This window comes from Leptidea sinapis, chromosome 46 (genome assembly GCF_905404315.1).
Source record: "Leptidea sinapis chromosome 46, ilLepSina1.1, whole genome shotgun sequence".
NCBI classification, from domain to species: domain Eukaryota; kingdom Metazoa; phylum Arthropoda; class Insecta; order Lepidoptera; family Pieridae; genus Leptidea; species Leptidea sinapis.
The window spans coordinates 111,455-183,543 of NC_066310.1; the positions used below are offsets into that span (position 1 = coordinate 111,455).

At 35.1% G+C, this 72,089-nt stretch overlaps 1 protein-coding gene across 1 annotated transcript; it reads right to left on the reverse strand.

Annotated features, from left to right (window-relative positions):
* Window positions 1-17,754: 17,754 nt before the first annotated feature.
* Window positions 17,755-55,226, reverse strand: LOC126978042 (igLON family member 5-like). Its single transcript, XM_050826768.1, has 8 exons — window positions 55,072-55,226; window positions 37,956-38,103; window positions 36,466-36,827; window positions 36,315-36,392; window positions 36,163-36,246; window positions 35,947-36,081; window positions 35,656-35,869; window positions 17,755-19,394 (listed from the first exon to the last, which is right to left on the reverse strand). Exons 2-8 carry the CDS (start codon window positions 38,026-38,028, stop codon window positions 19,255-19,257), a joined length of 1,086 nt encoding a protein of 361 aa, XP_050682725.1. The 5' UTR covers window positions 38,029-38,103; window positions 55,072-55,226; the 3' UTR covers window positions 17,755-19,254.
* Between the last annotated feature and the right edge of the window lie 16,863 nt (window positions 55,227-72,089).

A 72,089-nucleotide genomic window follows, 5' to 3' on the forward strand; every position in this document is an offset into this window, starting at 1 on the left:
CGGCGGGGAGTAGTAGACGTGGACAGCTTGTACACGAGGCCGGCGTGCCAGACGCGATCGAACGCCTTCTCCATATCGAGGAATACTGCAACAGACTGCTCTCGCTTGTTGTAGGCGGTAGCGAGATGGTGCAGTACCCTCGTCACTTGTAAAGTGGTGGAGTGTTCGGCACGGAAACCGAACTGTTCGTCGCGTGGCTGAAGATGCGGCGTGATGTGCAGCAACAGTAGCTTCTCGAAGACTTTCGAGGTGGTGGATAGAAGAGTGATGGGACGGTAACTCCCAGGCAGCATGATGTTCTTGCCTTGCTTGGGAATCAAGATGACTCGGCCGAGCTTCCACGATGATGGAAAGTGCCCGGTACGGAGGATTCCGTTGAAGAGCCGCGTCAGCGTCGCGATTGCTCGCGGAGGTAGGTGACGCAGGGCTTCGTTGGTGATCCGATCAGGGCCGGGTGCTTAGCGCAGTCTAGTTCGCCGAATCATCCTTTGGACTTGTCCGGGGGAGAACACGACGGGGTCTTCTGTCGGTACTATCGGCGACTCGAAGTAGTTCTTCACATGTCGCTAGATGGTCTCTACGTGCTGCACATCTGCGGTCGGGTTGGGTGTAAACTGCGTCTCCAGGTAGCCCGCAAATATCTCCGCTCGATCCTCAGCTCGGTAACCTGGGGTTCCTTCACTGGCCATGAGGGGTCTAATCGGGGAGGGCTTCCCGGAGAGTTGGCGGCAGAGGCGGTGCATGCCAGACCAGTCGTCACCGGCTCCCTCAATGGCGGAGTGCCAGGATTCGTCTGCAACTGTCTCCAGTGCGTCTGAGATCTTGGCAGCCAGAGCGTTCAGCCGCGTCTTCATGGTCGGGCACCGCAGGTTTTGCCATTGCCTTCGCAGCTTCCTCTTCTCCTCGATCATCGCTTGTATGTAGGCAGGGAGCTGGGGTTGTCTACGAGTAGATGCAGCGTCGAGTCTGGACTCTTGAAGCGCATTGGACGCTGTTGCGCTGAGGTCCGTGGCGAGTCGATCAACGTCTCCAGGGCTCTCTACTCTAAAGGATGGCGAATGTTCGGCCATGTGTTCGGCGAAGATTCGCCAGTCCTGGCGATGCTTCGGAGAAGGCAGCGATGTCGTCATCGGGGTTGTCTTCAGCGTCAAGAGGACTGCTTGGTGGTCGGAGATGAGGTGGTCATCCAGAACGTCTAACGACGGTGCGGCAGCTAGGCCGCACGTGATGGCTATGTCAAGGACGTCTGGCATGTGGGCTGCACAGTACGGGTAGTGCGTCGGGACCTCTGGTCCTAGCACCTGGTAACCGTGGCGATCTGCGTCGTCCAGGAGACGTCTGCCATCTGGGCTCACGATATTGGAGTTACACGCCGTGTGTTTCGCGTTGAAGTCGCCCGCGACATCGTGGGCAGCAGCGAGTCCAACAAGGTGCGGACATCAGCCACTGCGAGTCGGTTCTGCGGCGGAACACACGGGTGGGCTGATGTTCGATGCAGATCTCCACGCCTAGGGCGTACGACGTCTGCAGTTGAGGTACTGGCAGCAGTTGTTGAATGACGTTCCGACGGACCAAGACTGCTAATCCCCTGTAAGCAGTCCAGATCGGCGAGGCGTGGTCCTCCCGGTAGACGTAGTATCCGGAAACCTTCAACTAGTCTATCAGTCTGAGGTGAGTCTAGCTGATCAGGCCGATGTCCACTCGACGCTGAGAAAGCAAAGTCTTGAAGAGACGGGCTTTTTGTGATGAAAGCCCGTCGGCGTTCCAAAACACGATGCGGAGCTCAGCCATAAAAGGTGCAGAGCTCCGTGATGCAACCCAGGATCAGCGGAATAGGGTCACGCTGCTCCTGGCCATCAGCACATGATTCAATGTGCTGATAACTTTGGTGAGTCGCGGGTCCAGCGGCGTCACTCGCTTCGCCTTCGTCCCCCCTGCGGGGGCGGCGACCACGGTGGGCTTGGACGATTTTGTACTGCGCTCGGTAGGCTGCAGTGCGGCGGGCGCAGCAGCGCGTGTCGCAGTAGGTGGTGCGGCAGGTAGGGCGCATTGGCGCGCTTGAGCGCGTTTCCCGCGCTTGCGTCGGCGTTTAACCGGTTGCCGTGGCTGGTTGGCGGCAGCCATGAGCGAGCCGGGCGCGTTGGCCTCTAATGCGTGGGCAGTGGGAGGATACGCGCGCGCTGTTGAGGCGGTGCGTGCGATGGTGCCCGCCCGGCGGTTGCGCGTCTCTTTGCGGAACACCGGGCAGTTTGCGTTGTTCGCCGTGTGCGCGCCACCGCAGTTGGCGCACGTCGGCGGGTCCTTCCTGGGGCGCTGGCACTCTCGTGCAGGATGGTTGTCCCCACACCGCACACAGGCAATGGGCCGGTGGCAGTTGTGCGAGGAGTGCCGAAACTGCTGGCAGCGATGGCACTGCGCTGGTCCCTTTCTGCCGCGCCACGCCTCGATGGTGATCCCGGGCATACAGAGGAGCTCGTGCACCTCATATATACCCGGGATGAGATTTGGCGTACGCTGGAGTTGCACGAACATCAGACATACCGGTCTGCCTGGGCGCGCGGGGATCGTGCGCACGTGCTCCGGGACGTATCCGAGCTCACGCAGCTCCGCGTCCACTTGTGCCGGCTCTGTGTTTGCCGGCAGGCCCCGTATTGCTACCTTAGCGCTCCTCTCCGCGGGGAGCGAGTAGCAGAACCAGGAGATTCCAGCGACACTTTCCAGCTGCGTGAGGTAGCGCTGGATGTGGCGGAACTCCTGGTCCGACTTGGGGATGAAGCGGACGCCTTTGCCAAACGGGCGTCCGCTTCAATTAAATTTATATATTTGCCGTTAATTCCTTGTATTTTTAGTGCAGTCCAGAGAGAGTTGTGTTTTATAGAGTCGAATGCTTAACTGTAATCAACGAATCCTAAATAATTAGGTTGGTTATATTCATTACATTTCTCTACAAGTTGTTTACTTACATGTATATGGTCTATCGTTGAAAATTTGTTTCTAAAACCAGCTTGTTCTCTTGGCTGCGACTCATCTATGTTGTGGTTATTCTATTCAAAATAATTTTAGAAATTTCAGTACGGTATTCAAGTGATTTGACAAATATATTTTGCAGTCTCTCTATTCTATCGATATGAACTTTATAGAATGGATGCCAAACAGTACAAGCAAATTCTAAATTGCTACGTACGTAGCTATGATAAAGCAACTTATAAGTGAAGATATCCTTGAAAAGTTTACTTAAACGTAATATAAAACCTAACTGTTTGAAGGCTTTATTTAACATTTGATCGATGTGAGGGACAAAATTTAACTTAGTATCCATAATAACCCCTAGATCTCTAATTTGATCAACTCTTTCTAATATTTGGTCATATAATTTATAATTGAATTTTATCATATCATTTCTTCGTGTATAACTCATGATATAACATTTATTTGTATTTAAGAAAAGATTATTAGTATTGCAGAATTGCTCAAAATTCGATAGACCAGCTTGAAGAAGTTCGCAATCACAAGTATCCTTGATAATCCTAAAAATCTTTGTATCGTCCGCGTAAAGTAAAATATTCGAATTAGTGGGTATATTGGTTATGTTATTAATGTACAATATAAAAAGTAATGGACCTAAATGAGAACCTTGTGGGACCCCAGAACTTATATTACAGTATTGAGAAGTATATCCCCTTAGAGCAACTGCTTGGCATCGGTTACTAATATATGATTTCAACCACCGGAAAAGGTCGCCATGTATTCCTAGTTGCCACAGCTTCTGTAATAATGTGTTATGAGAAATTTTGTCAAAACACTTGGCGAAATCTGTATAAATAACATCAACTTAACACTTGTCATCCATGGCATTGAGAATATATTCGGTAAACACAAGCAAATTGCTATCTACACATCGTCCTCTAACAAAACCGTGTTGACATGGAGTTATAATAGACTTAAGAGCCGAGTACATTTGTTCGGTAACAATTTTTTCTAGGATTTTTCCAAAAATATTTAGTTTGGAAATCGGGCGATATTTTTCGATATCTTGCGTTATAGACCCCTTTGAAATCGGACTAATAAGTGCCTGTTTCCATAGCTGCGGATAATATCCGTTTGTAATAGATTTTTTATAGAGAAATGTGATTGGGATAGCTAATGAAGTTGAACAGCTTTTTATTACAATGGGGTGAATTCCATCTGGACCAGCACCTTTATTAATATCAACAGATTTTAAATATTTCAGTACTTTATCAACACTAATTTCGATAGAGTTCAAATTAATAACAGCATCATGACAGGGCTCCAGTTGGTCAATGTCAATAGGATCTGAGCTCAATGGTTCAAATACAGATTGAAAATGTTCATTGAATAAATTACAAATATGTTCTCCATCTGTTACAAGAGACCCTTTGTAAGACATTGTTTGTGGCAGTCCACTATTAGATGATATTTACTTAACAAAGGTCCAGAAATATTTAGGATTTGATTTGATTTTGTCTTCAGTGTAATTTATATAGTAAAAATAGCATTGACGTTCCATGCTATGTGCTCTCTTTCTTAATAATTTAAATGTTTGTTCGTCTAGTGGATTATTATATATTTTCCAACGCTTATGATACTTATTTTTCTCATTAAGTAATTTCCTCAGCGGTTTAGTATACCAGATTGGTATAGAATTGGAAGATTTGATGGACCGACGGGGAAAAATATATATATTGAACATACTTGTTAAATAAGTTATGGAAGAAGTCGTAAAATTTAAGCAAACATTCATCTAGAGATAAGTCACCAAAAAATAAATTCCAGTCTATAACTGACAGTTCATTATTCATTCCTGTATAATCTGCAGTGTGGAAATTGTATCTGAGTTGTGTAGCCGCCCTAAGTGAAGATGAAGATATTAAACTTAAATCTATACACAAACATCTGTGGTGACTGTCCTCGGGTGTGAGAGGATGGTTACAGTGAGAGATGAGACAGAGAGTATTTGACATAATTAGATCTAGAATTCTATGATTATCATTGAAATTACCATTGTACTGTTTAAAATTACAGAAATTCAAGAATTCAATCAAAAGTCTAACACAGTAATTAGAACTGGGCGATAAAATCAGATCAGAAATTGACAAGCCTATTGTCCACTCAGCATCTGAGATGTTGAAATCGCCAATTATCAGAAATATATCATTAGGTCTGTCTATCTATGTGGACTTGATATTTCAAAAAAAGACTGTAATCCATTTCTGTGGTTGGCTCCGTGTGGAATATAAACGCAGGCAATGTTTAAGTGAAATGATTTACCTAACGGAATGGAGACCCACACGCAGTCTGCGGCGTCGGGCGGCGGCGAGGGCCAGTCGCGACGAAACGGTCGCCAGCGCTCGCGGACGTCCACCAATACACCGCCGCCGCGCCGCGCACCTCGAGCGGTCTGCGACCGGTCGCCACGGAAAACTATGTATCTATTGTCAATATACTCACGGTCATTAAAATCTGATGTTAACCAAGTTTCCGTTATACAGATAAAATCGTAGTTGCACATCAGCACCTGAGAAAGAAAATCGTGAGATTTTGTGCGGAGACCTCGCACATTTTGATAATATCCGTTCAATAGCTTACTATTCATTTTTATAAATTATACTACATAAAGTCATCCGTAACTGCACAATGTATACTAGATTCCAAACAGACCTGTACGAGAATGTGTTATAATTATGGGGGAACAATGGATTATAGAATAAAATATAATAAATAGAGAAGCCATATTTTGACGACGCATGACACAATAACACGGTGAGATTTACACAGTTTAAAAAAAGTCCCTTCAATTTATATAAATCAGATTGATTAGAGATATGAATCACTCTAGAACTATCACTTTTTCTCATAAATATTTTACAGTCTCTGATCCACAAATAAGAATAATTTAATTCAATCTTCGATTGCCGTGCTTGTTTTAAAAGCTGTTTATTGAGTGGAGTCAAATGGTCTCCGATATAGACGCTGACGGAGGGCCCTGGCAGGCCGATGTCGGATGTGGTGAGTCCTCGGCGGGCTCGCACGGCCGCCAGCAGCGTGTCCTTACCTATACGGCGAGTGTACTTCACCACTATGGCCGGTGAACGGCGATTCTCACTGTTGTTTTTATCACCAGGCGAGCCGTATCGACGCACACGGTGAATAGAATCGATTTCATTCAAATCGAAACTTAACCCCACTTTAACATACATTGAGCGCAATATGTCGATCAAATTTTCTTTATTGGATGCTGGTATTCCAGAGATTTCTAAATTATTCAACCTGCCATATTGATCTCGCATGTTTATTTCATTTTTGAGGAACGTAACGGTTTCGCTGACTGCACTTAAATCCGACTGTAATTTGGTGATTGTAGACATTTTTTGTTCTACAACAATAAGTCTATCCTCAACATCAGAGAAACGGGGCTCCATTTCATTCCATTTTTTATTTAGTTGTTCGATTCCTGAAGACACTTTGAGGATATCATTTTTAATGGAAGCGAATTAATTTTTGAGCATTTTTGAGTTCTTTTATTTCCTGAATCTCTGATCGCAGGCACTTTATTTCTAGCAGCACCTCGTGAATCCCTGGGGTTATTCCAGCCGTTGCAGATGCACGACACAAGGGGCAGCGCCAAGCGGCCTTCTTATCGGCACCCATTTTTCTATAGCTGGTCTCCATAATTCCAGCGCACCCAAAATGCAGATGGCCCTTGCAGAGTCCGCATTCTACAAAATCCGTTACTAGTTCCTTACACTTTATGCAAGACATGTTCGTATGCACACGTGATATGATAAGTATTAAGTAATTAAATATTTTACAACACACCCGCGGAGAAGGATCGCGTAAGTAGGAAGGTAACTGTAAATAAAACGCGAGCGCACTGATCGAGTCGCGAGTGAGTACTGAACTGAACATACACGATTAACGTGCAGAATCACGAAACACAAACACTGATGCTAACTATCACGATCGTAAAACCAGGTAATTAACACTGATAATAACAAGCTACGTTCTACGAAGGAACGTAGTAGGTGCGAGACTCAAAGAGTCCCGAACAATAGCGCGCGATAACAATAACTAGCTCAGGTAACCTGAGCAGGTAATGCGATAACGCAGGTAATAAAATATTCGATAAAGGACAGATAACGCGGCACGTGTGCTCGCGTTGCCTGCCTGGATCGAACTGCTGTGCCGCTGCCCCACACTGCCCGCTGTGCGAGGCAAAACAGAAGCCGGCGGACCACAGAGAGGGAGGCGGAGCAAGTGCCGCTTCCGCCACCGCCAAGTCTGCAAAAAAAAAAAACAAAAAGAAGAAGAAGCCTGCCGAGAAACGCTCAATAGCCCACCCCCGGCCGGCCCGCCTGTCCGCCGCTGACGTGGAACGCGCCGCGAGGGTCGCAGACATGGTCGTCAAATAAGCGATGGCCATCTCTCTCCTGCAGGTGAATCTTAATCACTCGGCCAGGACTCAAGACTTCTTGTACCAGAGCCTGGCCGAGGGGTTGGTCCAGGTGGCGGTGGTGCCCTGTATACCTGTTACCACTACAAATTCGTTGAACCAGACTCCCCTCTCTCGCTATTGAAAGATAACATTTTTGAATGTGATAAAATCTTTAAATTTAATCATGTTTCTGGCTCTGATGTTATACAAGCTTTTAAAAGTATTAAAAATAAGGCGACAAATGATCTTTGGGGCATATTAGTTAAACTTGTCCAGTCTTTGATTGATATTATAGCACCAGATTTAGCTATAATATTTAACAATTGCATAGAAGGTTGTACCAGTGACCCTACTATTTATAGACCAATATCTGTACTACCCACTTTTAGGAAAATCATTAAAAAGTTTATTTTAAAACAATTGCTTCGTCATTTTTTCCATAATAATGTACTGCACTCCAAACAGTTTGGTTTCACCCAGGGTCGTTCAACTACCGATGCTGGTATTGACCTGATCTCCCTTATATTGCAAAGGATAAATATCAAATTGTGTTGTTTGCTGATTATATATCACTCATGTTTAAAATACACAGTTGCATCCCAAATTTTGATGTTGTTAATAATGCTTTAACTAAAGTTGTACATTGGTTTGAAGCTAATAACTTGTTACTTAATGGTAATAAAACGAAATGTATTAAATTTACTTTACCTAATGTTAAGCAAGTGTTAATCGATATACAGCTTAAAAACGAGAAATTAGATATAGTTGATTCCGCTATTTTTCTTGGAATAACGCTAGATGCCAAACTTCAATGGGGCCCTCATATAGAAAATTTAACAAGTAGACTAAGTTCTGCTGCATACGCAGTAAAAAAGATTCGTTCCTTAACAGACATTGAAACTGCAAGATTGGTTTATTTTAGTTACTTTCACAGCATTATGTCATATGGTATATTATTATGGGGAAATGCTGCTGATAAAGATTCTATTTTCGTGCTGCAGAAAAGAGTATGGGACCAAGAGAGTCGCTTAGATCTAAATTTAAAGATTTTAAAATTATGACAGCCTTCTTCAGCATCAATTGCACACCACATAAACTTCATTCATAATATTATTATAGATGAAATATTTCTAGCTTTTTATTTATTGGATGTCTACATCGATCACGTAAAGGCATATATTTTCTCAAAATTTATTTCCTTAGAAAACATTTTGATGTCTAGAGGATACATTTTTCCATATAAACATTCGATTCTTTTCTTGATGTTGGAGAATTCTTTATTTACTTTCTTTACTGGAGACAAAAACATATATAAATGATTAAAAACATTCAAATTACTAACTAAAATAATTACAATTGTTCCCTCGGAACGTCTCACTGAGAACATAGATATTGAAGAAATATTATTGTTTTATAGTAACGCGTTTTGTGCATGAAATTTAATCTGCTCTCCGAAAGTAGATAAAAACCTGTAAATAATATTATGCCTAACGCAGATAAAAAAAATAGCTAAATGCTCATCAGTGATATCTTAAAAGCGATATCTAGCCACCTGTCTCGATTACATGGTTTATGTCATTTTTACGACGAACTCATTTGTCTAGTCGGGAGATACAGCGGTACCCCGCGATTCGCTTTGTATTCAAAGAGCGGAGAAAGTTATCCCAGGTGCGTGTCTCCACCCCCCCACTTACCTCCACCTACCTGATCTCTGAAAATTTCCACGATTTTTGTAATATTTCGGTTTCGGGCGCTATGAAATGGGCGATTTAAATCGCTTCATTTTGAAATTAATTGTTTTCGAATAATAATAGTATATTCAGTGAGATAAAAAAAATTGAGTGACATTGCCACCCGCGATTGTCAATATTCCGCTGATGGGAATGACCTACTTTTCTCCCTAGGTGCGTAGAAGATTTTTTTCCACCTTGATGAAAAGGTCGCTTTTAGTCCCTGGTTCGAGGGACAAAAGTCATCTTGCCGGGATAGAATCGGCCATTTTTGTCCCTCGTACCAGGTACTATAAGCGAGCTTTTCATCAAGGTGGGAAAAAAAATACTTTTGCACCTGTTGCTTGCATATTATTAAAATCTATAATTGTATTTAATATTTTCATTGATTAACATGACAGTATAAAATATATGTTATTGTTATATTTCTCTTACTAGTATCTAATTATTATTATTAAATATTCATGAAATGAGATAACAATTTTAAAGAAGATACACTTTAATTATATAGTCATTTGTAAAACTATATTAATATAATAAAATGCATTTTATTGCGTAAAATCTTTGCCATTAAAAAAACTCAAACGCTTGTTTATGAGCTCTAAAGGGCTGTTAATTTTTTCTCCAAATAATAATACTTTTGTAAGTAAGTAACTCATTACCAATCTACCATCCCACTACAGAACTCTATAAACTATCAAAGGTTCTAACAATGCATACAGTTTTAAAAAAACATAGCTTTACCAGTTACGATCCGGAAAAAAATAAAGCGCAAAGGCGAAAAGATAGAATCTGTGAAAAATTATTGTTTAATACTAGATTGATTTTTCTGTGTTCAAGGTAATACAATAAGCCTAATACAAATACCTTTACAATAAGGTAAACAAAGAGCTGTCAATTTACCACCTCAACAGAACTAAATGCAAGCGTATCTTGACAGAGTGGCTACAGAAATTGGACTATACCTCAACTGAAAACCTTGTACACTAATAGTAACTGAGAGTAGAGTACGCCCACACATACACACACACACACACACACACACACACACACACACACACATTTTATTAATAGTAAATTACAAATTTAAAGTCATCTATTGTTATGATCTATTGTTGCTCTTCTAGCTACTAGTACGGATGTGTACTATTTTAATCATTGTGATCCTTATATCTGGGGGTGAGGTCCTGGTGATCTGTAATACAGGGTCAACCTACTTCAGACACCAGCTCCCCACAAAATACTATCTGTTAAAAAAAATGTAACACTACAGTACTGTTTTAGCTTTAAGATCTTTGTGAGGAGAAATAAATAGATATTATTATTATTATTATTATTATTATTATTATTATTATTATTATTATTATTATTATTATTATTATTATTATTATTATTATTATTATTATTATTATTATTATTATTATTATTATTATTATTATTATTATTATTATTATTATTATTATTATTATTATTATTATTATTATTATTATTATTATTATTATTATTATTATTATTATTATTATTATTATTATTATTATTATTATTATTATTATTATTATTATTATTATTATTATTATTATTATTATTATTATTATTATTATTATTATTATTATTATTATTATTATTATTATTATTATTATTATTATTATTATTATTATTATTATTATTATTATTATTATTATTATTATTATTATTATTATTATTATTATTATTATTATTATTATTATTATTATTATTATTATTATTATTATTATTATTATTATTATTATTATTATTATTATTATTATTATTATTATTATTATTATTATTATTATTATTATTATTATTATTATTATTATTATTATTATTATTATTATTATTATTATTATTATTATTATTATTATTATTATTATTATTATTATTATTATTATTATTATTATTATTATTATTATTATTATTATTATTATTATTATTATTATTATTATTATTATTATTATTATTATTATTATTATTATTATTATTATTATTATTATTATTATTATTATTATTATTATTATTATTATTATTATTATTATTATTATTATTATTATTATTATTATTATTATTATTATTATTATTATTATTATTATTATTATTATTATTATTATTATTATTATTATTATTATTATTATTATTATTATTATTATTATTATTATTATTATTATTATTATTATTATTATTATTATTATTATTATTATTATTATTATTATTATTATTATTATTATTATTATTATTATTATTATTATTATTATTATTATTATTATTATTATTATTATTATTATTATTATTATTATTATTATTATTATTATTATTATTATTATTATTATTATTATTATTATTATTATTATTATTATTATTATTATTATTATTATTATTATTATTATTATTATTATTATTATTATTATTATTATTATTATTATTATTATTATTATTATTATTATTATTATTATTATTATTATTATTATTATTATTATTATTATTATTATTATTATTATTATTATTATTATTATTATTATTATTATTATTATTATTATTATTATTATTATTATTATTATTATCATTATTATTATCATTATCATTATCATTATCATTATTATTATCATTATCATTATCATTATCATTATCATTATCATTATCATTATCATTATCATTATCATTATCATTATCATTATCATTATCATTATCATTATCATTATCATTATCATTATCATTATCATTATCATTATCATTATCATTATCATTATCATTATCATTATCATTATCATTATCATTATCATTATCATTATCATTATCATTATCATTATCATTATCATTATCATTATCATTATCATTATCATTATCATTATCATTATCATTATCATTATCATTATCATTATCATTATCATTATCATTATCATTATCATTATCATTATCATTATCATTATCATTATCATTATCATTATCATTATCATTATCATTATCATTATCATTATCATTATCATTATCATTATCATTATCATTATCATTATCATTATCATTATCATTATCATTATCATTATCATTATCATTATCATTATCATTATCATTATCATTATCATTATCATTATCATTATCATTATCATTATCATTATCATTATCATTATCATTATCATTATCATTATTATTTGTGGTGTATGTGGTCGATGCAGCTACTGTACTCAATAACTTTTGTATTAATTTACATTTACTTTTTTGACTTACTCGTGTAAGACATTGACTATTTGACGTTTGAGTGTGTCTGTTGCATCATTTTACATTTTACATATTATATTGTAATTTGAAATTATTTGTAAATCGATGCACTTAAATGTAAATCTTGATATAAAAAAGTTTTAAACAAACAAAACAAACAACAAACAAATAAACAAATATTTTTTATTACAACAAAATACAAAATACAATCAGTGTTGGGGTCTCCTTTTTAGCAAAGAGTTGCCTGTAGTAGGAGGCCCCGCTCTTCCATAGCAAAAACATAATAATGAGGTGTAATAATAGATAAGTTGACCTTAACATATACATAATTAATTAACTAAGGGAAAAAAAATCTACTAACAATAATAACATACTAAAAATTTATTTATTTGTAATCTAAACTTAATGTGCTGTGTGTGTGTGGGTGTGTGTATGTATGTATGTGATTGTATGTATTGGTGAGTGTGTGTGTGTGTGGGTGTGTGTGTTACTTTGAAAGAAAACTTAAAGATTTAGTACGTAACTATAAGTAGGTTTTCTGTGTCTTCATAATTAAATGACCTTATCCACTCAATTATTATTTTCTTGCATTCATAGTATGATTTTTCATATATATTGTTTAGTTTATTTATTTTATTATACAGTAAGGCCGCACGTTTTTCATACTGTATACTTGCAAACGATGTTTTGGTGTGAGGTACATGAGCAACAGTGTGTTTAATTCTCTTATTTAGTAATGTACTATTATAAGGAATAGATTTATGTATTTTTAGTACCGTATGTACTATATACAACTTTCTAACTGTTAATAAGTTACTGTCAGAATAGATGCTATGCGTGGGATGACGCCGTTTTTTAAAATACATAATTTTAATTAAAGCACGTTGCGCCCTTTCAAGTTCTAAAAATTTGGATTTTGCTGCGCCTCCCCAGATAGGTATACAATATATGAGTATAGACTGGACTAACGCTACATATATTTTATTCAGAAGATGCTTAGGCGTGTTTGTAGAATTTGAAGAATTTTCAGGAACAACGTGTCTTAAACTTCTGAAAATCCAGGTAAGTTTCCGAATTCTCTTAGTAAGTTGCTCAAGATGTGGGTACCAAGATAATCGCTGATCAATCACGATTCCTAAATATTGGTGCTGGCAACTTTCCTTATAGGGCATTCACAAGTTTTATATATTATGTATTATGTTATCACACTTATGAACTCTAATATCAAAGTTCTTTGGCTGAGAGGGATTAGATATGCTGAAACATATATAATTAGTCTTAACTGTATTCAGTGTTAATAAATTCATTTGTAACCAATTAGCTACATGTATTATTCCTGATTCAGCTTATTCTCGAACCTCATTCCAAGAACTTCCGCTAAAGACAATAGCAGTATCATCAGCGTAAGATAGTATACGAGCACCTTCTATATTCATGTTGCAGAGGTCATTTATATAAATTAAAAAAAGGGTAGGACCTAGAACACTGCCCTGAGGAACCCCAAAAGATATTATCGCATCATCGCTTACATTCTCACCAACCCTTACTCTTTGTTCTGTGAGTGAGATAACTTCTAAATAATTTAAGCTGTGTTCCTCTTATTCCGATCTTCTCTAGTTTGTCTATAAGGTTTGGTATTGAGACGGTATCAAAGGCTTTTTTAAGGTCTAAGAATACAGAAATACATTTGTTACCTTTGTCTAATTGCTCTGTCACTAAAGTTGATAAAGAAGCTACTGCATCCTCTGTCGATTTACCTCGTCTAAACCCAAACTGGAATGGAGATAATATATTAAATTTATTTAAAAATTGTACCAACCTATTATTCAGTAGCTTTTCTATTATCTTTGAGATACACGGTAAAACAGATATAGGTCTATAGTTATTAATATCATCCTTATCCCCCCCTTTATGAGGTCAGGAAAAACACCTTTTTCAAAACATAAGTTAGCTAGATGAGTGATAACATGTACAACTTCATGACGTATGTGTTTCAAATAGCTCGTAGGTATGTTATCCCAACCCGCTGCACTAGACGACTTAAGACCAATTATAATTCTGTTTATCTCCTCTACGTCTGCCTCCAGTAAGATCATAGAATGTGGTATTGATTGATTATTGTCATTCTTTAAAGATTGCACAGAAGATGGAATTTGTTGAGCCAGTTGTGTACCAATGTTAACAAAATAATCGTTTATGAAATTCACCGACTCTGATGCAGTATTTTTTATGTTGATTAATTCTGAGTTTGAATTATTAGTTTTATTAGAATATGTAATTAATTTAATATTTTTCCACAATAGTTTATTATTGCTTATGGAGTTAGCTAAAAGATCCCTTTCGTATTTCCTTTTAAGTTTTTTTATTAAATTATTACAATAATTTCGGTATCTAGTATAAGTTATTTTAAGTATTACGTTGTGAATAGAAGAGTGGCAATGAGTTTCTTGCTACTTCTTCTCATTGTTTTATTTGATTGAAACAAACAGTTTTTTATTTGATTTTGTGGTTTTGAATAAAAGTTAATCCAAAACTTTCTCAAAAAATTTAAAGTTAGCACAGGGTGGTCTATAAACAGACTCAACAATGAATTGCTCTAATTCAATTGAGGCTAGCTCAATTATCCGCTCAATAGACAGGCAGACAATATCATTTCGATTCTTATACTTTAACTTTTTCTTCAATAAAATTAATGAACCTCCATGAATTGCAGCGGTTCTCGTGAACAAGCTACCAACCTGTTAATTGTTTAAATTAAAAATACATTGAAAACTTTTTAACCAGTCTTCTGTGAAACATATAATATCAATATTAAAGTTATTTAAAAACAATTCTGTTTCAAGTTCTTTTCCTTTTATACATCTGATATTTTGGTGAACCAGGTTGATAACATGTGGTGTATTTTTAGTGATTTGATTCACTTTATCTGTGAGTAAACCCTCCTTAAAATTACTTTTCAAGCAAGAGAAATCCTCTGTTGTCTTCTTATCTAGTTTAAAATACATTTACTGTGCTCAATAAAAGCAGATTGTTCTATCAATATATTGGCCGAAGTAGATACCCTTGTGGTACCTGGGTCAATTTGAATATTGTATAGTAATAACTAAGCAATATGTCGCATATAACAAAAAGATATTTACATTCTATCTTTTGTCAATATATATGATTTAATAAACTTATTTAGGTCAATTAGTTAGTTAAGATATGCCTATTTGAAAATAAGAATGAATATTGTTCAATGCATATAGTTAAGTCAATAAAGCATAATATTTTCACTCTGCGAATAAATAAATCTAGTTTGTCATGTAATGATACCAAACGGTATATTTAAGCAAATTAGATTCGAGTCATCATAAAATATAATAAATATTATATAAGTTTTAAGGTTGAATGATTTTTTTTGAAAAGAATGAGAGTAGATACATCTTGTATTTAACTTGTGGAGTAAGTTATGATGTAGGTACTGTATATTGTTTTACTTATAATCTTTTCTATTTAAATATAATCAATAAATGGTAATTTAACAATAAATCGTCTCACTATATTATATGAAACCTTTTTGTAGTAGAGGGTGCATTGTGTGTGGGTGTGGAAATCAGTTTTCGTAAATAATTTTTAAATTTTTTTAATTATGTCGGTGACACAATCTAAATCACCTAATGATTTGATGAAATACAACCTTTTTATACATTCTCAACCATGTTAATTACTTTCAAGATATAACTACCTGATCTCTATAATATGTTTGACGGAAAAAATCTTAAACTAATCCTAAAAATAATGGATGACCTGATGAGGATATCTGATGGTCGAATTGTTGATATATACACGAAAGGAAGTAGTCACAGAAACTAAAGTGTATTTTATTTATCTCAAAATTTGTGACATGAAGAAAATGACAAAAAGCTATATCACTTAACTAATGTTACATATTCAAAAGCCAAATTTCGTTTTCGATCTTCGTTCGTCTTATACAATAAAATTCATAAAATTCATAATATTTCCGTAGATTACCGCAGTTACGTTTATGTTTGATCGTTTGTAAGGGTGTGTATTATTTTTAGTTAAACTTACTAGTATATTGCCTTATAATTTTGAATTAAAATATGTACATAAATTAATGAAGATTTGTTTTATTGTAAGTTGTAACCCAATAACTTTTAAATACATGAATAAGATACACGAAAGCTATATTGAGTGCTTTTGTTATTATGATCCACATTCAATCAAATATTATTCAATCCCTCAACTGACAAGACCTTATTCTAAACTAATATGAATACAATCGAGATACAGAATTATTTGAAGCAAAATTGATCTCAGTATTCAAAATAATGTTTACGCAGCAATCCGATTGTCGATATATGTCGTAACGCCCTGTTATATTGTCAGCAATGTAGATAGTGAAAATAACCTAGGCTCTCACTGGGTTGCAATACACATTGATGATAAGTATATGTATATACTTCGATTCATATGATCGTCCAACTCAGGGATTCCAGCTGAAGTTTTAACAAAGCAATTTCAGAATGTATATCTACAATACTACAAAAGTAAAAAAAATATTTACCGCAGTATATGTTGCGAGTACTGTTTAATGTATCTAAACTTTAAGTTTAATAAGTTGGAATGATTTTATCATTTTTTTTGAAAATGATACAATCTGCAACTATGTTTAAATATACTTTATTTATATCATCTTTTAAAATAAATAATAAACACAGCACGAAACTGTCGTTTTAATCGTAGTAACGAATGTGAGAGGTAATTTACTAATTACATCTATCACATTCAAAGAATCGACATTGAGTCGCTCACCAATCATTAGGTTAATTACCACTGATTAGTAATGAGTATGGATCTGTTTAATTTAAAAAGCTAACTTTGAAACTATAAGAGATACCGAAAAACGGATCAGCACAATCGCTCGGAAATACATCAAAACCCCCAGTTTGACACCAAACTTTTTTTTTTAGCAAGCATCAAGAACAAGTGAGCCAGAACCCGGGAGGCAGAACCGGCGAACCCCCAATACTGCGAGCCAGAACCGGCGAATCCCTACAACTCCCGTCTATCACCAGGACTCATCTTGCTGCCACTGTTACTTACCTCACGTTTATCACCAGGACTCATCTTGCTGCCACTGTTACTTACCTCCCGTTTATCACCAGAACTCATCTTGCTGCCACTGTTACTTACCTCCCGTTTATCACCAGGACTCATCTTGCTGCCACTGTTACTTACCTCACGTTTATCACCAGGACTCATCTTGCTGCCACTGTTACTTACCTCCCGTTTATCACCAGGACTCATCTTTACAACAAGAATAATGAAACTACAATAAATTAGGAAACCAATGATTTATCTGAATTACATAGTAGTCATAATTGTACATTAGATTAGATTGTAGACATACATAACTTACAATAAAGACATAATATCATCATTACATTCATAACGTTAATTCTATAAAGTTTCATGAATGCACATTGGAAACATCTCACAAGCTATCCTTTGTCTTCTATTAATTGTTTTAAGCTAAGAAGACAAAATATTTAAATTAGACATATTTATACAAATTGAGCAAAAATACTTATTAGTGCTTAAAGAATTTTACAAATTCATGTTTATTTCTTATTAAGGTAGGTATTTGTGTACAACAAGTATAAACAGAAACAAGATGTGTTAATAACAAGTACATACTTCATAATTTTATTAATTATCATCACATAAACGACTTACACTTAAAAACATTCTGTAGTTATTACATTACATAGGGCGCACTATAGGCGCACAGGACCTCGTCAGTTACATAAACTCTATTTCTATTGTCAATTGTTTTTATAATGTGGCTCCATTTTAAAAATTGAGTGTCTACATTAACATGGATTTAACTCGGGAAAATTTTCGTAGTATGATTTTCTACAATTTTAAGTGTAATTTGACATTTCAGCACTCTGCAGCGAGTCTCTACTCACTCGACTTAAATCTGCTTTTGGCGATGAAGCACCATGCCAGACGACTATTTATGGCTGGTTTGCGGAATTCAAGCGCGGTCGTGTCAATCTCAGTGACGAATCACGCGATGATCGTATTTGATCGAAGCTCAAAAAACCGACCGTGTCGCTTGGTGCAATGCCATACTTACCAGATTCAACGAAGGGGCGTCAGTCAAATTTGGCGTGGGACATAGTAACAGGTGACGAAGCATGCATTTATTGCTTCGATTCCAAAACGAAGCAGCAATCGAGCCTATAGTTCTTTCAAGGTGAGCCTAAACCAACCAGAGCGCGCGTGAAAATTGCATCTAAGCGGATGATTGCTTCTTTTTTTAATAATACTCGACATGTGGCTACTGTTGCTTTAGACATTTGAAAATCGTCGTACCGTGAATAGTGACTGGTACACGATCATATGTTTGCCGGAAGTTATTGACAAACTGCGCAAAAATAACCGTAATCGCTGTATTATCTTGCACCACGACAATGCTAGTTCTCACATAGCTAGACAGACAAACGAATTTTTGAAGATAAAAAACGTAGAACTTATGAGCCATCCTGCATACAGTCCCGACCTGGCACCTTGTGACTTTTTGTTCCCAAAAATTATTAAGAACGCGGTGATCGATTTTCATCACCGGAAGAAGCTGTCGAAGAGTAGGAAAAACACGTTTTGGAGGTCACCACGGAGGAGTGGCACAATGGAGAAATGGAAACGTGGCACAAAACAAGAACATTTTGAGAAACAATAAATTTATTTTTGACTTTTAATAGTATTTTTTTCTTATCGTTTCGGATACTTTTAGCACGCCCCACGTAGAAAACATCATATCTAGGGGAAACATCACAAGGCACCGGTCGTATCCGTTCCACTCGCACTTGTTATCACGCACAAGCACGTGAGCAGGACAACAAAGTACCACAAGGCCTCTCTGTGTCCGACGTCACTCGAGTTCCGACTGAGCGTGGCCGCCATCTTGTCGCCTGTAACAATGCAGGTTCATCAGTAATATTAGGTATGAACAGAACTTTTACTCTTCATAAAATATTGGAATTTTTGTCAAGTGTTCGTATATGTATTTATTCATTATTTTATTAGATTAGTAAACAAAACTCAAAGATTATCACACTCTTGAATATGAAATATTATCACAGTTTTAAATATAAGGCATTACATCCATTGCTAAATGTTTATCCTATCCGAGCACCGCAGCACCGTCCGCGTCCGGGACCTCTGAAATATAATCTGTCATGTCGTGTGAACATACCAACGAATATTAATTTTCTAATTAAACTTAACGGACAAGCGATCCTACAATTATTATAAATCTTCAATGATGTACTCTGATAGCCGGGGCTGGACGGATAAATAAATAGTAATAAAATATAATGACGCCAGATTTTTATCGGAGTTACTATATTATAACTATGATAAGCTGAGCCATTCCAGGAACCTTGCAATTGATAGTATTATCTATGTTATTTAATCTATAATTTAACACAATGGCTATCTTGGATTCGAAATGATCATCTACTTTGATTTTTATTTTTTATTTATTGTTCACAAAATAATGTATTAAACACAAAACAGATCAGAAATCCGGTTAGGTGTCGGCCCCACTTCGCGTGGTCTAGCGGTCACAGTTCTGTGTTCCACGGTAACACTGCGAGCGGCCTAGCGGTCACAGTTCTGAGTTTCGCGGTCACACTGCGATTTTTTGACGATTTTTATAGTCCTCATCGCTCAAATCATAAAGGAATCTCTCACTAACTCGATAAAATGTTCTATTTCATTGGACATTGTGCTTGAAAATGATTTTGACGATAACTTACTGTTGCCAACAGCTTAACTTACTGTTGCCGTACTATCCTGTACTAATCAGTTTCGAGTATTATCCTGAAGATTCTAATTAACGATCCTGCTATCAAGAGAGCTAAGTTGAGGAGTACACCGAACACACTGGCCAGCGCGGAAAATTTATCCATCTAGTTACAACTTTTTTACTAAAAAATACCCACGTTATATTTATTTACTATTAACTAATAAGTTTATAGCCTGTAACTAACAAAATATGGGCCACTGTTGCATAATAATAAAGAAATTAATTATTTAAACAGAACGAAGTCTGTCCAGGCCGCGAGTTTAATATAAATGCGAATGTAGGTTTGTTTTTAAAAGACCACGGCTAAACTACTCAACCCATGAACATGCCGTCAGTGATACAGAAAAGTATTTGGGATATTTTATCAACAAATTGATTTCCCAGGGGATGCGATACGGATAAGGAAGCTAGTGTTGATTACTTTGGGATACTTCGGCTTCAGTATTCCCGAACCGATGCCCGTTTTATTTGAAAAGGAGGACAAACGATCGTTCAGGTCACTTGGTGATAAGTGATCACCGCCGCCCATATTCTGTTGGAACACCAGAGTAATTCCCGTGATAGATGCGGTGGAAGACACACAATGAAGCGAAGTTGAAAATGCTCTGCGACTTGGGGACCTTCCAAGCTTAGAGCACCTTAAAGACAACATATCTCTTAGCGGTTGCTTCAACAATTCTTAAGAAGCGAGACTCTTCCCCGTTTATAATAAGCCCTGTCTTATATAAAACTCGTGTTAGTATCGAATCCAAATCTTACATCCCTGTTCTTAATTCTTACATATTACAATTATGCCTGTTTCGTCAGAGATTAAGAGATATTTAAAAAGTACAGTCTGGTTAAAATATGAAATATTTTTGCTGCAGACCTGAAATAATTTCTTCCCCCAGCATCAACCTTGTAACAAGCTGTAGTTGTTTCCTCTCTTATGGTATCCTTGACCTGGCTCCTTATTTTTCTAAGTACGTATCGTATGTCCAATCTGCGGTGCTATTCTCGTTATTTCAAAATCGTTGACGTTTAGTTTCTGTTGTATCCACGTTTTGCTCTAGATTCGTGTTCTCCTATCATTTCCCTAGGACGTCAACTTTTTAATTGTAGTACATATTTTTAATTCAATATTAAAAGAAGCTAATTGACCAAAGTGTTCTGATCTCAGCTTGGTTATTATTGACTGAGAAATGGGCTCATAATTGGTAAATATATTACCAATACAGCTTTTGGAGGTGTCGGATACTCTAGTAGGCTCTAAGAAAATATTGGATAAATCATATGATTTGAACAAAGATCTGAATCTAATACTGGTGGCGGATTTTTCTAATAAATTAATATTAAAGTCACGGTACACACCCCGTATGGTATATACGTATGCCATACGGAGATACAAGAAAAATAGCGGAGAGAAAACTATTATACCTAGAGAAAAGACTTGAAAAAGATATTACTTTTAGAACTGAATATGAGAGAGTAATGAATTTAATTTTAATTTATGATTAAACCACATGGAATTAGTTCCACTTGATGACTTAGATAACGCACGAGCTACCAAGTTTCCCCACCACGCGGTGGTTAGAAATGATAAAGAAACGACGCGAGTACGCTGATAAATGCCTCTTCTAAAGGCCTCGCTCAATGATGAGTCGGCAACTGGACTTAACATTCAGCAGGATTTTAGACAGTGGGAGGCTCCTTTGCCATGATGCTTTGCTGATGCCAGCTAGATTATGGGTACCACAACGGTGCCTATTTCTGCCTTGAAGCAGTAATGTGAAAACATGATTGTGTATCGGTCTGAAGGGCGCCGTAGCTAGTGATTTTACTAGGCAAATAAGACTTAACATCTTATGTCTCAAGGTGGCGCAATTGTAGTGCCTCTCAGGATTTTGGGCATTGCACTGTAATGGGCAGGGCGTCTCAATTACCATCAACTAAATGTGCCGCTCATCTTGTCCCTTATTTTCATTTAAAAAAATAAAAAGGGATCTCAGACACATTTTAATGCGCTGGCGTACACATCCAATCTATATAATAGCACACATACTGAGGGTACTAATTTCCAATGTATTTTATGGAGATCACACACTGATATGCCAATACATCATAGTGAATCATAATGACCAGTGCCGCGTGATAACAAAGTGTCAATCGCAGTCGCACTCGATAGTAACGCGTTCGTGGGTGAGTGAATAAGATATACGTAGTGCTTACTTTAACTCTTCATTGATAAGGTGTGCACGCTATTGTGTGTGTTCCGTGTATCTATTACCTACACTGAGTTGGGTTTTTTACGTATTGCGTTCTCAAACGGTCGGAGTAGTTTTCTTATTTGGTTACAATGGAACGTACACCGCCATCCAGATACGGGTCGGACCCTGACATTGCTCGCCACAACATGGATAAGCGTACTAAGCGTGGCCTACGGCAGTTCTAGTTCTGACTCGAAAGTGTAAAGAAGAAGAAGAAGTAGTGAAAAGTGGAAGTGTTCCAAGAGGAAGAAGATAGAAGAGGCTTAGTGTTCGGTGCGGTGTGACGCGTTGAAGGTACCGCCGCCCACAAGAGTAACAGCGGCAGACCGGCGAAGTGCAAGTTCAGAAAAAGTGAACGCAAATTAAGACTCGTTCCTATAAGCGAAGTATTATTTCCAATCCCTGACCCACTCCCGTGTCAATATTATAATATTCACCAAGTAACAAGGAACTCAAACACAACAAAATTTATTTATCACTATACTGCTACCACAATTATTATACTTTACACAAAATATTACATAATACAATATTTAACATTATTATGCGTTTACTGTCGATTATGTCTGATAGATAATGTAATGATCATGCTAAAGCTGTATAGCACTCTGTTCATACGATATAATAACGCATTATGTTTTTGTTTTATTATTACACTTTTTTTTGATTTATTATTACACTTACTTACTATAAATTTTGATAGCTATATTAATTCAATGGCGTCTAACACTAGTAATTTTTATTTGTATTTATCGTTGCATCTTTTTTACACAATTTGTAATTTTTAATTAAATAATGACTCATATATCGTTACATATTTTTTACCATAATATTAGGGGCCTACGTACTTGAGAATTTTACAGGGAATTAAATAAACATAATTTTGACTTAGTGTTAATCACAGAGACATGGTTACACGACGGGATTTTAGATAGTGAATTCTGCGATCCTAGATATGACGTGTTTCGAATAGACAGAGATTTAACTCTTACGAATACATCCAGAGGGGGTGGAGTTATGATACTTGTACGCAGTGAGCTAGGGGCATTTCTTTTGACTAACAACAATGCAGTGCAACCAACCGAAATGATATGGGTTACTATTCCTGCTAGTTCATTCAATACTTCAGTTGGTGCGAACTTACATATCGCAATAATATATGCGCCACCTAATAATAACTTACCTCATACTTTAGAAAATGTTACTTCCAGTATCACATATGTCATGAGTTCACATAAAAATGATAATTTTTTGATTGTAGGTGATTTCAACTTGCCGTATATTAATTGGGATAACTGTCTAGGGCCAATTTTCACTAAGAAGGGTTCTGTAGAAATTCAAAATGCAGGGCAATTACTACTAGATGAATTTAATTTATTAGGTTTAGAACAAGGAAACTTTATTAAAAATTTATATAATAATAATTTAGATCTTGTATTTAGTAACTTTTCTGCCTCCACCACTCGTTCGTTGATCTCATTAGTCAGTGAGGATTCAGCTCATCCATGTATAATATTGATTGATGCTTCAAATATATCACTTAATTTCATGGAAGAAAATTCAATAGAGAAGTATAATTTTAAAAAATGTAGTTATGATAAAATTATATATATACATAAAATAAATAAGAACAATCACTATCCCATTTGGTACAATAATACACTCAATAAAATTATCAGGGAAAAATCTAAAATGCATGCTAAATGGAAAAGATTTAACAATCCACTAGATATAGAGAGACCTGTAATTGGCTATTATATGTACACTAATTTTTAAGACTAATTTGTAATATTTATGCTGTTGGTCTTTTCAATAAATAAATAAAAATAAATAAATAAATAAATCATTCAGATTACTGACACTTACTTTTGGAACTGCTTGTGCTCCATACCTTAGCAATCAGAAGTGTACAGAGACTCGCTGATTAAAATAAGACAAAGTATCCAATTGCAGCAAAAATAACAAAAAACTTACACTACCTTCGCTGGAATTATAAAGCGCAGCTTAAGGATCCAAATTACGATCTGAAACGGCTCACGTAATGAATATTCTTAAAGAACAACTTTTCGTATGTACAGATTCTACAATGGTACCGGCGAGACTGAAAGGAGGTGCACCTCAATGGATTACATTTGTAAGTAATAGAGTATCGGATATATTAACAATTTTAGACTTCTAGGAATGGGGTCATATAACGATAGAAATGAATCAAAAAATTTGAGAGGACTAAGTTTTCCAATTTTAACCGAATGTTGAGAGAGATTTCAAATTGCAAAAGAATTTTATATTAGCTCAAAACTAAAGAAGAACGCATTAAGCTCGCAAGACTACTACGCTCAAAAGATAAACTACCAAGTGGTATTAAAATGTATTTGGATAATTCTCCTAGCCAGCAGAAACTATTGAATAACCTGCGAGACGAACTAAATCACCGCATTGTAGAGCGTGAGAATAACGTTACTATTAAATATGTTAAAGGGATACCGAAAATCATCTCCACTGAACCAAAAAACTAGTACAGACACCCTACTCATGCATTAAGAAGACCATTAATATTATGCAACTATTCTGAAGTGAACAACACTAAATCCTGCCTAAACTTTCTATATCTTAACGCAAGGAGTATTTGTAACAAATTCGTTGAACTATCCTGCATAATAAGATCAATCCCTAAAACTACTCATGTAATACAACTGGCTGAATCGTGGATTAAAACAGAAGAACAAGCCAATAAGTTTCAACTTCCTAACTATACAAACTATTTTAACCTACGGTCAGACAAAACGTTAGGTGGAGTCTCAGCTTATATACATAATGCCCTAAAACATACCCTAACTGAAACACGATAAGGTAGGAGGAAACAACTACCTCTGGGTAAAATTAGAAAAGTGTGCACAAAACGTTGGAATAATTTACAATCCAGGTGACACAAACTTTCATGAATTCATGGACATTTTGGAATCACACTTCCATCAATACAGCAGGTCATTAATCTTGGGAGATTTTAATATTGATCTCTTAGAGAAAAGCAAGAAAAAGCAGAACTATATAAATTTACTAAAATACAGCAGGTTATAAACCTTTGAACAAAGTAAATCAGGAACATTATACCTACATAATATGTGGAATTTCAACAAAGAAATCAATATTGGACCATGTTGGCACAAATTGATACCTACAACCTTGCCCTGATAGACTCGTCTTTTTCAGACCATAGGCAAAATCACCTTATTTAAAAAAAGTTTAACCCACCCCGTAAAAATCGAGTTAAATATGATGCTATAGCATCATATTTTTTTTTTAATTATAAATTATGAAAAGCTTTACCAAGAGATGGTTAATTTCAAAAGTGAAAACATTGAAAATTTTTACAAAATGCAATCTAAACTAAAGCCATTGATTGAAAAAAGTAAAGATACGAAAATTAAAATATTAAATCAACCTAAAGCAGACTGGATTAACAAAAAAATTCTTAGTGCGATTAATCAGCGAAATAATTGTTGGTCAAAACTTCAGGAAGATCCAAATAATAAATTATTGCAGAGTAATTCTAAAATGGAAAGGGACAAAACAGCTAGACTAATTAAGAAAACAAAAGATGCCTACTACTTCAATAAATTCATTTACCATATCAAAGACCCAAGAAAAACATGGAACCTTATTGATTGCCTTTCCAACAATAAACTTAAATCAAGTTGTGCTCCTTCCAAACTAGTAATTAATTCAAGGGAAATCTCTGACGTTCATGAAATTTGCAACGGGGCGCCCATATTGACTATGTTAGAAAGAAGCTCTCTTGTCTGCTGGGTGGGAACCCAGTGGTGGCATAGTTCGTTCGATACCCCGCAAAGTTCGAATGCTTATCTATAATTCATTAGTTAAATCACACCTTACATATCTCATTGAAATATGGGGCAGTGCAAAAACAAAGTTAGCTGAATTGCAAACAATACAAAATAGACTCATAAAAATGCTATTTCATTACGCTTATTTAACACCTACTTCTAAAATATACAAACAAACCAACCTCGTGAATATAAAATTTTACACCTACCATACATGTATACTGATACAAAAATTCTACATAATTCCATCCATAGATCAATCTTACTTAATCTTAATCACTCAACCTAAACATGACGTGTCTAAACGCAGCACGAGACGGGCCAGCTACTTGATACTACCTAAGACAAGAACAAATTACGGCAAGCGTATGTTTATTTACGAGGGCGCACAACTTTTTAATACTCTATCTTCATCTCTCAAAAAGATTAAGTCCTTAAAAACTATTTAAACATGAGTTATCAGACTACATTATTTAAATAAAAAATTTTTTTATAAAAAAAACATGTCTGTCTAGTTTGTTATGTGACAGTGACCTGTAAAAGTGTGTAATTATAAATTTTTTAAAGAAGAATAAATACTAAGTACATAGATATGTATGAACTGAAAATGTAAAGAACGGCGAATAAATTATAACATCATTTTATGTTCTCATGTAAGTGACAATATTATGTTTTTAATGAGAAATATATATCTTTAAACCTAAGTAATATAAATACATTACTATTCTAGAAATGAACGAGGTATTGCAGATGTGTGTCAAACGAGTACATAAGTTACATTTTGGTGAAAGCATTTGAAAAACAGGGTATAAAGAAAGTAAAGTAAAAAGCAGTAAATTTCACAAACTTTGGATACACACTTCACGAGTTTGGATCAAAACGGCATACTAAGGTGGTCGGATTGAGCAAACTCTTTTGTGTAATGATGAATGTTATTCAACCATTAAGTATATCGTGTAAGAGTCTTCTTACTCAGCTGTTAATAATGGATGCGTGTTACAAAACCTTTCACGGTAGACCTCAAATAATTCTAAACTTTATTCGCTCAAAATATTGGATTATACGTGGTAGACAGAAGTCAAAAAGTATTACAGGACATGCATAACATGTTGGAGATATTCAAACAACAATAGCCCTATAAACACTTCTTTAAAAAAAGGAATAATCCTAGATTAATGGAAATCGCTTAAACCTTACAATGAGATTCTAGTTATGAAACAAATCAAGAATAGGAAATTCCCACTAATTCAAGTACTAAGGAGTTCGTACAAGAATCGGAGTCATAATATATGTTTAGAAGAAACTTATTAGATGAAAGCAGTATAGTAAAGTGAGGGGTGTGTCCCTACTCCAACTACAAGTACACATGGAGGAACCTTAAAAATCTTAAGGTGAAGAAGAAATAAATCCTGTATCAGTTAGTGACACGGACTCCAAACCTGAAAGTTCAACAGAGAATTCAGACAAAATGTGAATTATGATACTTGGTGGACAACAATGCGTAAATTAAGCAAGATCCCTTATTGTTACAAAATTATAATGGAACTTGGATTTTTCTGAAGGCTCATTGAAAATCTACTTAAAATCTCGATAGATTTATTTTTTGAAAAATAGGCTTTTTATATGAATTGTTTTACTCGTATATTATCATAAAACTATGATGGCTATAAACACAAAACTTATTTTATTCGATAGTTTATTAGTATTTATAAATATTCCACGTGGGTTTTATCTATTCACTTTGTGAATTAATTTAAATTAATTTTTTTCGTAATAAACCAAACGCAACGCCTTGGTTGCATGCTCGCTCATGCCAGCAGTACGCCCGTGACAACTGTCAAGGAAGGTACTGTGTTCGTGTCTCTCGGGCTCATATTACGTAAGATTTTAGCAAACAAGTACAAATCGGAAATCATAGTAAAAAAATTATGATGATGCGACAGCGTATTTGTTAAAATATATAGGTAATAAAGGCGGAAAGTACTTAAATAAAATGTACGTTATATTATTTTTAATATTATGCCACGCGGGATTTTTGTATGTATGTACTTTAGGGAAGTTAGATAAATCCAAGATGGCCACCGCACAAAATTATGATTTAATCAATATGGGTATCGTATCTGAGGTTCTTGAGGGTGAAGAGAACGAATTTGGGATCATTTTTGAAATCCAAGATGGCTGCCACGCAAAATAATGATTACAACATTATGGGTATCGTATCTTGGATTTAAAAAAAAATCAGCACGATACAAGACTAGTAGGGAAGATGTTCTACTTACTAGCGGCCGCGCTAGATATACTCTCCCTCAATCGGTGTCAATCGCTCTCTCCTTTGAACAAAAACCTCCTCCTCTTCTTGAACAAAAACGTCTCAAATCTACGTGACGCTCTATTCCGTTTCATTCGTAAAAAATTTACCCTCATGCGCCTAAAGAAGTTTCACATCAAAATGCATTATAATATCATAGCATTTCGTACTCTTGCGCAATTATAAGTTTTATAAAATATTATGCGGACCCGCATCGCTCCGCTCGTGTCCCAGCCATGCCCGCGTCGAACGTATATCTAACGCTATAGATATATTCGTTCGAGCGCTTTTTGCCTAAAGTGTTGGGAAAACCTCGCCTTAAAACATTACAATAACTGTTGCTTTATTGCATAATGAACACATTAATGAAAAAAAAACTGAATAATTTATTGGAAGTGACTTGTAAAAATTATAAGAATTCTATATTCTTGACTTAAGCAAATTTGTACCTGGAGGTCTACTCTAATTCAACGAAAAACAAAGTTTCGATTGAAGTTTCGGATGTTTTCTACTATGGTTCCATTCGTTTCGAAGTTTCGTCGCGAACGTCATTGCTTGACATTTCGAATTATAAACCTACTCTAATTCATTTACATTCCGAACGAAAATGAAGATGACAGCTTTTTGTTCGGAATTTAACGTCAATTTGACGAAACCAAAGATGTTTTTCAAGTATGATTTTCGTTTGTGTGTATTTGGTTGCAAATTTGCTTGAAATGGTTTCAAGAATGCTATTAATCGAGGCTGCTCTACGTGAAGAACATCAAGAAGCAATCAATTTAATATTAGTGAAATTCCCTACTTAAGAGTTTGTAGGAAATTAAAGAAGATAAGTGGAAGTGATACTTACAGCAATTTTAAAATTTAAAAAAAAAAAAGACTTCAAAACCATATATTATATGCACTAAAAAGTATAAAATAATTGCGTATTTTTTTACAATCTTATTAATTAATTTAATTCTAGTTACGATTATTGTCATTTTTGGAGTCGGTGTTTTTTTTTATTTTATGATTTTTAGTGAATTTGAAGTACACTTACTAACAATTTGGCTAAATATGTGTAAATATACTAAATTTTTCAATGGAGCAATGAACGTAAGCGCTTCGTAATTTGATTACAGACAGTAAGAAATTCTGCCACAGATTGCACCCTTACTGTAAGTCTTTAAGGAGTCTTTCCCATTGATCATCATATTCGACTACGACAATTACTTGGCCATAAATATGTTATGGTACATGACTAAAATAACCGGTTACCATAAAAAAGATTCGGCCGAGTATCGTTTATTAGCTCCTAAGGATTGAAGAGTTCCGTTACTTTGTAATGGATTCCGTAATCAGAACCTAACCTAACTCTCACCAGTTTGAAGTATATCCTTTCCAATAAAAAAAGAATCATCGAAATCAGTTGGCGCGATATTGAGTTATTCGTAAATTTATCATCCACTTTGCTATACGTATGAATACCATATTTAGACTTTTATGGTTTTCTCATGGATGCCATTGTCAGATCTGGACCAAATTATAATGGGACCACAAGGAAAGCACCAGCTTTCAAATAAAAAAAGAATTATCAAATTCGGTTCACCCAGTCGAAAGTTGGAGGTAACAAACAAAAAAAAACACATACCGACGAATTCAGAACCTCCTCATTTTTTGAAGTCGGTTAAAAATTAATGTTACATAAGTTATGTATCAGGGGTGGTATTAATATTTCCGCGTTCACAGAGGATGAACTCCAATGTGAAAGAAGAAGGCAGTTTCCCTTTTAATCAGCTTCATCTTCACGTCAAGCTCTACAGGCAGGTCGAAGGCCATGAACTGCATTAGTACAACTGTTAGAAAGGATAAAGGTAGAACTTTATCTTACTTATTCCTTTCTAACAGAGTGGTACTCCTATCTTTAGTGATATTTTAAAATAAGTTGCATTTTTGTTATTAATAAAGAACTAAATTTATTTTAAATTTTATTATAAAAGGAAAACTAACTTACTGCTAATGCAGAGTAGGTACTCTACTTTACTTGTTAGCTGTAAGTAAGTTTTCCTGTTATAATAAAAAAAAAAAAATTGTTCTTTCATTAATAACAAAAATGAAATTTATTTGAAAGATAGGAATACCACTACCTACTGTTAGGAAGGAATAAATAAGATAAAGTTCTAGCTTTATCCTTTCTAACAGTTGTACCAATACAGTTCATGACCTTCGACCTGCCTGTAGAGCATGACGTAAAGACGCAGCTGATTAAGAGGGAACCCGCCTGTTTCATTCACATTGGAATTCATCCTCGTTGAACTCGGGAATATTAATACCACACTTGATACATAAGTTATGTAAAACATAGGATGTTATAATTTATTTTATTCTGTAATTTCCTGCAAAGGAAATTACAGAATTTGTACAGAAACAAAATTTGTACTCTAGAGTTTGTACTCTAAGTCGGGAATTTCAATAATATTAAATTGATTGCATAAGCGGCGTTGGTTTCTTCAATGTTCTTAATGTTTTTCACGTAGAGCAAGCCAATTTGCAACAAAATACACACAAACGAAAATCAAAAAATCTTTGGTATCGTCAAATTGACGTTAAAATTCCGAACAAATAGCCGTCATCTCCATATTTTCGTTCGGAACGTAAATGATTTAGAGTATGTTTAGAAATTCGAAATGTCAAGCAATGACGTTCGGGACGAAACTTCGAAACAAATGAATTAGAGTAGACCTACTGAAGTACTAATTTGACATGTTTACATTGCGTCTGTAATACAGATATTTTTGGTTGCCATTAGTTACTACCCAACGTTGGCATGAAATAGAACTATTAAAATTAGTTGGATTAAAATAATGTTCATTCCAATCGTTCACCATTCGTTCACGAATATTGTCTACTGTCCCGTACTTCGTCGATGTGTCTGAAAGCAAAATAGAGTAGGGTCACTCCCGAAGCTTCGTTTAAATTTCGTTCGTTTACGAAGTTTCGTTTTGGAGAAAGAGAGTAGACCCCCTGGCAAGAAATACTTCATTAATGATTTTTGTTATAGAATAAATAAGCTTATCGACTCAATGTATTATAGGCAAATATATTAGTACCCGGTAGTAAAATTATCATGTCACGTGGTGCCAAGGGCAGTCAACATTAAGCTCAAATACCGCAGTCTGTCAATACTATCGCCAATAGTAAAATAACGAATGGTACTAAACCATATTATTTCAAACCAAAAAGTAAAGAACTTAAAAATTACCTAAAAAGCGATTCATTTTTTCGAGTCCTTTGATCTTAATATAATGCATCAGAATATAGCAACCGTTTTAAGTAAATAGGTAAAGCTGTTGTAAAAGTGTTTTATGTAAACATAGCTCTAACTGAACATTCGTAAATGCAGACAATAGATCTAATATAAAGTTTAATGGATATACAATGGACCATTGTACATATCTGCTTGTAGACCTAAGCAAAAGCGTGGTGGTGTCTGCATTCTAGTGAAAGACTACATTGAGGCCGTAAAATTTGATGTCATGGATGAGATATGTGCAGAATATTCTTTCAGATGTTGTGGTTTGAGAATACCAAAGCACAAATTAATTGTGATATGTCTATACAGGACGATTTCGAATGTTGCTGAATTTTTAAATAAGCTTGATTTACTTTTACACGAATTAAGATCTTGGGAGACCAGTGATATTGTGAATGTTGGTGATTTTAATATCGACACTCTAGAAAATACTAGAACGAAACTAGAGTTTACTCATTTATTGCGAAATTATTTTAATAGTCATATTAATGCCGGGTAGGTTACCCGGCAAAAATCCGGTATTGACCTCTTTCTTAGTAATATAGAAAATGCCACAGGGGAGGTTCGTCAGTTAGGCCTGTCAGATCACGAAACAGCACAATTCTTATTACTACCGACAAAAATAAATAATTCAAAACCGTCGTTAAGACTTATTTTCAGAAGAGATTTATGTAATCAAAACATAAACGAATTTAAGGACTGTAAAAAAGTCTTGGAAACCTGGATAGACGTGTATGATGCTCATAAATTGACAAATCTTTTGATGAATTTTACGATACATTAATCATTTATTATAAATTGTGTTTTCCTCTTCTTACATATAAATTTAATATTTCAAATTCAAATTTAACACGATGAGTGCGAAATGAGGCTTGAAACACCTCGTTAGTGTCTCGTTATTATAGCGGTAAGGAAATACTTAAACTTCTCTGACGTGCGAGAGGCGTAACTTCTGTGTAGTATAGTCGAGGAAAGAGATAACTATATATCTGCGATGTGCTATTGATGCTGAGTTTTTGGGTATACCTACCTTAATACCGGATTTTTTAGGCCTCGTACCGCACTCAATAAATAAAAGTTTAATACAGTGCGTTACGAGGTTGCGAACACCTCGCACCCCGCACACCTCGTACCGCACCCTACGCTAGCTTCAAGCGGTTAGTGTTGTGTAAAGCTGCGCCCGCGACGATATAATAAGATGTCGAAACGTTGCCGAAGAAAGTCAATCAATAATATTATTGGTGATGAAGAGGAGTTGGGTGTTAAATCTAATTCAAAATTACCGATATTTGAAAAACTGGTAAGTCTCCAATCAATATTTACAAATTATACTCAGTTTAAGTGAAATAATTATGTAGGAATAAAATAAATAAATTCCAGCTATGTATATTTAAAATATGGTGTATAAATACAATACATAATATTATAATAGTAATGTGTTGTATGTATGTATAGTTAGGGATTATGAACTATTTTAATAAAAAGCATCCATAAGTACAATTTAATAAAATCGATACTTTTTTCCCATCACTAAACAATATGAAAAACTGCCCTTTTCCAGTGCGGTATGGGGTATATAAGACTCCACATTCTATTTTATCTATAGAATCTAAACTAAATAATTCAGAACGAGGTTTCAAACGTCTCCTAACGCAGTAATGGAAAGTACAGATAAATCAGTGACGCTGGGAACGTGTTAACACGTTCCCAGCGTCACTAATTCACACGAGACGTTTGAAACCTCGTTCTGAACCAGAGGTTGTAGCGGCACGAGGCTTAATAACCCCACCGCCCACAGGAGACAAAAATCCTTTTTTTGGCGCCTAAGGCGATATTGGCGAATAATATAAGGCGAATTGTACGATTTTTGTCGCGATTATTATTATCAATGAGTTGATTATTTAGATACAGATTATTTAGTTTAGAATTTCATAGGCGGCATCTTGGATTTCGATTTTAACCCGATATTCGTTATTGTTGACCCCGAAAACCATGAAAATGACACCCATGAAGAGAAGTTGGTAAATTTCATAGGCGCCATCTTGGATTTCGATTTTGACTCGATATTCGTTATTGTTGACCCCGAAATCCATGAAAATGACACCCATGAAGAAACAATAAAGAAACATAATTTTTAGGAAATCGGACTGCGTACAAAATATGTAAAGTATCAAAGACAGTATTGTAAAGCTTATAAAAATATTCATGTTCGTACAGCGATCTCTTCGATCACGAGCTGCTGCTTACAACCGACACAGTCTACCCACGACGGCGGCCGAGCGCGGACTGCTCGTTCTCGTTAGAGTAAAAGTGTTCTGTGGCGGACTGGCGTCGTTTCGATAGATTTTTCTGTGCAATGCGTACGGAGTGACAAAATAAAATAATAATAATAACTTAATAACACACATTAAAGCTCATGTTTATCAGAAAAATATATGAATTTTATACGATTCATTTTTAATTTTTTTTCTGAGATTATTTAAAACATATTCAATAATTTATTTCCCGTGTTTTTGAAAATGTTATATCTACATCCCTTACGTATTTTTTAAGAGACAAAATTTAAAAAAATCATCCTGAATGAAGCCCCATTTCGTCAATTTTGTGTGAAGAGGTAACGGATATCGTTTTTACGACATAAAATATCAAAATTTCAATGCAAAAATTTCCCGCAAATCTATATATATATAAAAGAAAGTGGTGTTAGTTACACCATTTATAACTCAAGAACGGCTAGACCATTTTTTCTGTTGTTTGATTTTTTGGGATACTTTTAGTCCGGAATAGGATAATAAGTAATAAAATATTGAAAAAATCACATTAAAATATTATTATAAAAACATTTATTTTCTCATACATTTTGTATGGATTGACATTTTGACATTTTTGTGTCACCGAATCACGACATTTTCTAGCAAACACTCAAAATGTTTGTTTCCAAATGTCTTCATTTAGAAAAGACATTGTCTAAGAAGGACGATTTAATCCGATATTCAGGGTATTAATTTATTTATATTCTTACACACAATACAGTAGAAGAATAACATACCTACTATACTTATTGCTATGTATTATGTATGCTAATTCTAAAAATAAGTGTTTACAAATCAGTAATACGGACTTTGCTTTTGATTTTGTAGATTCGCCATCGAATTGGATCATTGCAATCTCTCCAAGATGCACACCATAAATTTTAACAATTATATTTCATGGGCACCATGGAGGAATAACGACATGAAGAGATCAATGCAGCAATGATAATAGCAATTCTTCATGACCTGCAGCAACTACTTCATGAACATTTTGCATGTCGAGTTAGCCCGCAAATCTTTAATTTCCGATCCGTCTTGCATTCGCCATGACCATTAACAAATCTCAAGGCCAATTCTTGATAGTTTGTGGTCTGAATCTAGAAAATCCATTTCCCATGGTCGATCTATATATATGTATAAGAGATTTCCACGTACATGGTCACTCATCACGATCTGATCTCTGGTACCATACGGCGTAGAGACTTGAAATTTGGTAGGAATATTCCCTTCGTCGAGTGGAGGTCAGCTAAGAACGGATTTTACGAAATTCCATCGGCGAGAGTTTTGTTTTAACAGAACAACGTCTGTCGGGTCCGCGAATGAAGGTGAATAGGGAGCTACCGACAAGGGGATACTGACTTCCTTGCGAGACGTAGACCGCGATGGACGCTGGCGCGGCGTTAGCGGCGCGGCACGTGTAGTTGCCGGAGTGAGCGGCCGTGGCGGCGCGGATATGCAGCGAGGACTGCGTGCGCGCGCCCGGCGACGTCGCCACGCGGACGCCACTCGCCGCGTCGTAGTTGACCATGCGCGCGTTGTGGAACCAGAACACGAACTGCGGCGGCTCCGGGCTCTGAAACAGACGTCGGCCATCATCAGCACGTCGCGTTGACACACTCCACCCCGACACGGAAGTAGACGGGACGTCACCTTCTCTACGATGCAGACCAGGTTGATGCTGGAACCGGCATCCACGTGGTACTCGTCCGCGCCCAGGATGAAAGCTTCCGGCACCGCGACGTGCAGGTGCACCAGCCGGGATAGCGTGCCCGACCCGGTTGACACCTGCTTACAGACAGAGATATCAGTACAATCAGATACCGCAGGCTCACGCAGTCATATGAATGGTTGTACTGATTCCGTCACCTGGCACTCGTAGGTCCCGTTATCGCGCTCCTGTACGTACTTGATCTGCAGGATCCAGTCGTCAGAGCCATCTCCGTGCAGTACCTGTTAACATATTCCCCGTCAGAGTCCGACCGACCATTCCCAAACACACACATCGGCTGCGTGCGTACCTGAAAGCGTTCATCGTTGGTGTACATGAACACTCCCGAGCTGATGATGTGCCAGTCCCGCCTCCGTACCCAGGACACCTGTGTGACGGGAACTCAGGTTAGCTTGGTGTGCGCCGGTGGTAGAGTGACCTGCCGGTGAGAAAGCACTGACCCCGCGCTCCTCCAGGTGCCGCACGGGGCAGTGCAGGAAGGCCGCGGCGCCGAGCTGCGCCGCCACCTCCTCGCTGGTGTTGGCGAGCGCGGGCCGGCGTGGTGACGTCGCCAGCGACGCGTGCCACAGCTCGCGCCACGCTGGCACGCCCTCCGCCAGCTGCGCCGCCACCTCCTCGCTGGTGTTGGCGAGCGCGGGCCGGCGTGGTGACGTCGCCAGCGACGCGTGCCACAGCTCGCGCCACGCTGGCACGCCCTCCGCCAGTTCCGCCGCCTCCTCCTCCGCCAGCACTCGCCCCGAGCCCGGCGCCGAGCTGCGTGCTGGTGAGCTGCTTGACTCTTCCGAGTTCAAGTATATTCGCTCTGTAATACAATCGTGGAAAAGCTAACTTAGCGACCACGTCCGCGTTCCCTATATCATCACTGGTTAAAAACCTTCGCTTTGAGAAACTGTAGTATTTTTGACGTATTTGAAAGTATTTGCAGCACAGCGCTGCCCTCATCCGACTCATGCCGGCGATCTTATTTTAGAGGCTGGGATCATCCGTCAGTCATCATCATCACTGTCATTTTAATGCATAAAGTATAATTTATGTTTATTTATGCTTGACCGTATGTTCTGAAAATAAATACCAATCACAAGTATTACAACAATATTATATAGGCTATTGAATGTAGTATTAACGTACTTTTATGCCATATTTTGTGCCTGCGCTTCCAAGGGGTGTAAAAATAATAGGGAAGTCCCAAGCCCAAGGGTGTCATAAGAGGCGACTAACGGCTTTTTAGATGTGGGAGAGTCACGCTGCAGTCGTATGACTTCAGCATAATCTGGCCAGACTCGTCTGGGTTAATTACTACTCTCGCATGGAATACCGGCGTGAAGTAGCAGCCTAATGCCGCTATGTTTCGCATAGGTTAGTGTCGAGGACCGGAGCTCCCCCCTCCCCTCTGGTACCGGCTCTACCAGAGTCGGAGAATCAATCCCCGAGCATTCTCGCTCGGGCTGCCCCTCGTATTCTGGGAAGGGCACAGTACCGCGCATGGCTGAGGACAAAGTAACAGCACCCCGCTCCACGCTTAATGTGGACTTTTGCAACATCAGGTAAGGATTTCATCTCCACAATTTGGATGTGTGTCGGTCCTCCATAGTGCGGTTGTCAAGGAGCTTTCTTCCACGTATCAGAAAGCTGTGGAATGAACTTCCTTGTGCGGTGTTTCCGGGATAATACGACATGGGTACCTTCAAAAAAAGCGCATACACCTTCCTTTAAGGCAACGCTCCTGTGATTCCTCTACTGTTGCAAGAGAAAGTGGGCGGCGGTGATCACTTAACACCAGGTGACCCGTACACTCGTTTGTCCTCCTTTTCCATAAAAAAAATATTAATTCAATAGTGATGGTTAAACACCACACCAACACAAGGTGGTCGCGGGAGGTTATACCAGCAGCCCGCAGGAGAACAATTATAAAGATAGAAGGTGTAGTTACGCGCCAAGCCGGCGGGCGAGGGACACGCCGCCAGCAGCGCCGCCACTGCGGTCGCCAGCGACGCGGGCACCATCCGCCGCCGCCTGCCACCTGCCACCTGCCACCTGCCCCCGGACACCTGCCAGCTGGCTACCAGCCTCCCAGACACCTGCCGCCATTACATTTTACTTCAGATAATTCAGCGTTACACTAAAATTGATATCAGTGTGATGATGAGGCGTGTTCAAATCACGCTCCTGCCGTGTATGATAGAAAAGTCAACCTTCGAACCTGAGTTAATTATGAACAATTTAAAGAGAAGGCTCGCGCGGTGGTGACGTAGGCACATCGAGTCAGTGTTGAAAGTGAAATAATAAATAAAATAATAGCGTTTTAGCATTAAAAAGTAAATTAATAAGTGTAATAGTGCTTAAACTGAAAGATTAATATATAGGAATGTGTAAAAAGTAGTGAAAAACATAATACATTAAAACTAAATAGTAGCAATTCAGTGGTTATTTCATCATATTGTAATAAATGATCAAAACGAAGAAAACCCGAGTGGCTTGTCACTGTAAGTCAAAAATAGCAATTAACAAGCTGTACTATGAATGATAAGTGCGATAGTAAAGTAAAAGTGTAACATAAAATAAAACATAACTTAAATTGAGTTGAAAACAAAACATGACTCATGAGTTTATAAACAAATTTTACCTGTAGTACAATTCACAACACGAAGTTTTGAAATTGTTATCATTCTTATATCACTTTATTATTTACCACATAAATACACTATTACCAATAGTTAAAATACAATATTTAATTGATTCCTAAATTATAATGATGAATGAGTTTGTGACAATTAGGAAAAAACCGCCATTAGGCACAGTGAATCAATGAATTCTTCAATTTTATTTACAAATTCAGAGTTTTTATCGGGAAGTCTTCCCGACTTATCAACGGGTAATTCATATGAGTTATTCACATTGTTCATAAATGACGTCACAAAACACCTAATATACTCCTCGTCGTTACTTTACGCCGATGACACCAAGATCTACAGAGTGATACGCGATACCAGGGACTGTGAATTGTTACAACGTGATTTAATCAATTCCGAAACTTATTGTACAGAAAATAAATTGCTTTTAAACCTTGATAAGTGTAAATATATTAATTTCTCAAAAAATAAAACTATTATAGATTACGATTACACTCTGTATAATCACAAAATAGAAAAGTTACTCACATTAGCGATCTTGGTGTTTTTTTTTTATAAGGTTTACCGACAGATAGTACACATAAGCTTATTTAGAATACATATACACAACTTAAAAACTATAGTGAACATCCAATTATGGTTAAACACAGCAAATTAGTTATCTAGTTGTAAACAGAGGTAGAGAAGAACATGTTATGGATATTATCTATATATAATGATATACAAATTATATAATATCTCCTTCGCTATTGCTTAAGGTTATTACAAGAAAAAGGAATATCTATGAATATATTCTATTAAAATTTACAGATACAACAAGTATTTAAATATTAGTGTTCCATCTCGTATTCCAAACACGCTCTTTTAAACTTAATTAAACATATATTATGTAGATCAACATCTATGTCGTTGAACCATGCGTTATGCTGACGGCATATCCGAGGTAAAGGACTGTGGAACCCTACATTTGTTCGGTTAGTATCTATTGCAAAAGGCTGAAAGTTATTCCCTCTAGCATTAGCACGAGGAACTTTGAAGTTAATTTTTTCCAGTAATTGAGGGCATTCAATCAAATTATTAACTATTTTAAAAAGAAAAACCTGATCTGAATTCCAACGTCTACGCGAGAGAGTTGTCAATTCAAAAAAGAAACAGCGCTCATTGTATGATTGTAATTGATGTAGCTTGTTTTGATGGACACACATAAAAAACATGAACCTTTTTTGAATCTTCTCAAGTCTTTGCATATCACACTTGTAGTGAGGACTCCATACAGTTGAACAATATTCTAAATGGCTACGTACCAGAGACACATCTAGTGTTTTTAAAGCAAGAGTATTTTTGAATTTCTTAGCATTTACTATTACTTCAGTTACTTCAGTTATCATGGATGCTAAATTGACTTTTATACCTCACATGGATTCCATTATATCTAAATCGTACCAGCAATTATGACTAATACTTAGGATTGGTAAACCATTTAAGAACTCCCTCACCTACAAGATACTATACAATAGCTTCGTTAGAAGTCATCTTGAGTTTGCGTATGCGGTATGGAACCCTTATTTTAAATGTCATATTAACCGCTTAGAAAGAATACGACGCAAATTTGTAAAATCTTTGGACCACAGGACAGGATATAATTATGTTGACTACTCTGAATCACTGAATCGTCACAAGTTTAAGCCATTGGAATCCCGCCGTAATTGTGTTGAATCCGTCCTTTTATACAAAATTGTTAATAGCTATATTGACGTCCCCTCACTACTAGATCGGATACATTTTAGAGTGCCTCGCAGGCGTGAGCGTCGTTGTCGTATTAAAAATTTGTTTTATATACCACGTAGTAGAACACTTTATGGTGCAAATACTTTTATTAAGCGTGCTTGTAAACACTTTAACGATTATGAAAATCTAGCTGACATAGATAAATAAATGAGTTTATGGAATTAAACGAAGAAGTAGAGAATTTAAAAGAACAGTTAACATCAGCTCATGGAGAGATACAAAGTCTACTTCTAGAAATAAGTACGTTGAAAAAAAATATCTATAGAACAAGAAATTTCAATCACTAACCATAAAAAAGTCAGCAAAGGTCATCCAAGAAGTTCCACAAAAAAATTGCTTACTAAAAAATCTGATAAATACACCAATAAGCCACATTATTGCACAAAACACAAATAATGACAATATAAACAATAGCTGCATTGAATTGAATCTAATATTCAGGATATCTCGAATAATTACATTAATATACTTAACGTAGGTGAGAATGGCTCGAACCCTTATAAAATCCTGATAAACTTATCTGAAGTGATATCTAACATAAATAAATGCAAAATTATAATTTTAAATTTGTTAAAAAATAGATATTTGAGCAAAAGTTAAATAATTTACTGAATAATTTTTGTAAAAGCAAGCAAAACTGTGAATATATACATGTTAGTGAAAGGAATTTAAGCCGAAATAATTATATAAAAATGATCTGTTCTAAAACTTAAATATTTAATTGATTGTGATTATTTTTGTAAAAAAATGCCCCTCAAAAACCTACACAATTCGTTATATAAAAAACAAACCAGCCAAAAGTACCATATGTTATTATTTCCCCATAGTAAGTGACAATCGATATACAGCAGTGGTTAATAATACTCAAAAATCTTCACTATGCAAAGGAACAATACCATTTTATTTCCAAAAAATAAAAATGAAACAAACTAGTACTTCTAATCAGGATTTTTATAAAAAACAAACCATTACAAAGTGAAATAAGAAATGGATATTTGTTACATCAAAATATAGCAAGCCTCCTGAACAAAAGGGAACAAATAGAATTATATCTCAATGAATTGGAAGACAAACCTATGACCATAAATATATTATACTTTTCAGAGACATTTGTCAAAACAGGTGATGAAACAAATATAAAAAATTGTAAGTTAGCATCGGCGTTCTGTAGACAGAATGAAAAGAGAGGTGGAGTCTGTATAATGACACAACATTATATATGATATTATGTAATGAACTCTCAAAAGAAAAGGTATTTGAATGCTGTGGCATAGAGATATTGGATACTAAATATTTTTAATTTTTTTTTAGTTTTTTAATTACATTATCATCTGCTTATATACAACTCCTAGCTCAAATATATCTGAATTCTTTGAACATTTTCAGCTACTTTTGCATAAGCTTATAACTAACAATAAAAAAATATATGGTGACCTTAATATAGACATTATGAAGAAATCTAACAATAATAATCTTTATGTTGACATTCTAAGCAACTTCAACTTGCAAATATACATTGATAAACCTACTCGAGAAAAATCATGTATTGACCACATAATTGATTATATAAAACAGGCATATGGTAAAATATTAACATCGTTCCTCTCAGATCATAATACATGCCAAATGTTAAATTAAAAATTAAACAGTTCCCTTAAACCTCAATCACACTATTATTTCACAAGGAGAGATTTCTCCCAAGAAAATATATAAAAATTTCATTATTATATCTCATGCTTATCTTGGTCTGAGGTATATATTCAGAACAGTTGCGAAGATGCATTTAATATTTTTTACGACACATTTCCTCTTTTTTTAAGTAGTGTTTTCCTTATAAAACTATAAAAGTAAATATAAGGAACATAAGACCAAAATGGATAACTAAGGTATTTAAAAAATCCTGCAACACAAAAGATCAACTTATGCATCAATATTATATAAACAAAGTCAATCCTAGAAAGATTAAATATAAATACAATTATAAGCAATATAGTAAAAATCTTAAGAAATGCATATATAATACCAAAACAAATAGTAGCGAACGTTATATAAAGAATTCAATAAATAAAGGTAAAGCAGTCTGGAATCTCATTAAAGATAAAGTTGATGTAAATATAACACCCAAAAATTTTGACAAGATTATACATAATCCCAAAAATATGCAAAATCCAAATGAAATTGCAAATGAATTTCATGATTATTTTAAGAGTGTTAATGGAATAAAACCAGACTACAAATTAATAAATACGGTACATTCCTCCATATTCTTAGCGCCCTGTACGAAAAATGAGGTAGTAATAGCAATCAACTCTTTAAATAACACCAAGGCTGTTGGTCATGATAACATAACAACCCATGTTATAAAAACATGCAATAGTTCCAGCACTGACATATTTAATCAATTTATCATTTAAATAAGGCCAATTCCCCACAACTCATGTATTATATAAAACCACTCCACAAAAAAGGAACTCATACATATTCTATCAAAAGTTTTTGAGAAAATAATGTATAAACGATTAACTGACTTTTTTACGAAATTGAACGTCATTACAGAGGAACAATACGCATTTCAACAAATTAAATCTACCACAATGGCCGCATATACATTAGTTAAAAATCTGTTAACGAAAAAAGATCAAAAAGTTAGAGTAACAATTCTTGGGTCATATCAATGACCCAAGTTTTTGACTGTGTCGACTTCGAAATTCTCATAAACAAATTTAATTTATATTATGGGCTCAGAGGTGTCACTTCAAAATGGCTGGAAAGTTATATTAAAAATAGGCAACAATGTGTCCAGATTGAAAAGATTGGCGGAAGATCAAATATAGTACGATATGAATCAAGTTGCAATCAAACTAAAGCCGGGCTACCTCAGGGCAGTGTACTTGGACCATTATTATTTCTACTATATATCAACGACCTACCAAATATTACAGAAAATAAGTGTGTGTTATATGCTGATGAGTGATGAGTGATGACATTACAATAATTATCCCTGACACAAACTCAAAAAGACTATACGACTTGGTCATAAATGATGAAATCATTAAAATCGGCAAACGGTTAGAAAGTAACTTAAATATTAATATAATAAAAACAAAACTTATACAATTTAAAAATTACAATACCATTTATCCACCCCTTAGAAACATAACATACAATGAAATTAAAATAGATGAGGTTGAAAATACCAAATTCTTAGGCATAATAATGGAAAATAATTGTAATTGGGAAGCTCACTTTGAATCATTATGCAAACGTCTTAATCTGTTTGTCTTTGCAATAAGGAGAATAAAAAAAACTATGTAGGAAAAAGCGGCTTTAACGCCTTACCACGATTACGTGGAATCTATAATTAGGTATGGTATCATAATATTGGGTAACTCAAGAGTAATAAATAACAAGTCTTAATAGCGCAAAAAATGTTTGAGGGCTGGAGCGGGAAAAGGACCCCTTGAAAGCTGCAGACCCGTATTTAAAAAATATAACCTATTATAAATTGTTGAATTATACATATTTGAGTGCTTTATGTTTGTTCGAAAAAATTTTAGCAAATTCGGTAATCATGAAAACACTTCCCTTTTCCCATCCAGGGACCCCGCCAAACTATAAGTACCTTGCTGTAGAACTACATTATTTCAGAGAAACTGTTTTTGTATGTGCATAAAAAATTATAATCACATCCCAAAGATAATAAGAGAGGTATCGTCAAATAGGAATTTCTCATAAATAATAAATTGAAAATATACCTTGATGATGCGAGGGAGTCAAAATGGGGTGCGGTGTAATGCTAGATGTCCAGGTCAAGTGAGGTTGCAGGTAATCTGGTTTGGCCTGTTCACAATCAATAAACATAAAACGCCAAGTGGCTGAAGTACTCATCTAATACTGGTCAGCCCTTTCCTCAGACAAGCACTTCACTTGGCACTACGATGATGCGAAAGAAGTAGTATAAAAATCACGTGCGACAATGATGCTCGAATGCGTAACGCGGCGCGTGCGTGGTCAGCGGTGTCCACTCGAACAAGGTCAATCGGCAAGTGTCGCGTTGTAAGCGGCCAGAGAGTCGTTCAGCACCCGATGCGAAGACCAGGGTGATGCCAATGCTCGGATTGTACATCAGCTCCCCAGGTGGTGCTATATGCTATTTAATGCGAACAATAACGGCGCAAACATACTCCCCGGCTTGGAAATCCAAGGGATTTTCAAAGGAAAAATGCGGGTAAGGAAAAGGTGTAAGAAAGTAGGAGAGGGTTATAATCAGAAAATTTGCCATGAACATACTAATATTTAAAAATGCGGTGCGTAATATATAATATGATAAGCGGTGATGCGATAAATTAAATGCGAATACAAAAAAAATGCTTAAGAATCTATGTTATTAATAAATGTAATAGTTACTGGAAAAAAAATATTGTGATGGAAGCGGACACAACTTAACTACTGGACGCTTAAAAGTTCCAGTAGCAGTGCGTACTTGTGCGCAACGCGAACAACTCCGTCTTTTCCGGGGAATACTTGTTCAATAATACCCGTAGGCCAGCGCAATGGTGGTGTATTATCTTGGTGAATGAGAACAAGAGTACCTGGCTGAATTGGTCTATCTGGAGTGTTCCATTTTTGTCTATGTTGCAATGTGTGTAGGTAATCTACATGCCACCGTTTCCAATAACTATGAACTAAACTATCTAAGAGTCTCATTCTGTTCGAGAGGCTCATTGATTCGTCCATTTCATATGTGGGCAGAGACTGTAAAGGTGTCGTGTTTAAAAAATGTGCGGGAGTTAAAATAGTATGTGGTTCATCCGACATTAAGCACAGCGGGCGCGAATTTAAGAGACATTCAATTTGCACTAGTAAAGTCAACAATTCTTCATAACATAACAACTGTTGACCTATGCAGCGATATAAATGAGTTTTGTGTGAGGTGTGCGTGCAGGAACATTCCGCCACATTATTCTATGGTTGTTTAATTCTGTTTGCAATGCGGTAGACATATTTTTTGAACATAAAAAAATTTATAATTCATCCAATTTCCGTTTCGCACCAATAAAATTGGTTCCATTATCGGAATAAATACAAACTACTGGACCCCTTCTAGCTAAAAACCGTTTAAGGGCGTCTAAAAAGTTTCGGTGCTTAAGTCAAATGCAATTTCAATATGCACTGCCTTCGTTGTTAAACACACGAATAGACATATGTATGCCTTTTGGCTTTTTACGCCACGTTTTCTGGTAAGAGTAATATTGATAGGCCCAGCATAGTCGATGCCAGTGTGTGTAAAAGGCTTAGCTTGTTGTACACGAGCGGGAGGAAGGTTTGCCATTATAGGCGAAAGATGCGACGGTGCGACCTTAAAACAGAAATTACAATTTCTTATGCATTGTCTGATAATATTTCTAGCCGAAATAATCCAATATCTCTGTCTAAGTAATGACAGAAGAAGATGAGAACCTGTATGACAATTTGATCGATGATAATCATCAATTATAATATCAATCAAATGATCACGACAAGGTAAAAGAATTGGATGGCGATTTTCAAATGGTATATTTGCGTTTATTAATCTACCACCAACACGAAGCAATCCGTTATCATCTACAAATGGATTTAGTTTTCTTAAAGAAGGGGATGATACGTTACCCTTTTTTATGTTTTTTATTTCGTCAGAAAAATATTTTCTTTGTAATTCTCGAATAATTACCAGTTCAGCAGCCTCAATGTCAGCGACGTGAATGGTAGTGCTGCGTGGTAGTTTTTTAATAAAACGAAGTATATAAACAATGATGCGTAACAATTTTTTCCAAGAAGAAATTCTATGCGATAATTCCAGAAGCGGCGAATTGTTAATATTAACTGTAGCAGTCAGAGTAACTGTACTTTTACACTCGGGAACTATACCATCAATACGTGATGGTTCAAATGGCACTATAGGCCAGTCCTTTGTCGGACGGCGCATCCATGGAGGACCATACCACCAAAGCGGGTGATTTATTAATTGAGAGGGTAATAAACCTCTTGATAGGCAATCACTTGGATTCTGTGACCCATCTATGTGAAAAAAGCGTTCAGGCGAAAGAATATCTTGTATTTTACTGACTCGGTTGGCAACAAATACTTGCTACCGATGTGGAGATGAATGAATCCAAGACAATGCGATTGTGGAGTCAGAGAAAACATAGATTTCGTCTATACAAAAGCGGTCATGAAATGCAGTTGATATTTACGATCATTTTCTGACAAAAAAATTCTTAAATACATTTGTTTTATATCTGCGTTTAAAGCGATTTTAAAATAACGAAACCTTAAAAGAAGTGTAAATTTATATGCCTGCAAGTTAGGCCCAATATGCAATAAGTCATTAAGCGATACGCCAAAATCGGTTTTAGCACTTGCGTCTAAAACTATGCGAGTTTTTGTTGTCGATTTATCTGGCCGAAAAACAGCGTGATGCGGAATAAAGTAGCCGTCAGATATAGCGTTTAAAGAATAGGGAATTTCTGATAAGTATCCATTTTCAATATAATCTAAAATTACTTCATTGTAGGCTTTACGTAAAGCGGGAAACGCATGGAATTTTCGTTCCAACGCGGTCAAACGACGTTGAGCGTAAATAAAAGAATTACCTAATAACTTAGGATCGCTCTTAAAAGGAAGCAAAACTATATAGCGACCACAAGAACTTCTTGCGACAGTTGATTTAAAGATCTGCTCACATTCCTTATTTTCAGGACTTATATTATTAACAGAAGGCACTTGCTCCAGCTGCCAAAATTTTACTAAAATGTTATTTAAATTATTTACTAAAGGGCCGAAGGACCAGACTATATCGTTAGAATGAGTGGAAGGTATTTCCCCCATAACAACATAGCCAAGCGTTGTTTCAAGCGCGTGCAAATGACACTGGACGAGTGAGCAGAGCGACCGAGCGGTGGTGGTATAACTTTACCACCCAATAATATAAAAGCGAACATCTGAACACCGAGAATGGCGTCTATATTTCCGGGCGCGTTCCAAGATTCATCAGCGAGCGATAAATGTTCAAAATAATGTACAGTCGACTTGTCAATCGTGTGCGCCGGTAACGGTTGAGTTATATTATCTACAACTAAAAGAATTAAATTGTATTGAGCGTCTGAAACACGTGACTGTATTGTAAGCGAAACGTAACCTTTAATAGGAGTGGAAATAGACCCTAATGTCTTAATCGATGAATATATGAGAGGTTTAACATCTAAATTTAATCTAATGCAAGAAGCGCGCGTGATAATATTATTTTGCGAGGCGCTATCAATTAAGCACCTTATAGTACTTTTTCGACCACCAGTCACACCATATACTTGCGCGGTTGGTAAAATAGATAAAGTGTCAAAGCTATGCAAAGACGTAATGCGACGTTACTATTAGCCGAATGCATGCAGAGCGACTGCGCACCATCCTCGGGCGGCCGCTCAGCTGTACTGGACGAGCCTACAGTTGTGTGATGTTCCGTATGTATCAGCGGTTGCGGAACCGGTTTGTTGTTAACAAAATGGATTAATGAGTGGTGCTTCTCATTACACTGCTTGCAAGTATTTTTTGAATTACAATTAATCGCCATATGTTTTGAACTTAAGCGATTAATACATAACTTATTATTTTTAATATAATTGAAGCGTTCATTAACTGATAGTTTTATAAAATCCGGGCATTGATATATATGAGAATGTTTTGCGGTTTTACATAAATTGCAAGTTTTGTTGTCATTGTGTATTATTGCAAAGGTATGAGAATTAAACGATGGTTTAGAAACGGTTCCGCGAGATCTTTGAACGTTCGATATATTATTTGGTCGACTGGTGTTGGTTGTTCGTTCTAGAACCTTAACGTGGTGTCTTATGAAAGCAACTAAGTCGGTACTCGATGGAATATCTTTTTTAATGGATGATTCAAAGCGTTGTACTAAATTTGTATCTAATTTCTTAAGCGCGAGATGAAGAACAATAAAATCTGTTAAATCAGAAATTTCTAGTTGTTTTAAAGCGGACATAGACGCATGAAACTTTTCAACAAAACTATTGAGGTGGGAGAGGGTCTCAGATTATACCTAATGTCGAGTATGTTATTTAAATACATAGTACCAAGTGCTCGCTTGTCTTGGTATTTATCAACTAACGACTGCCATATTGTCGAATAGTTATGTTCGTTAGGCATGATACCTGCAAAAATATTAAGCGCGGTTCCACTTAGCTTGCCTACCAAATATTGCACTCGTTGCGAATCATTGAGTTGCTTATTATTATGAACGTTTGTGCTAAAACGCTGATAAAAGAGAGGCCAGCTTTCGGGTTGTCCTGAAAAACTAAGTCAAGTGGTGGTAGGCGACAAACATTATTAACCGAATTAGATTTATCCGATTCAACTTGATGACGACGAGATTGTAATAACTCATTCCGAGTTTGCTGTACAACAGAAGTAATGTTTGAAATGCGGTCCAATTGTTAAAATTCAATTAAATTTTTGGGTTTTGTTCCAATAATAAAGCGTTATGTTGGTCACATAGATCGTTAAAGTCGCTATATAATTTCTCAATATTCGCCGACGTGGCCACAAATTCTTGTGAACTTCGCGTATTTGTATCAATAGATATCTTTTTTGCAGTACTATACAGTTCTTTTATATGCGAAAATATTGCCTGTTTCTTACCAACTACAAGTTTGATATTTGTTTCAAGCGCCATATTGAAAATGTGTTGTAAACTTGTTATTTTTTTTTATGAAATGTATGTTTCGTTATGATACTGTTAGATTATGCGAAATTAATGAGTAACGTGTTTATTATTGAACAAATATTTATATAATAAACTAAAGTAAGTAGCTAAATATATTAACACAATGCGAAGGTTGGAAATAGGTATGAATTGCGAATCGATTCTTAGTTAGGTAAGCAAAAATAAAAGCAAATTAAATAGCAATAGCTGCTGGTTCTATCCGGGTCGAATGGATCAAAATTAATGATGATGCGAGGAAGTCAAAATGGGGTGTAATGCTAGATGTCCAGGTAAGGTGAGGTTGCGGGTAATCTAGTTTGGCCTGTTCACAATCAATAAGCATAAAACGCCAAGTGGCTGAAGTACTCACCTGATACTGGTCAGTCCTTTCCTCAGACAAGCACTTCACTTGGCACTACGATGATGCGAAAGAAGTAGTATAAAAACCACGTGCGACAATGATGCTCGAATGCGTAACGCGGCGCGTGCGTGCAAGTGTCGCGTTGTAAGCGGCCAGAGAGTCGTTCAGCACCATGCGAAGACCAGGGTGATGCCAATGCTCGGATTGTACATCAGCTCCCCAGGTGGTGCTATATGCTATTGAATGCGAACAATAACGGCGCAAACATACCTTAATAAAAACTGTTTATATTAATTAGACGAATATTTTCAGTTAAAAACTTGACATTTTTTTTATAATTTTATATTAATAAATAATAATGCTACTAATCTTTTGTTAAAGTGATATTTATTTATTTATTTATTTATTTATTTATTTATTTATTTCAAGGAATATCAACAGCTATTTACACAAAATAAAAATACAATAGAAACTTAGAGCTAATCACAGATATTCACTAATAGACAATAGAAGTAGTAAGAAGCAAAATTATAAAGAGTAAACATGTAAAATTATAATCTAATAATAAGCACACTTGATGTTCACAGGTTAGGATTCAAAAAACGTTTTCATGATACATTGTTTCATTGCTTTGACAGATGTATTAAAAATATCCAAATTAATTATTTCACTGCTTAGTTTATTACAGGTGGTGCTAGCTCGCAAGATATAACTATTGCTCCGGTAGTTAGTAGATGATTGAGGTATATACAATAAACGGCTATAGCGTAGTGCAGTTGACGAAGTTCTCAATGAAATTGTCGAAAGAAGATCTGGACAATCAACCTTATTTTGAGCTATTTTCAAGAGGAAAGCAATGTCAGAGATCATACGTCGTTTCTCAAGCGGTAGTAAATGTTGCTTTTTACAATGCTGTTCGTAAGACTTTGAATTGTATCTGTCGTTAGTACGGTAGCATAGAAAGCGTAAGATTTTTTTTTGAATATTTTCTATTCGAGAAATATATGTAGAATACAAAGGATTCCAGATTTGAGAGGCATATTCTAAGTGACCACGAACGAAGGTGCAGTACAATATCTTCAGTGTCTTGACTTGACGTAAATCACGCGAGCTTCTTATAATAAATCCAAGGGCTTTCATAGCTTTAGATATAGTTAAATTTATATGTTGGTCAAATAATAGTTTCGAATCAAGTAAAACACCAAGGTCTCGTATTGTACTACTTCTCTGCACATTCTCACATTTCAACTGGTAATTGAAAATTATAGGATACCGCTTACGCGTGAATGTCATTACGCTACATTTTGATGGGTTTAGCTCTAGGCTATGATCGTCACAATAATTTTGCAATCGGTGTAGGTCTTCTTGTAGAGCTATTGCATCATCTAGTGACGATACCTTGTTGTAAATTTTGATATCGTCAGCAAAGCACAATATTTTGGCGGTACGTAAGCAAGTATCAACATCATATAAAAATATTGCGAACAATAGAGGGCCAAGCAAGGAACCCTGAGGAACGCCACTCGATATGGGTACCCACCCTGATATATAATTACTGACAACAACAGCTTGAGTGCGATTATGAATATAGGAGGAAAACCATCTTAACAAGTCACCGCTGATACCAATATTATAGAGCTTATTAAGAAGGATGTCATGCCGTATTCGGTCGAATGCCTTACTGAAGTCGGTGTAAATTACATCAGCTTGGACACCTTGCTGCATTGTTTCAGTTAGATAATTATTAAGAAGTGCAAGATTAGAGACAGACGAGCGACCTCTAAGAAAACCATGCTGACTGGGGCTAAAGGCTTGCCTTAGTGCAGGATAAACCTGACTATAAATGATTTTCTCAAAAACCTTAGATATAATACAAAGCTTAGAAATTGGACGGTAATTTGATATACTAGTCTTAGCCCCCTTTTTATGCACTGGAGTAATATAAGCCATTTTCCATAAATCTGGCATAACACCCGCATAGAGAGATTTGTTGAATAAAATAGTAATGGGTACACATATGGAATCAGAACATTTCACTAAGAATATTCCAGGTAAATGATCCGGACCATCGGATTTTGATGGGTCAATACCATGGAGTAGTTTCTTTACTTCAGTAACGTCTACGTGTATTTGCGAGATATCACACACTGGTAGTGATGATAAAGAGATGACATTTTTATTGACCGGAGGATCGGTAAAGTTATTACAAAAAAAATCAGAAAAGGCATTACAAATAGTGGTGCCGGTATTGAAGGTTTTGTCAGCAAGGTACATGCAACTAGGCATAGAGTTTAGATTTTGTTTAGACTTCATATACGACCAAAAGTATTTTGGATTCAGGTTTATAGAATTTTCAATAGAACGTATATAGTTATTGTAACAGGATTTTTCAAGATTTTTTATTCTCGCACGTATCATTTTATAAGAAACCATATCCGACATATTACCATAAGTATTGTATTTACGTAAATATTTATATTTTTCTTTAATAGCTTTTTTAAGATGGATAGAGTACCACACTGGATAGTGATTAGGTTTAATAAATTTAGATGGTATATATCTTGTTTTCAATTTTTCAAAAAACTCATAGAAAAATGTGACCGACTCATCAAGGGATAAATCCGACAGAATGACATGCCAATTAATGCTTTGTATTTCAGCATTAATGGCCTCATAATCACCGCAGTTAAACATGTATCTACGCCTAGGGGCCGACTGGAGAAAACTTTTCGCGGTGAATTTAACTATCAAAGATAAGGCTCCATGGTGGGCGTCAATAGGAACAAGCGTATCATTACTAACATCGCTGACTGTCACCACGCCATTGGACAGCACTAAATCTAGAGTTTTATTGTATAGATTTCGGATTCCATTGAATTGCTTCAGACCAAGATATTATTGTATCTAATGATTTAGAAATGTATTTTGTAAAATTTGCACGTCATAAATGCGGCAAACATGTACTTTATAATATTTATGTAACATCAATCTAACATGTTTATGCAAATAAAAATTTTGACTTTGACTTTGACTTCGACTTTGAACGATCATTACGCGACATATAAGTATTCAGGGCACGAGTTTCTCAATGCGATACTTATGTATCTGTTGAGACTGAACCAGTCCGGTCGCCGCCGGTGCCTTACCGTCTGAATACTAGAAGGTCTTGTGCAGTAGTCAGGTGTCCAGTGTGGTGTACAGGAAACGGCGAGTCCACACTACTGGCAGACGGCAGACCACAACACGTATACTAACTCTACAATGTTATAAAATCTCATTCGTAACATGACTCAGATGTACAGTATGTACGTGTACTCCATGATTTTGGAGAGCAGGGAGGAAATAGCTATAGGCCTGCAGTTTGCCGGATCGAAACTGTCTCCTTTTTTTTTGGATCGGATTGACAAGGGCTGACTTCCACGAGTCAGGGACTACGCCCTTTGAGTAAGAGTGCCGGAATAAACGCGATAGCACAGGCGTCAACTCAGGAGCACACGTTCTTAGCATGATTGGAGAAATACCATCCGGCCCGCTCGACTTCCTGACGTGCAACGAAAACAGAGCTCGCCGAACAGTTTTCTGTCTGAACTATACTTCAGGCATAGAGTTCTGACACCACGGGACGGGGGTGGTTTTCCGTTGTCGTCAAGAGTCAAGTTGGAGGCAAAAAGGAACCCGGCATAAGACAAAAAATTATGCTCAATTTTATACCCGGGTACGTTAACGTACGTGTAACCACTGAGATATCTGAGTTCCCGTGAGGAAACACCAGGCCGGCTGCGCGAATCTATGCGAAACAAAGCGGCACTGGGCCGCACATATCATGTTGACATGCAGTTATTAATATATTTGTTCGGTAACAATTATTCTAGGATTTTCCGATAAATATTTAGTTTGGATATTTTTCGATATCCTGCGTTGTAGGCCCGTTTGGAGTCGGACAAATAACTAATAAGTACCTGTCTCCAGAGATGAGTAATATTCCATTGTAATAGACTTCTTATAGAGTAATGTGATTGGAATAGCCAATGAAGTTGACCAGCACCTTTATTAATATCAACAGATTTTAAAAATGTCAGTACGTTATCAACAGTAAATTCGATAGATTTTAAAATAATAACAGTATAATGACAGGGCTCCAGTCGGTCAACGTCAATAGGATCTGAGCTCAATGGTTTAAGTACAGATTGAAAGTGTTCACTAAATAAATTACAAATATATTCTTCTTCTGTTACAAGAGACGCTTTGTAAGACCTTGTTTGTGGCAGTCCACTATTACATGATATTGACTTAACAAAGGTCCAGAAAAATTTTGGATTTAATTTAATTTTGTCTTCAGTGTATTTTATATAATAACACACACATATATTGTCACAATAAGTAATTACCTCATCGGTTTAGTATTGGATACCGGATTGGGATGTAATTGGAAGATTGATTTACCGACGGGGAACATACTTATTAAATAAATTATGATATAAGTTGTAAAATTGAAGCAAACATTAATCTAGGGATAAGTTGCCAAAAAATAAATAAATTCCAGTCAGACAGTTCATTATTAATTTCTGCGTAACCTGCAGCGTGGGAATTGTATCTGAGTTGTGGGGCTGATCTAAGTGACGATGAAGATCTTAAACTTAAATCTATACAAAGAGATCTGTGGTAAGTGTCCTGGAGAGCCAACAGCATCCAGCGCCCGCGGACCTCGAGCGGACTGCGACCGTTCGCTACGGAACACTTTGTATCTATTGTCGATATAGTCACGGTCAAGTATTATGTTAACTAAATTTCCGTATGTATAAAATACAATCGTTGTTAGACAGCACTGAGAAAGAAACTCATGAGATTTAGTGCGGAGAACACGCACGTTTTGATAATACCGTTCATTAGCTTACTATTCATTTATTATAAATAATACTATGTAAAGTGATCCGTAACTGCACAGTGTGTAGTAAATACCAAACAGTACGACGATGTGTCATAGTTATGAGAGAACAATTGATAATAGATTAAAATTTAAATATAATAAATAACTAAGCTATATTTTGACGATACAAGACACATTAACATGGTGGTATTTAAACAGATTAAAAAAGTCACTTCAATTTATATAAATCAGACTGATAATTATTAATATCAACAGATTTTATGTATATATAGTATGAATCACTCTATAAATATCACTTTTTCTCATAATTACAGTCAATATAATTTATTTATTTATTCGATTCTCGATATTGTTTTTATCACCAGGCGAGCCGTATCGACGTACACCGTGAATAGAATCCATTTCATTCATATCAAAATTTAGCCCCACTCATACATTGAACACTTTAATCAACATAATATGCATGTCGATCAAACTATCTTTTTTAGATGTAGGTATTACCGAGATTTCTAAATTATTTAACCTGCCATATTGATCTCGCCAGAGACAACTTTCCGCCTTCTAAATACGTAGACATCAATGTTCGTAAATATTTTATCTTAACGTATATAATTATATAAGTACCTGTGTGGCCCGCCCGCCGCGGCCGCCTCCACACCGCGGGTGTTCAGTGTTCTAATGTCTCCTGATATCACTCATCAATTCAATTTATTATTATAATTGAATGTACATATTACGTATCGCAGTATCGCCCAACCGCGCAGGCACTGCTACGACGGCAGGCGCGGCGCCGACTGACGCGTTCGCGTGCGGTCGGGCAGCGCTACGCCGTAGTCGATACCGAGCGCTACGGGACTGTGCCAGTTTATAAAATAGCGAGCGCCGACCACGCCGTGTTGGACCGACCTCTGATCTACTCTACGTTTACCGTTACATACCCTGTAATGAATCGTAAAGTTTGTTAAACTTTATAACAATTGAAAATGACATCTGTAACTGTGAGAAACTTCTGTATTTTATTTAGATATTTTCATGAGAGCGTTGGTAATCAATATATTACGTACAATTATCTCATGAAACCTGCGGATACAGTGTCTGATATCAGAAGAACATATATTTTATTGGGTTTCGAGAATGTTTTTTTTATTCATTTTGGACAAAAATTATGTATGCAATACCAGCTAGTGCTGTCAAAATGGAAATTCAAAATGGCGGCTTCAAAAAATTAACAACTTTTTCGTGACCGGTATCGTTTTCATGGTTTTTGAGGGTACTCAATCTGATTGTGCTCTCAAAATGTAAATCCAAGATGGCGGCTGCAAGAAAATGACAACTTTTTCGTTATGGGTGCCGTTTTCATAGTTTTTGAGTATGTTGAAACTGATAGGGCTGTCAAAATGTAAATCCAAGTTGAAGCTACATGAGATTCGAAATAATCAACTTTTTTATCATGGGTGTTCTTTTCATGATTCTAGAGGGTGTTGAAGCCGATAATGCTGTACTTTTTAAATAAAACTGTATGTTCACCGACACTCCCGAAAATCTCGAAAATGATATCCATATTGATTTTATTGAAAATTACACATCCGCCACCTTGGATCTTGAATGGGTGTCATATTTGTAATGGACACGTTAGTTAATTGTGCTTAATTGACACTCACGAAAACGATAATTGCCACGTCTAGTCTCGTCGGATGACTGCAGGGAAAAGTTTCTTAAGATTGTGGTAGAGGTGAAACTTCAACGTACTGTTATGAACAATTGTCATATGAGGTAAATTGCCGAGTTAACATATTAGTTTAATATAAAAGCGATAGCCGTCACGCGGTGCGGAGAGTTGGCTACACTCGGTCTTGTGAGTAAGTTCTGTATAAAATTGTGTGTGGAAATTAAAGTTATTCGGGAGTCAAAAAGTGTTTTTTAAAAAGGCCACCAGCGCGTCCATCTTAACAAAATTGGTGTCAGAAGTGGGATTTCGGGAAGGCCTATATAGAGATAGCTATTAAGTCTTAGCCTTGTAGTTGCAAGCCAGCATCTCTTAAACACCTCCTAACAGTTGATCGACGATAAGCCTCCGCTATCAAGCGTGAGCCCGCATCACCTGCTTAGTTCCACCACATCAGACCTCCGACCAGTGACCAGAGGGTCACCTGCAGCCATCCTCCCCGTGACCGTCCCACGGAGAACATCAGGTCATTGGACGAGTATGAAGAGTTTATTAATTCTGTGAGTTATTTCTAATCTTTACTAAGAGTCCTAAAGTGAAAAATCTCTCAGTGAATTTCAAAGTGAATGGTGAATTTCTATATTATTTCTCAAGACTTAGAACTTTATTTACAATTTGATTTTATAATTTTAAATGTCATTTTGAAAGTAAAAAGATCTTACTTTTTACAATTGTTACTATTTGATACAACTTATATTTTCAATTTTATTGTGTGTTTATAATTTTGTCTGTGTGTTCTGATGCTCTGTACGCTTTTGTAATTTTATTAATATCTAATGCCTAAAACAATTAAACCGGAACAGATTGTAGGAGTCGATTCAAATAGCGACTCAGACAGTTCTCTTTCAGAAACGACACCCCAAAAGCCAAAAATTAAAATGAGTGAAAAACTCACACTCTCATTTTTGACGAAGTTCATCAAACCATACAATGGGGATTGTGAATCACTTCCTGCATTTTTAACGAATTGTGGAAATGCAATTTCTTTAGCAAGTACAGAAGAACAGAACGTTCTTTTTAAATATATCGTGTCACAACTTGAGGGGAAAGCTCAATTAGCTTGTTGTCCAAAAAATATGCGGAAGTTGGCCCGAAATTAAACAGTTTCTAAAATCAACTTTCGGAAAAAGAAACACTCAACTCATTTATTACTTGATCTGCAGAACTGCATCAAGTAATAAAACAACTTACCAATGAACATGTGACGCAATATTCATTGAGGATTGAATCCTGTCTCACACGGCTTCAATCTGATATACATAATAGTTGTGAGAGTGATAAGGAACTCATCGGTAGAATTGCTGCAATGGAAGACTTAGCTCTCAACAAATTTTTATTAGACATGAATTCAAACTTTTCACACATTGTGCGCTGTAGAAACCCCAAAACTCTCTCCAACGCGATAAAATAGTCATTAAATATCTGAATGCTATAAATATAATATAAAATAAGAATGGACAAACTAAGTCTCATAAAGTTAATAATTATAATTTGCATCCTTCAAATTATAATCAAAGTTATAAAAACTTTTCAAACAATAATTCTTACAACGGTAACAAAGTATGCGTTTATTGTAAGAAGCGCGGTCACTTGATCGGTGAGTGTCACACGCTCAAGCATAAGAATGCCCAGCGAAATTCGAAACTTTCCCATGCACCGAATCGGACCGCATTCGCACCAAAAGGTAATAATTCCCAGGTGCATAGTCTTGATGTAGATGGATGTAATGATAATCAAGACCATTTAAACTAAAAGGGGCTTCGGTTCCGTGTCTATCGAAGTCTTGTCATATTAGAAATGACATGAAAAAAAATTATGTTTCTAAAGTTTCTACTTTTCCCCGTGTTCCTAAATTTTATAAATCACGATCAACATTAAATAATGGCAAAAGTCATAATAAAAGGTTTAATTGTACTGAGCGTTCTGATTTTGAAGGACATTTGCCCTGTGGTCAATCCATAGTTGCACAGAGTAATGTCCCTCATAGAGTAAATAATAATCGGAACTTATTTTATAAAACTCAGTCTTCTAATAGGTTTAAACAAACTGAATCTTCTGATTCTCAAGGACATCTGCCCTGTGGTCAATTCACGGTTGCACAGAGTAGTGTACTACAGAGAAAGAAATATAATCAGAATAAATTAAATAAGATTAAACCTTCTCCCTGTGCCTCTGAGCCGTTCTTATTAGCACAGGTTAATAAAAAGGGTAAACCTATTGGAAAGAAAGATTATAATAAAAATAATAATACCAAACAATTAATAAATACGGAACAGTTTGTGGTTAATAGAATTGATAAAATATCATTGCCGCATGTTTATTTTAAAGTTAAAAATAGCGAGAAACCTCTCAGCTTTTTAATCGACACTGGTGCTTCAATTTCGATAATTAAATATTCGAGTTTATCAAATGAACCAGTGCTTAATTCACATACTGTGAAAATTCAAGGTCTCAATGATAGTAATTCATACTGTGAATCACTTGGCTCTATTTTATCAAACCTTGAATATAAGTTTTTAATAAAAAGTAAATTGCGTATTAATTATACTTTTCACTCCACGACACAACAAATTTAGAATTCGATGGAATTATAGGAAGTGACTTTATTAAACACTTCAATATTGATGTTCAATATTCTACGAACTCTCTTTTAGTGCAAGGTTATTCTATACCAATAAGTTTTACAAAAAGTTCTTATGTGATACCGGCACGTTCACAAAGCGTGATCGAGTGTCAAGTTGCAAATTTAGATGAAGTGGATCATTTAAAAGAAGCTTTGGTTTTAGGCCAAACTATTAGAGAAGGAGTTTATTTTGCAAACTGCATAGTCCGAATAAAGGATAATAAAAGAGTTAAGAATGTTACTATTTTGAATAGTACTGATTCTCAAATTGAGATTAATGATTTTATGGTGACTATTACACCTTTTGAAGAGGGTATCTCTTTAAATGCACAGCCTGTCGAATTAATAAATCATATTAATAATTTTAAAAAGGATAGGATCAATCAGGTTCTTGAACAAATACGCTGTTCACATTTAAATCCTCAAGAGAAGAAAAAGTTATTAAATTGCATATCAAATTATACTGATATATCACAAAGATAAGTTCACAAAGATGAGGTTGCGAAACAAGTAAAGAAAATGCTTGAACAAAAAATCATTCAACCATCTACTTCCCATTGGAATACCCCCGTCTCCCGCCCGCCCCGTGGGTAGTTCCCAAAAAAATTTATGCCTCTAGTAAGCAAAAATGGCGTATTGTTATTGATTACCGTCGGTTAAACGATGTGACTGTTTCCGAGGTATATCCTCTACCTCTAATAACCGATATATTAGACCAATTAGGTCATTCCAAATACTTTTCAACTCTTGATTTGGCGTCTGGCTTCCATCAATTAAAATTAAATCCCAGTGACGTTGCCAAAACTGGCTTCAGTGTATCAAGAAATGGTATATCAGGACTAAAAAATGGTTTAAAAAATGCTCCATCAACGTTTCAACGTTTGATGAATATTATCCTCACTGGTCTTCAAGGTCTTCATTGCTATATATACCTTGATGATTGTATTATCTATTCCCACGACCTTGAATCACACATCAATAAGTTAGAACTTGAAATTCTAAGCTTAGAGAAGCTAATTTAAAACTACAGCCGGATAAGTGTAAATTTCTTCGACGTGAAGTCGCTTATCTTGGTCGTGTCATTACTGACAACGGTTTTTCGCCAAATCCTGAAAAAGTTAGAGCAATTTAAAATTTTCCAGTGCCCAAAAGTCCACGAGATATTAAATCCTTTCTTGGTATAACTGGTTATTATCGCCGTTTTATTGAAAATTATTCACAAATTAAAAAACCTCTTACATCTCTATTAAAAAAGGATGTTATTTTCAGTTGGTCTTTTGAACAAGAACAAGCGTTTAATATACTAAAACAAAAACTTATAAGGGCACCATTACTTCAATACCCTGATTACTCTAAAACTTTTATAGTAACCACTGACGCATCAAACTACGCTGTTGGCGCAGTTTTATCACAAGGTGAAATTGGTATGGACAAACCAATCGCTTATGCGTCTCGCACTTTAAATAAAGCAGAAGGTAATTATTCAACCACAGAAAAAGAACTCCTAGCAATTCTATTTGGTGTGAATACATTCCGTCCATATATTTATGGTTACAAATTTAAAATTGTCACTGACCATCGTCCTTTAGCTTGGTTGTTTAATGCTAAAGATCCTGGTAGTCGATTATTAAGATGGCGGTTAAAGTTAGAAGAATACGACTACGAGATTATTTATAAACCCGGTCGAATAAAATCAAACGCTGACGCTCTGTCTCGTAATCCGGTTAACGCTGTTGTTCATTCAAACTTAAAGCATTCTACTTATGAACAATACTTTAAAGATCAATTTACTAAATCTTTTTCAAGTGATACTAAAATTGAAGAACTTAATGAAAGTCTTCATTTAACTAAACATAAAATAATGATTTGTCCGATATCTCTAGATTTGGATTACTCTATGCCAAATTGTGAGCAATTGTTATCTATGTTGAGTAGTCCCGCTGACTTTTTAGAATTGGAACGTGAATCCGAGACTGTACAGTCAGTCGATACAAGTGATAGAACCATTTACTTTTTATTCACTAAGGTTCATCATTATGAGGAAACGAATTAAAGAACTATAAACAATTTATTATTAAAATTAAGAGATTTAATTATTAGCAAAAATGCTAACGAGAGTGATATAGCTATTTTTGATTTTTCAGACCCTTTTACAAAATTAAACTATACCAAAATTTACAATATTATTTCTTATATTTTTCAAGCTACTAATATAAATGTACATATTTAGAAAAATAAAATATATTATCCGACACCTGCGGAAGACCCAAATATACTTAAAGAAAATCATGATGTACAGTAGGATAAAACAATCCTTTTATTGGAAGAGTATGCGTTCAGATATAGAACGATTTGTTAAAGAATATAAAATGTGTCAAATTAATAAACCCTTACGAGCATCAAATAAAATTTTACCTGAAGCAGGTTTTCAGAAATTTAAATATATTTTGACACTTCAAGATGACCTTACAAAGTTTTCATGTGCATACCCTATGGTGACGAGCACTACTGATGAGGTTGCTAGAAGCCTTATACATTTTATATCTTTGTTCGGGTTTCCTAAAATGATCCTTACGGATCAAGGCACATGTTTTACTTCAGAGTTATTTAAGCAATTAACCAACATTCTTAAAATTAAAAATTTGTATTCTTCTCCTTATCATCCCCAAACTAACGGTGCCCTTGAACGTTCTCATGCAACATTAAAGGAATACTTATAGTCGTTTGTTAACGAAAATCAAAATGATTGGCATTGCTATCTAGCGACGGCAATATTATCTTATAATACAACGCCCCACTGTACAACTCTTTAAACACCATTTGAACTTCTATGCGGTTATAAGCCGACAATACCTAGTAGTGTTTACGAAACAAACGACAATAATACTTATGAGTATATACGAGCTCTTCAATATCGTATGCGATTTAATAGAGAAAGAGCACTTGAAAATATAAATAAAAGCAAAGAAACTTCAAAACGTTATTATGACTCTTCTTCTTCCTCAAAGTCATATAAAGTAGGTGACATGGTTTATTTAAAACAGCACCATAGATTAAGAAAAGCGCTCTCGGAAAAAATAATGTTACCCTTTTAATAAATCGCAAACACGTTAAACATCAAATTGATTAAATAAAACTAGTATAAATTATTGTTGTTTCAGATTATTGATCAATTCATGTTCTACGGAACCAATTCATCCAATTTCATATAGCCCAGGAATTTATTTTGACCCCACTTCAGAAGCTTACTTTTATAATGACTTCTGGAACGTCGTTACTCATATTTATACTTTAAGGTTACGATCATATTTACTGAAAATTGAAAGGTCTATAATCAATTTAAATAATTTTTGTGAAAAAATTCAAAATCTAGCGTTCATTAGTATAGACTGTAAGGATTCTATTAATCCCCTAGAAATTTTAATAAATGCTAGTTTTCTTAAATATGACTCTTTATCACATCTTATTTCTGAGAACCCCGAAAATCGAACAAAAAGAGCCCTCGAGTTCGGTGGTGAAATTTTAAAATTCTTTTTCGGCACTCTAGACCCCGACGATGCGAGAAAATACGACGAAGCTATATATATATATATATATATCAAGAAATTGAGAAATAAATCTCCACTTTAATGAAAAATTAATTTTATATTTCGAGATCAAAGTAAGATAAATTCTAAGATTATTAATATAGTATAGTAGTATATATAATAATAAAAGGTTCCTTATTATCTGTTACGAATATTTTAAAAACAATTTTAAACTCTATTATGTTTGCAAAAGCGAACATTTTGCATCCATATGTTTTATCGCCTAGCAAGCTTTATGATGAACTTTCAAACAGTAAATTTTCTTTAAAAAGAAATGTTGAATTTCCATTCATTTTAACTTTACAAAATATACATACTCTTATTGATTTGTTTGAGTTAACTTCGTATTTTTATAATAATAGGTTGATATTTGTACTTAAGATACCATTGATCAGTTTGACTAGGATTGATATTTATAAAAACCTTCCATTGCCTACACCTCATGAAATTGAGCATTACCAAACTAAATTATGTTCTTATTCAACCTTCTAAGTCTTACATTGCTGTAACTGATGATAGATTGTACTATGCATCATTTGATGATTTAGGTAAGTGTAAAAATGTTAATTTTGAATACATTATTTGTCCTCAGTCTGCAATCTTGTCTACTATAAATAATCCATCTTGGGAATCTAAGCTATTAAGCGAGGTGACTTTGTCGCTACCTGATATTTGTGTTTCTAAGGTAATTTATGGCAATATTAACTTATGGCAAAAGTTAAATAATGGACAATATATTTATGTACAGTCTAAGCCTAATAAATTAACTATTAAATGTAATAATAATATTAAAGATTATACTTTACATGGTACAGGAATCCTGAAACTTGAAGAGAATTGTGTTGTATATTTTCAGACTTTAACTTTTTATTCTAGCATCAACTTAAAAACAATTTTACCCTAGCCAGTTATCACTGGACTTTAACATTATTGAAGATGATTGTAGTAAGCCCAATATTTACAATGAAAGTTTAAAATTATTGTATCCAATTAGCTTAACGAATATTGATTTAGAATCGTTAAAGTTAGATCATTTGGAGAATGATATTAATAAAGCTGAAAATCAGCCTCACATAATAAAGTATGGAAATTACTATTCCATATTTACATATTTTATAATTACTTTTATTTTATTATATTTAGCATACAAAATATATAAGAAATGGTTGAAATGTAAATATATAATCAATGCAATAATAAGAAAGTCCAAAGGACAATAACGTCAAGTTCCACTGCGATTGAATTGACGGACATTTCAGATGAATGTGACAAGGATTCGATTAAAAGCCTTCCTGAAATAGAAATTAAAAAGCATAAAGTTCATTTTAGATCACATAGAAACTTAGATAGTTTCTAATTTACTTGATTTTTACTATAATTCTATCTTTAATTAATGATTACATTTTTTTTCTATTTCTAGGCTTAACCAAACATACAACTATAAGTTTGAATTAGAAGTAACTTAGTTTAAAATTAATTTTTGAGGTTTGGGTAGATTTTAATAATTTGATTACTTTGATATAGATTCTAATTATTTGTAATTTTAATTTTGATTTTTAAATAAGTCAATTTACTCAAATTTAAGACTCCATGAGCTTTGATCAAAGATTAAGTTTTCAGATACAGTAATTATTCAACATTGATTTTGTTTAATCAATTTTATTTTGTTTCATGGAGACTTCGATTATCTCTTAGATATATCTCCGTCTTTTAGGAGGGAGATGTTATGAACAATTGTCATATGAGGTTAATTGCCGAGTTAACATATTAGTTTTATATAAAAGCGATAGCCGCCACGCGGTGCGGAGAGTTGGCTACACTCGGTCTTGTGAGTAAGTTCTGTATAAAATTGTGTGTGGAAATTAAAGTGATTCGGGAGTCAAAAAGTGTTTTTTTAAAAAGGCCACCAGCGCGTCCATCCTAACAGGACAAAGTATGAAAACTCATATTTCAAAGTTTCCCGTCAATATTTCAAATAAAATATTTCAACAAAAATTAAAAAAAATATATTTATAAAAAAATATTTCCAAGAAAAACATTCAATAAAATGTTGTTTTAAAATATTACATAACTAAAAGTTTTGCACTTCTAGCTAATGGAAACTATTTGAATTTTGAATGTTATATTTTTTGAAATGTTGCAACCTTCTTAGTAAAAAAAAAACAATTGGCGGGAAAGGCAGTTGTCAGTTGTTATTTATCGTGAAAAGTGGATTTATTGTTGTACGTGCATCTTGTGAATGGAATGACAACAGGCCAACTAAAGTGAGGCAGGCGAGAAACGTTGGTAAAAATGTTCGCATTTTTTTCTCAGCTACGGGTCCCATCTGCACAATTCCACTTGAAGATCAAAAGAGTGTTAATGCGGAGTGGTATTCTACCATTTGTTTACCCAGGGTGTTAAAAAAAGTTCGCGAAAGACGACCAAAAAGCCGCGTTCTCCCACATTATGACAACGCTTCTTCACACACGGCCATCAAAACTAAGTCATTTTTAGCTTCCGAAAAAGTACAACTCGTCACCCATCCTGCACATAGCCCCGACCTAGCACCCTGTGATTTCTGTATTTTCCCTAAAATCAAAGATTTGATCAGAGCTGGTTTCACTTTTACCAATTCCAGAGAAGCAGTGATAGCGTTCAATCAGCACGTAGAAAACATGCCTTCAGAACTGTCTCATTTTTTAAAACAGGAGCACCTGTTGTTGTGTTGTTTAAAAAATGGTTCGATCGCATGAAAAAATGTTTAAAATGTAAAGGAGAGTATTTTGAAAAGAAATGAACATAATATTTTGGTTATAACATGTTGTTTTACGTCAGCCATCATACATACACTATACTGGTACATATGTCTACTGTAACATAAGTGAGTGACACTCGGCGACGCCACTGCCACTCGGTGACTCGCCACACGAACACGACGGCGGCGCCACAGAGCAGGAGTAATCAGTTGCCGGTTACTGCACAAGGAGCAGTCAAGAACACACGGCGCTTGGTCTATTTTGCAAACTAAATCTAAATTAACATTACACAGTTCCGATCCCTACCCAATGTCAGTTAAAATTTATAATAAGTTACTAGAACACTTAAAAGCCAAAACCAATATTAAAAAATTCCTACTGAAACGTCCGCGCAACTAGAGCGGCTTTTTTCCTAAACAGTCAAACGTCCAGGCAACCAGAGTGGCCCAGTCGACTTGCGTATTTATTTTGTGTTATAATCTGTAGTATGAGTGAATTAGCTTGTAAAATACGATTTTTTAAGACTCTATGGTAAGTAATTGTAATAGGCTTATCTTTAAATATCAAGTATCAGAGCAAAAATTAAAAGAAATAATTTATTGAAAATCGCTTTGCGGGGGGAATTGTCATTTGTTAGTTTTTGTAGTGTCAAGTGTTTTGTTATTGTTTTGTGTATCATGTAAGTGTAATATTTTAATTACGTATTATATTTGTTTTATATATGAAATTAATCCTCATGATATCTAGTTTCCGATTCTATCTACAAATTACATATAAATTCTTCTTACGACATTAGATCGACAAGTTATAACAGTATGATCGATACTACTTTATCGATTTGGTTTAAATATCAAATTTTTATTGTAATCCAATTAATTAACAGTAAATCATTGCTTGTAATAGGGATAAAATATCATAAATATAATGTTTATGATATTCAACAATCTGGATGTATTGAGACAACCAAGTATTTCACGTTTTACTTGTGCATTCCGCAGATAAATTGTAGGTATATACTAAGAATGGGTGCTTTATTTTAGTTTAATGCAACAATCCCGTAAGTCGAAGTAATGACATATTAATATCAAAAAATAGGTTATATAGTCTATTTCAATAATAATCAATTTTTATTAATGTGCGCGCTAATATTTTACATAAAAACTTAATATAATGAAAATTTTATCACATTTCTACCTATAATCTCGAGCTTTAACCTTTTATTTAAATAACTTGGGTTCAAAAACATAATTTATGATTTTACACGTTGATTTTTCTATACTTTAAACTACATAAATGTATTTTTTAAATAGCCATAGGTGCAGTCATTATGTAATTATATCGCTTTTAATAATGATGAATCTCGCGCTCGCCGTCGGATAATCTTAATCGCGTCATCGGACGTGTCACTACCTGTCAGCTGTCATTGGTCGGACGTTGCAATAGATAAGCTCTTTGAAAAAGTTACTATTTTATTAATGAATACTTAGAGGAAAAAAATATTTGAATGTCTGCCCCTCTGTCGTTCATTGCTATGCCTTATTACGAGATGCATGTGATAATTATTTAGTACTACAATTTTGTTTAGTAACTAAGTCGCATGTAACGCCATAATTAAATAAATAAATAATCTCAAATCAAATCAAAATCACTTTATTCATGTAGGTCAAAGAAATGACACTTATGATACTATATAATATAACTAAGTATAACAATCAATCATAAAACATGTAAATAATTTATGGAGAAAGGGCTCTCTGTGACCGGACGGTGACGGAACCATTTCTATCTCTTTATTTATTTTTGGTATTGGAGCAGGCCAAGCGGGCATAAATTAAAAAAAATATTACAAGTTCACTCTAAGATAACATTTCATCCAAACTATATTATTTAGATAACAATAAAAATATTGATGCACAATGTATTGAGTGTGCGTCCCTTAAAATTATTTAATAAAATTTAAATGGAATAATCATGTGGACTATGTATGCAACAAACTTAGACAATTCCTTGCAAGTATCTCAATTTTTAAAAATCGCATACCCTATAAAGTCAAAATAATGCTCTATAACGCGTTAGCCGAATCGTACGTTCAGTATGGACTGAACAGTTACGGTCGTACTTACAATTCGTACCTTGACAAAATTAATAAAATTTAAATTCAAATTCTTAAAAAAAATATTGATTGATTGATTACTTACCATTTCTTTTAATTAATGAATTTGCAGCAACAATTTTTAAGAATACTTATACACACATTATAGGTGGTAAGAAATTTTAGTTTTTTTTTAATTTAGAACTATGTTATGATATGTTAAGTTTAGTCGTTCCGATTCCCATTGACGTTAGGTCTAGCTAGACGTTACGTAGTCGACAAGTGCGCGCAAGTGTGGCGCGGTAAAATTAAAATTTTCGATGCGTTCGTTCCCAAACGTTTGCCATCATACAAAGTTATTATATTATATTATATAAAATTATTCGGCGTTCCGGCACGGAAGGTCGTGGGTTCGAATCCCGCATCGTTCATAAAATTTTGTTTTTCAAATTTTATTTGTGTATTAATCCTAGAAGTGAGGGCTATCACTTTAAAAACATAACATATTGTTTAGAATTATCATCTATTATTAACCCAAGATATGTGTGAGATCTAACTATTTCCAAGGGTGTGCATTTACATGAGTGATAGTTTTTATGTAGGCAGACATGTTCGTGAACTATTATGTTTTTGATTGGTATTTTTTTAACAAACGGTGATTTTATCAATAAGAGCTTAGTTTTATTTGGATTAAGAACAAGGCCTACATCAAGTATCATCATTACCACCGGGTAAGGTTATTGAGGTCCTGTTGTATAAAATTACAAGCCTTTATTGGATCTTTGTCTGTGATTGCGAGACAAGTGTCGTCCGCAAACTGGAAACAAGTGTAGTTTTTTATACAATCTGATGTTATTGACATATGAAAGAAAGTGAAGCGGCCCTAATACTGAACCTTGAGCGGTGCCCTTTCTCACCATGACTGCCTTACTCAACGTCATTATTTTTACTTTGTATGTCCGATTTTTTAGATAGTCACTGCACCATTCCAGTAATGGACCACGAACTCCACAAAAGTCTAACTCCTGAATAAGTGATTATGCAACAAAGTATCAAAGGCGCGAGAGAAGTCTATAAATAATACTAAAACGTGTTTTTTAAGATTTAAGTGACTATTCACTTCGTCAGTAAATTTTGATAAAAGGTTTGAAGTATTCTTCCCATCCTGTTATCCAAATTGATTTTGTTGTAGTACTTCATGTTTCCTGAAAAAACCAAGTATTTGTTGGCATATAAACTTTTCAACAATTTTATCAATCGATGATAGTATTGTAATGGGTCAATAGTTATCATAATCACTATGTTTACCTTTTTTAAATATAGGCCTCACGCAGCCTTCTTTCGCTTGAAGCTTTTTTTGCTGAAATGAAAGATACTGGAATAATTTGGTTGGCGGCAATTATTTTGTTTATAAAGTTTTATGTTGCATGTTGGACTAATATCATTCACTGCATTATCAAGACTTTTCGCAGAGTTATCTGCAATGAATTCAATATGCAACCCTTGCGCATTGCAATGCCCCAGAATAGTATCAAAACAAATACATAGGGCAAATAACCAACCTGCTCAATCTGCTGAAGAGTATTTCTGCAGAGCTATATACATCGCTCTTCTAGATTCAATAATAAGTGATCTCCAAGACCGCCTGTCTCCTGATGTACTTAATTTGTTTCAGCTAAGCGTTTTCATGCCAAAAAGAGAACATAGTAATGAAGACATTGAAACTGTGAAACAACTAGCTGCTGACTTATACATTATTACTAGATAACACTCCAGTTTCTGTCATTGTAAATGAATATCGGCTGTGGATGGTGAAGTGGCAGACCTGGCAGCGGAGCCAGTCGATTTCTGATCTTATTTTAAATTGTGACGCCGATATGTATCCTAATATAAGATTTTTTTTTTATTATGGCTACACTACATGTCAGTGTAGCGACAGCAGAAAGGTCTTTCTCTACGTTGAGCAGAATTAAATCGTGGCTAAGATCTTCAATGATTCATAAAAACGTACCCACTGACGTAAATCACGTAATAACGTGTTTCGGGAGAAGACGTAAAAGAAAAATTGATTTTGTTATTTAAATATATGTATTTTGTCTGTTTCTATTTTGTTTGTTGGTAACCCTCTTCACTTTTGCGGAGTTTTGCGTCATACCCCTCGACATACCTCTAGCTGTTATGACAAATCATTCACCACGGTTATGGAATATAAATAGGCTGCCTCATTCCGTGCATGATATTGCTTCTCTGGATCTGGTCTTCAAGAGAAGATAGCAATATGTACGTGTACATGTACAAGTTATTATGTGTTAAGTTTTTCAAGTGTATAATAAAGAATAAACATTTTTAAGTGCAGTACTTACGTACATTAATAAAATACCTACTTTTTACTTGTATCTATTGTAATCAAAATTAAATTATAAGTTCTTGACTATTATATTCTTGACTATTATAATATTATATTTATATATTATTTATTTATACTAATACTCTGTATCCCGTGACGGCATGTCTGAAGCGGTTACTCAGAAGTAACTCTAGAGGGGTACACACGTGAAAACAGAATAAAACTAGTCCTTTTAATAAACATTTACTCATCATAAAACGAAAGTTTAAACTATATTGTGTATGCAGGAGGGTGGCCGGCCTCGTGGTCGGGCAGCTCCTTGTCGGGCGGGGCGGGCGCCGCGTGCCGCACCAGCAGGTACAGCAGCAGGTTGTACTCGGCCGTGGCGTGCCGCACGGTGCGCAGCGTGGCCTCCAGCTGCTCCTGGCGCGCGTCCCAGCGCCGCAGCCGCGCCACGCTGGCGCCCAGCTGCTGGTTCAGCTGCAACAGGAGCCGACACTCTCAATGTGCAGCTGGAGAGCTAAGAGACGCTTTCATTAAGGCGTTTTTAATGTGTTAACTTAAATTAAATGTGGTTTTACCAATGACGTTCTACATACGTATCGACATAATATCATTCGCAGTTTGATTGCGGAAAACAAAGAAGTCTGCTCCACAATATCTCTGAATGTGGCGCAGGCTTTCGATAAAGTTTGGCATGCAGGCCTTATTTACAAGCTAAGAATGGCTTTACCAAAATCATTTGCAGATATTCTTGAATCTTATATTACAAATAGATATTAATTTTGGAATCGACAAGAGGAAGTCTGTTCAGAAATAAAAGCTGGAGTGCCTCAGGGAAGTGTATTAGGTCCGGTCCTGTACCTACTATACACAAATGACATTCCTGAAATAGAAAATAACGCTGTTTCGACCTTCGCTGACGATACTGCTCTAATGGGCGTGGGTAGTAACCGTAAAGATGCAGAGAAAGTTCAAATAGTGGCAAATACAGTAGTTAAGTGGACAAAAAAATGGAGAATTAAACTTAATGATAGAGAGACAGATTTACTATCTGTTCGAATAAACTTTAGTAATAAGAAACCAGATTACGAACCAGTTTATACATTAATAATAAAATAGTACCATACGAAAATACAGCTAGATATCTCGGCATGACTGTTGACGCGAAGCTCCGTTGGAAGGCTCTCGTCAAGAAAAAAGAGAACAATTAGAAATTCGTTTAAAAAATATGTACTGGCTTCTAGGAAGACACTACAGTCAGTACAAAATAAAGTTATATTGTACAAGCAAGTCCTTATGCCTGTATGGACTTATGGGACCCAGCTGTGAGGCTGCACCAAACAAACAAATATTCAAATCATACAACGCTTCCAGAATAAAGCATTAGAGAAATTGTGAACGCACCTTTGTACATTCGAAACAGCGATCTCCATCGGGACTTTAACATTGAGTTTGTTGACAAAGTTATCCAAAAATACGCTAAAGCTCATCAACATAGACTTCATCATCACGTGAATGTCGAGGCAATCCAGCTCCTTGACAACACTGATATAGTAAGAAGACTAAAACGAACAAAACCTTTTGAGTTACTGTAGTGCTAGTGAATAAGTGTAACACAATATGTAAATAGTGATATTATAAAAGACACGTGAACAAAGTGACTTCCCCTTAATAGTGACATTAATAAATGTGTTAATGGACACATTCTTGGTTTTATCTATCTAGCAGTTTAAGTTAAAGTAGAAATACTTATTAGTCTAGTTGAAGGCTAGATTGTAATGTAAGTGGAGCAACATTATAATATATTATTATGTTCCTTAAAGCAAAGAAAAAAAAAGTTTGATAGCGGGACGGCAAAAGTGTGCTTATGTGTGTAAGTATGCTTGATTTGAACGGCTGACAAGAACGTGAACAATTACAAACTAGTGCTATTTACACGTTCTCACAGAATTATCGTTACCTAGTGATATTTGATACTTATTTACACTGCAAATCTGTAAAAGCTAATCCTTTTCATGCATACATATGTTCTAATAATTAAAACGAAAATAGGGATTTATGGTCAAGGTGCAATGTACCCTATGTACCTAGGCTAGCTGTACTATGATGTACTACTTAGGTCACATTGAGGAATTGGGGGTAATTTATGGAAAATATAACTATTTTTAACTTTGACCGTTTTATTCGTCTAAATAACATATTTAACAAAAAATTACTCACAAATTCTAAATAAAAACAAAACGATAGTTTATAGTTTCTTTTTTCTAATGAGGCAAAATCTTTTATATTTTATAAGGAATATTACATTACGTGAATGTGAAATAATTTAAGAAAATATTCTCCTGGCCAAAGTAGAACATCTAAAAGTATCTGGGCCACTGACCAAGGTTCAATTGATTCAGAGTGATCGAGGTACAATACTACACCAACATCATCAAAACGGTGGATTTCAAATAATTTGGGGTTACTTATCTCGTAAGTTTATTATTGTTTTAATACAAGTTAAAAAAAAGAACTAATGGCATA

Coding starts and splice junctions, on each gene's coding strand:
- LOC126978042 (XM_050826768.1), bottom strand. CDS start 38,028: ATGGTGCCCGCGTCGCTGGCGACCGCAGTGGCGGCGCTGCTGGCGGCG. Junction 36,393..36,465: donor GGCACCTGGAGGAGCGCGGG/GTCAGTGCTTTC, acceptor CCCGTCACACAG/GTGTCCTGGGTACGGAGGCG. Junction 36,082..36,162: donor ACGGGACCTACGAGTGCCAG/GTGACGGAATCA, acceptor GTCTGTAAGCAG/GTGTCAACCGGGTCGGGCAC.